This window comes from Hippocampus bargibanti, linkage group LG06, assembly GCF_051943395.1.
Source record: "Hippocampus bargibanti isolate YZ-2025 linkage group LG06, ASM5194339v1, whole genome shotgun sequence".
Classification (NCBI taxonomy): Eukaryota; Metazoa; Chordata; class Actinopteri; order Syngnathiformes; family Syngnathidae; genus Hippocampus; species Hippocampus bargibanti.
The window spans coordinates 677349-740000 of NC_142739.1; the positions used below are offsets into that span (position 1 = coordinate 677349).

General features: G+C 42.1%; 1 protein-coding gene across 1 annotated transcript; it reads left to right on the forward strand.

Moving 5' to 3' along the window:
* The first annotated feature begins 55212 nt into the window (after positions 1-55212).
* Positions 55213-58609, forward strand: id4 (inhibitor of DNA binding 4). Its single transcript, XM_088999557.1, has 3 exons — positions 55213-55826; positions 56336-56396; positions 57386-58609. Exons 1-2 carry the CDS (start codon positions 55419-55421, stop codon positions 56381-56383), a joined length of 456 nt encoding a protein of 151 aa, XP_088855683.1. The 5' UTR covers positions 55213-55418; the 3' UTR covers positions 56384-56396; positions 57386-58609.
* Positions 58610-62652: the final 4043 nt, after the last annotated feature.

Sequence of the window (62652 nt, forward strand, 5' to 3'; positions counted from 1 at the left end):
TTGTGTGTGCCTTGGAAGATAACAGTCTTCTCCGTGGGGACACTGGAAGTGAGGGACTCTAATATCGAATCAAGATCATCTGTCGAACTGTTGGGAGGGTCATGAACTTCATCCGCATCATACTCCCTTGGATGCGGAGACATTAGTTTCCCGACAGTAGTGATCTTGTGGGCTGCACTTGTGTGGGGCAGTTGCGTCTGGAGTGATCAGGTGAAAAGCACAGAAAACAAAGTCTTTTTTCGCGGCAGTGAATAAGCGCAGAATGGTCAGCGCTAGCACAGACAGCACATGGTAGCTTATTCAAACCGTCCACCATTGGAAGCCTTGACTTGCGTCTACCAGAGGCAGAGGGATTGTTAGCTCCTTGCAGCAAAACTCTTTCCAGCATGGAAATGACACGCTCAAGATTTGCGGAGTCGGGTGGCCTGGCTGAGTGGGATATTTTATCGTTGTCCTGACATGCTGTATTCTGAAGCATTTCACTTTTATTTACATGAATGGGTTGACTGTTCGCCGCAGCTGGAGTGGCAGTCCTGGGACTCATTTCTGTCTGGTACTCATCCAGGATGGCTTGGACCTCAACTGCCGACCATTTATCCACTGTTTTTGACCTAAATGTCATGGAAAGATCTTTGGATGGACAATTTTTAATAAACATCCGTGTTACGTCGAGGGAAGAACAGTCGAAATCTCTGCCCTGTTCTTTGAGACGATTGGTGGCAACTTCAGCTGCGTTGTTAAGCCTCAACCAGTAGTCATATGGGGCCTCCTTATCCCTGGGCAGCGTGGTGTAAAAGTCTGCTAGAGGGAGAGGTGAACAAGGGGCAGTAGAAAAATGCTTGCGAAGAAGGCTATAGATGGCATTTGGGTTCTGGGTTACATCAACTCCACTGTTTCTTGTGCTAACCTTGACAACATCTTTAGCTCTACCGCTGATGTTCATGAGGATTTCCTCTGCCTGATGCTCAGGAGCTACTTTTGCTCTCCTTATGTAGTTCCTCATTAGGTCTTCCCACTCATCTACATTCATTTGATCAGTGTGGTCACCCTTGAAAGTCGGGGGTTCGCGAACTTTCCTGTGCGGTAGTATCAGAACTTGTGATGAGTCAAGACTTTGTGTTGTTGTGTCAATGGGCGTGTCATGTGGGAATGAGGTGTTATGCATGGGGACGTTATGTGTTGGGCTGAGATGTGCAACAATGCTGTCTGCCAGCTGCTGGCCAATGTGTCTAATTATGTCACTCATCTGACCAACTACGTCAGGTGACTGGGGTAAGGGATCTGTCACTGGTGTGTCAGGAGTCTGTGCGCTCGTCTGAGATGTACTACACTGGGTCTGGGAAGGAACTCTGTCCCCACTAACATAAGTGGCCTCAGCTAGAACCTGCCCATTCCCCTCTACTACATCACTCTGGATGGGACTCCACACCTGTAACATGGTCGGGATGCCTCTACCTCTACCAATACACTTATTAAAAGGTGTGCTAAATGTCCCTTGGAAGGAGCTCATTCTCAAACTTCACAAAAAAAACTTACAGGAAAAAAAAAAAAAACACAACAATTGCAAAACAGCAGCTCAGACAATCAACAAACAATTTAAAGAACGGGGTCGACACACCGTCCACCGAGTGATGGGATGAAGACACTGTGCAGCATCGCGGTCCCGGTCCGAAGTGGAGAGTCACTTGTGATCGACGGGTCACGGCACCAATGTGACGGGTGTCACAACAGTGACTGTCTTCATCCCCACGATGCTGCCGTATTAATGAAGACGAGACGCGTGGATGTGTCTTTTTATTTCTTTTATTTCTGCAACACAGTATGGCAGAAGGGATGGGTGAAGTCGCATGGGTTTCGTCTTGTGATTAACCTGAATCTCCTCGAGATTGTTCTCAAATGCAAAACATTGTAGATAACAAAACAGAATTAACAACGTGTGATCGTATAGTGGTTATTTACAGAAAAAGAGAATACAACACAAGTTCACTGTTATTTACAAGATGTCCCTGAACGCATCATGGGCGGAGACTCGGCGGAACACGCGGTGCGCTTGTAATGGCTAGCGCACAGTTCAACCAGCCACGGACACTCACGGGCAAATGAGACACGACACAAGAAACTAAATATTGTTCAATAAAAACGAAATGAAACAATTATTACCTGCAACACAGTATGGCAGAAGGGATGGGTGAAGTCGCATGGGTTTCGTCTTGTGATTAACTGCGATAGAAAAGCGCATATTCCTAAATTCCACTCGACAAAACGTGAAGTAAATAATGACACAAAAAGTAATCTGGACTCGAAATGAATAAGGGAACTAATTAGATAACACTAGACAGTACAAAAGGGGAAACAAAATAAGATATTGTCATGAAAATGCGCGTTAATCAAGACCAACAGAAAATTGCGACTCACCCTGAATCTCCTCGAGATTGTTCTGGAAACTATGGGCGGGACATAGTGCCACACTGTGCGCCGTTGCGTCACTTCCTTCATAATTTAATAATCTAAGTGCACAACTCCGTTACAAATAAATGGAGAGATTTTCGTACTCGCAACTCTGCGGTGCGTGTAAAAATAATGTGAGCATTACAAAAGTGTAACTTAGAAGTAAATAACAAACAATCCTGTTTCGGTGTTTATTGACGCATTCAATTAGTATAAACATGTATTGAGATGAGATTTTGCTCTCTAATCGTGAGGTGTGAGTATTGTGGTCAAAATGGGGAGTCTCCTGACCAAATGGTGAGACTTAACTTGGATGCGAGGAAACCACAACCGCCGGAATGTGTTTTTATGCGGAAACACTCTGGAAAATGGACACTTGAAAATGATCATTGACTCTCTATGAGGCATCCCCTCCACCATGTCATAAATGATCTTCGTTGTCCTTGGTGTCCGTGTGTCTTCATTTGCTCTCCTCCCAGAGTCACTCACTCAGCCCTCCATTTGATGACCATCCAGGAGCGCTCGCTCCCAGCCACTATGAGCTGCGTCGACGCACCTCATCTGCCCATGCACCTTGTCTCCTTCCCGTTAACTTTGGAGCAGATGGCAGAGCCTCGCTCTCTCTCTGTGTGAGCTTGAATGACAGGGGTTGGTCATTCACCTCCATCGATGCTCCGTCATTTGATGCTTCACCCTATGGTATCTCCTTTCTCTCATCCTGTCCTTTAACTATGCTCTTTGCTGGTCTCCTCCAAACCTCCTCTGCTCTCCCTTGATTTATCTGGGCCTTATTCCACTTCATTCTTTGCCCAGATTTTTCCCTTTGTTGTGTTGTCGATGAGAAGGTTTCTTCAGCCGTCATCTGTACTTTGGTGTGTTGTGTGATGTTACTTAAAGGACAGCCGACGTCTCCGGGCAAGTTGTGTCCATAATTTGTAAAATGACTTCTACTGGGCGTATTTTAATAAGATTCCACCGCATATAACTATATTTTACCTTTTAAGACTCGCGCTGAATATTCAGGAAGTCTTGTTTTTGAGTTGGTGACGAGTCCATACGTGACTTCAGAAAAGGACCGTCTCCTGACGTAAAAACGACGCATTGTAGCGTCTTTCCATCACGTCAATGTATTTTGCTGTACTGTTTTTTTTTGTTTTGAAAAACCGTGTGTTACATCCAAAAGCTGCCAGCAGAGGGAGTCCAAGCTCCATGGAAATCATTTATCAGCCTGTGGAAACGGGCTGATTCATTCCTCACAGCTCGGTGGCCATTTTGTTGCCTCTTTTTGGGTGAGACGTTCCCCCCCCCCGCCCGTTTGCCTCAAAATGACACAGAATAAATTCTTTAATAGATTGCAAACATGTATGCTTTGCTTTTCAGAACGATTTGAATGATATTTATAACTGGATGTGGAACAAGAAAGCATATTATCCGAATTGGAAGCCATTGTTTTTATTCTCCAGCAATGCAATACGTCTTGGCGTGACGTCACGAACTGGGTGCGGGACTTTCTGAAAATGCCCAATTCGCAGCTCAATTTTTTGCAGATTTTGGACACTTTAAGTCAATTTTATTGGTGTTTTGCATTTGAATAAAAATATCATACTGCGTGTTTTGGCTACTTTAGATGCTATAAAACTTTTTTCTGATGTCAGTTAAAGGACAACCGACGGCTCCGGACAAGTTGTGTCCATAATTTGTAAAATCGCTTTAAATGACTTCTACTGAGCGTATTTTACAAAGATTCCAACACATATAGCTATATTTTACGTGTTAATACTCGCGCTGAATATTCAGGAAGTCTTGTTTTTGAGTTGGTGATGATTCCTGGCATTACGTCACGGAAGTAATGCCCCTTACCGAGAAAAGGACACACAATGCACTTTGTGGTACTTTGTTTGGTCTGAAAACTTCGTGTTGATGGCGAAATTAGAAGGAAAACACATAAATAACGCGATGGTGAATTGTTGCGTGTTGCACCGAGCGAGACAACTATTTGATGTTCGCTGACAAAAATTCCCAGGAGACAAATCAGCCCATTTCCACTGAGCTTTGTCGCCATCTTCTGCATTTTTTGGGTACTACATTTCTGTCCAGGTGCCATGTATGCTTTCCTCTTCAAAACTATTTGAATCATATTCATAACTGGATCAGTAACAAGAAAGCATCTTCTCCGAATCTGAAGCCTTGTTTTGATTCTCAAGCAAGGCAAGTCGTCTTAGCGTGACACCACGAACAAGGGGGCGGGACCTTTTGTAACTGGCCACTTCCGGGATCAATTTGAAGGAGTTTTTAGACACTTGAAGTCATTTTTCTTGCAATTTTGCATTTGACTAAAAATATCATCCTGCGTATTTTGTGTATTTTTAAAACTGCCTTCTCGATCCAATTCCAACACCATTCTTAAAAACAATGTTGTGGCTTCTTGAGGAACAAATTTTAATTTTGTGATTTACTCTCATCAGGTGGATGTCTTCCTTACTGCTTGCAAACAGGCCGTGGTGAAGCTTCTTTTGAAGCAATTCCAACCCCGGCCGGCATTGGATTAGTGTCCTCCACACTTATTTGTCAAGTCTTTTTTTAGGATGATACAGTGTTCTACCGGAGACAAATTCCTTGTGTGTTCTACATACTTACTGTCCTGTATCGAACCTATGGTTTTGAAGTACAAATTTAGAAAATTAAACCCAAAAATAGAATTTTAAATAGGAACCGCATTTTAGAGAAATCTGAAATTGAGTGTCTCAAGCATCATCAGTAGGCATGACACCGGCTTCCACAGTTTGGCAAATGACATGCAGCAGAACATCGCTGTGTCTCTTGCAAAGAGAACCAATTAGCTCTATTTTCAATATCAAATCAGGGATGGGCGTGAATTTCCTGCATGTCAAACAGGACAAAACCGAGCTTTTAGTCAGTGGTCGTAAAGGCAGAAGGAAAACATTTGCCAACACTACAAGACTTTCAACATTCACGATGTTACAAGAATTTTTTGACCCTGTGTCATTTTATTCCACAGATCAGGAATGTGACCGAAAGAGGTTTTTTACCATCTTAAGAATGTAGGATGAATCCACCCATTTCTCTCTCAATCAAACACACAAGCGCAGATGCTCATTTCTTAGAAAGATCATTTTAAACCTACAACTACTCCTGTACTCAGCACCGTGTGTTCACAAAGAGGGCATGAGTACCTGCCAGTGGGCATGAGGACCACCGCAGCCTGTTGGAATTATCAAAAAAGTGATATATTGATCTGTTTCATATAATATCTGGGCAGACGAGTAGTTTTCTGGTAGGTACGCTAGCCTCAGATTGACGAGGTACAGTCTTGAATTCTGGCTTCTTGCCTTACTGTGTGGAGTGTGCATGTTTTCCCCTGGCCTGCGTGTTTTTTATCTGGGTCCTCTGATTTCCTCCCGCATTCCAAAAACATGCATATCAGGCTGATTGAACACTCTAAATTGGCCCTCGGTGTGAGTGGGAGCACAAATGGTTGTTGTTTGTTTTTATTTGTCGGTCTGTGTGCCCTGCGATTGGCTGGTAACCAGGTTTTGGTGACGCCCGCCTACTGCCCGAAGACGGCTGGGATGGGCTCCAGCATACCTTGTGAGACCCCTATGGATAAGCAGATCAGGTTACGAATGAATGGATTTATTTTTGGGTTGTATTACATCATAATTTGCATGTATTTAAAACGTATTGTTTTCTATTGATGTTTTGGAGAGTAACATTGATGTTAAGCCAGTTGCCAGGCAACCGTTTAAAATTACTCTGTTCTATGAAACATATCCAAACATCTATTACAGTGTAATTGATTTACTTCTCTGAACATCAGAAGCAGAGTAATGGCCCCGTTTTTAATGCACTGCAAAGAAAAATCATCATTTGAGGTCAAATCTGGAAATGATGCTCCTCATTTTGCTATTTTCCCTTTCTTTTTTGTGTCTCTCACACAAATTTAATATTCAAGCATATTGTCGCTAATCAGTCTTTTCCTCATTTTGGTCCCTCTGGGTCCCGATCCCTCTGGTCTGTGTCACAAATAATGGAAAAGTGCTCATTGTGCTCATCCATTCGTAACCTTCACAGTCCCACGACACTGTTTGAGCACAGCACAGATGTTCAATGTTGATGACTCTGCTTAAAACGTGAAGCGATAAACATCTGTACATGGTAGCAAGCTAGTTGATGTGAATGCCCCTTTCACAAATGCAGAGGGTGGCAATTATCAGAAAAACATAAGAAGCAGACTACGACTCTCCTGGACTGGTTTTGACTGTACAAATGATGCTGGTTTACTTTATTTGTCTTAAAGTTACTTACAAGGAAACCACAGAATTACCATTTGAGAGAGAATTTTGTTGTATAATTGCTTTTGTTTGTTTGCACTTTCCTGGTCAACAAAAGCAGCATACTTTGTTGCCAGATGTTGTATGCAACCGTTCTCAGCAAAAACAAAAACAAAAGAGAGGCCTAATAAACCTTTCACTGATGTAATTCTGTTTTTGCTGACTGTGTTCTTGGGCAGCCTTTGCTAACATATTTAATAAGAGCGTTACGAGGAAGCCATATATCAGTGTTGCACTTCTCAGTTTCCACAGACATAAAACTAATGGTCACATCTTGCAACCAGTCAGACAGTTCTAAGTAGTGTTTAGTCCCTAAGCTAGTGAAACTCTGGTATTACTAGTCGTAAGGATGCACAAGGAGAACATCAAACAACTCCACAAAGGAAGGCCACTGCTGCGATTCTTACCAACAATCACATACCGTCAATCTCAACGTTCGCTCAATGAGGTTATTGTCTTGGGAGAAAAATGTTCTCCAATCTAAACCCTTTGGTACTTTTTTAGAACCCAACCTAAATTGTAATGTTCACACACTGTTCACAAAAGTCAAATCTACAGCCGGTAAGAAATAATATGGCCACACACACACATATATATATATATATATATATATATATATATATATATATATATATATATATATATATATATATATATATATATATATATATATATATATATATATATATATATGTGGTTAGCACACCGGCTTCACAGTGCAGAGGTCCGGCCTCCCTGTGTGGAGCTTGCATGTTCTCCCCGTACCCGCGTGGGTTTTCTCCGGGTCCTCCGGTTTCCTCCCTCAACCAAAAACATGCATGGCAGGCAGATTGACCACTCCAAATTGTCCCTAGGTGTGAGTGTGAGAGTGACTGTTGTATGTCTTTGTTTGCCCTGCGATTGGCTGGCAACCAATTCAGGGTGTCCCCCGCCTCGTGCCCGAAGACAGCTGAGATAGGCTCCAGCAACAAGCCTTAAAACTACACAACCTACACACAACATACCTTATTGTATGTATAATAAATGTGCTATTGTATTGTAATGAAAGAAATACACTGCACTGTATAATAAAGTCACTTTATTTACATTTGTGATGGTCATTGATGGCTTGATGGAATGGCGTTGGAGGTCGAAGGTCAAAGGGAATTGCTGTTTGGAAAGAGACTCACATTCCATAAGGACTGTAATTAAAGAAATAAACTGTGCTGTAAAATAAAGTTTTATTTACCTTTTTGATGGTCGTTGATGGCTTATGGAAGGAGAGTCACCTTCCATAAGGACTGTTGGTAAATTAACCTCTGGTGTGGCTTCTCTTCTTCGCTTCTTTGGAGACTCCTCATCATTTTTGCTGATTAAAAACCTCTTAATTGACACCTCTTTCTTTCTGACTTGTAAGGTCTCACGAAGCTGAGGCATCACATTATTATTCATCATGTTGATGATTGTCATAGCCACAGTCTTTTCTGAATGGAACTGTTCGATAAAAGCCTGCACACCATTCCACTTTGCCAACATTGCCTTGATGCGCTCACTTGATGCTGCAGCATCTCCTCCTCCTCAGATGTTCTCGAACCAACATCCGTTGCTGGCTTTAAAACCCTCAATAAGCGCCGAACTTCCAGGTTGGCGCATGGCGATATCGGCGTGAATTAGCCGTGCTTTATCGCATAAAATAGCTTTCCTCACGCTGTCGCCGGATAGCTGTTTTTGGTTAATCCAAATCAAGAGAAGTTTTTCAACCTCTTCGATTGCCCGAGACCGTCGCATGGAAACACCTTTTGCAACAGACGCACCTTTGATGGCTTCTCTGTTCCGGAAAATGGTAGCAGGCTTTAATACCCGCGGGTCGGGTCGGGCTGGATTTTTGGGGCCCGATCTCACCTCTACTGTGAGAATCATAACAACATAACAACATCATCAATATACACACTCAACACGTGTAGGTGATCAATGTGTTTGATCCTGTTGCCTCCTGTATAAGATCATATGTCTCAAGTGCCCTTTTTTGCAAACCAATATTCAATCACTGACTCATTGGATCTTGTCTGTCACGATTGATCAGTTTGGGACCAACAGGTGACTCTGTAGGTGTCCTTGTACAGCAGCGCACCTGTTGGTTTGTGGTCTTGTCTCTGTGTTAGCCATGGGTTTTTGTTTGTACTTTGGATTCTTGTTTTCAGGACTTTGTTCATTATCGATTTTGTTTGTCAGAATTTTCTGCTCCTACCTCCCGCCTGCTTTTTGAGGTCATCTTCCACCATACTCGTGACAGTTGGCAATATTGGAAGTAGTGACCAACACTTTGTGCATCTGTCGGTATGTTTGCATGCAAAATGCATAGACCCCCATACAGCTTATTCACGACAGTAGTAAGTAACATTATTATCTGGGCCAGCTTCGTAGACTGTATTGGTGGCCTAATCACTCCAAGACATCTGATTTGAAGAACAAAGACAAAGTATACAAGCGTCGGTGGTCAGGATTAAAGTCACTCCCTGTATTTTTGTTCAAAATGGTGTGGGCGAAAAAAGTGGATCACCAGACATGATTGTTTCAGGGTCCTGTGCACCGTGTGCAATGATCTAGAGAAGTGCCATCCTCGAAAATGATTTTAGTCTTATGTGGAGTCCAAAAAATGTTTAGTAAAGTGAGATAATATTTGCTCAATATGACATAATCTCTACCTGCATTCTTTATTTGTATTTATATTCAGATTGTGTATGCATGAGGTCAATGTGACTCAAAGACATTTTTGTCTGACTCAATGTCTCTTTTGCTCAGTATCCCTGGGGGACTGTAGTGTACAAAAAAACTACAAATCTGAATCCACTACTCAATCTGTCGGGACACCGTGCGTGTGGCGGGAGCGCACACACACATACACACACACACACACACACACACACACACACACACACACACGCATACGCACACGCACGCGCGCACACACACACACACACGCATACGCACACGCACGCACACACACACACACACACACACACACACACACACACACACGCATACGCACACGCACGCACCCACACACACACACACACACACACACACGCACACATACGCACACGCACATCCACACTCAAACATTCATTTATTTGTTCCCCCTCTCTCTCACTGCAGGTTTCCTCTCGATCTCGACAGATGAATAACAGCAGGGGTCAGAGAAGTGTACACTCCAAAATAAGAGAAGCGTAATAAAGAGAATGCCTTCTTTCAAATTATATGCAGCAGTTGCACATTTACACACCTACCCACACAGCGCGGCCGGCACATGCGGGCTCACGTGGGACAGGCACACAAAGGAATCCAATCAATCAGCAAAGTTGCCTTATCTCTTGCATATGAAAATGGAACTTCAGAAATTAGCTAATTTATTTTGCACAATTAGGGTTATTGAAGTGTGACAGTGAAAATTTAATGTTCGCTGAGGCATGCGCTTGGCAACAATAGCAAGGAGCCAATTGAGCGCAAAGAGCATTTCAAGCTGTAGTGTATTTACTTATCAATATAGCCACCGCGCTGTGGTGATCTCATTAAAAGCTCTTCCACTGTTTTTCCTTTTCAGATGGGGGAGGGCGAGATGAGTCCATAGCAGCCATCCGTATTGCATATGATATTAGAACTAGTAGGAAAACTGACAAGCGGAAGATATATTGGAGCTGGGGGATGGCGTTTTGAGCCCTGCTGTGGACAAAATGTAAAAATGGCAACTCGTGCCCTTGAGCACAGCAAACAATCTCTCCTTGCATGTGTGCCTTGATGATAGTATATCATGTGCAACACAAAATATCCATCAGAAAGTAATTTGACTTTTCACATGAAGGATTATAAAAGAAGTCATCAAATTAAAGTTGACCAAGAAGTCAAAAGAACTTCTTCACAAAACATTCATCCTCAATAGACACCACCTCTACGGTAGCTGACAGGTTGCCACGTCCGGTGCGGAGGTCCAGGGTTCCAGTAAAAAAAGTTCTTTGAAAACTCCTTACCTGTAAAGTCAACGTGTCCCAGGACACAACTTCATCAATATGATGTCGTTTACCAAAAAGCTACATTATTTTGAAATAAACTCTCTCTTCCACCCTTCACACAAGTATGCATAATTCATCACAATCTACATCGCCTTTGATTTGAATCAGGCCTTTTTGGAGGAAAAGGGGGCCGGTCGATGGATTCTATTCATTCTCAAGCCCGATAGCCACAGAGCTTAAGGAGATAAATAACGAGCCGTGACAGAGACCATCTAAGAAGGGATAAATATTTAAGACGCTATTTTAATAAGTTATACTCAACATAAAAGCAGGGTTTGTTGTGGCCTCCCAGTCGTCATTACGTATTCAGGTACTGCCGTGTTTTGTTTTTTTGTCTGTGCCATCAGCCGGCAATTTAATATTAACATATCTGCGGATGGAGATTTCATTGCATGGCTAAGTATGCGAATCCCCTGCCACTAAGTTATTGTCACTTCTAAGATGATTGATGACTTTTGCCTTCCTTATATTAAAAACATGAGATGACAACAGCATCTTCCTTTTGCTGCTTTTTCATTTAGTCCCTTGTTTGGGCGATGTCTCAGGATGCAGTCTTGGCTGTAGCTGTAAGAAAAAGTGTGCCACAAAATTAACCTTTCAGCAATATTTACATAGTCGTTCGAGATAGTCGAGAGTCGTTCTGGAGCACAAGTACATACGATTGTCAGCAATTGTGTTTTTTTGTGAAACATGTTCTATTATTGTACATCGTCTATGGTAAAGAGATCGGCCTAAATTATTCAAACTCTGGCCCCTTTTCACTTTATTACATTTTAAAACGTGGTAATTTCCTTTTATTGAAAATGCATGTGTGTGTGTGTGTGTGTGTGTGTGTGTGTGTGTGTGTGTGTGTGTGTGTGTGTGTGTGTGTGTGTGTGTGTGTGTGTGTGTGTGTGTGTGTGTGTGTGTGTGTGTGTGTGTGTGTGTGTGTGTTTGTGTGTGTACCGCGCTGGCATTGCTGAGATAGGGTGCATATATACATACCGCATACACATATTCGATTTGTCACCAGAGCGTACTGCTGGAAGTACAGTAAACGTTGAGTAAGTTCTTGACTGGAGAAACTTATACAGTACAACATGTCTTCATTTGGTGTGTCATTTTAAGCGTGTTGAGTGGGCAGGTTCTCCTGAGCAGTTAAAAAGTAATTTTCCCATAATAGGTCCCATGTAATATAGCACTGTTTTGCAAAGCACTGGTCCAAAAGGATCCTGTTGCACACAGATCAGCAGCATTACACCACTCTCACACAATTTGAACAAGGAGTCCCTTGTGACACTGCTGTTCCAGTGAAATACACACACCCGTAAACACGTACACTTGTGCGTGCACTGAGGCTAGCAGCCAAACCAGGCTTGGCACGGGGCCTAATGATGCTCAGGCATGCGTCTGCTCTCAACAACAGCAGGCTAACACCTGCCAAATTTTACTAAGGTGTAAATGTCTCTATTAGCAAGCGGCTGGTCCCCCATGTAAGTCTCATAGATCATTGGAAGCACTTTGATTGCTGTTTGGAACTTGGTAATCTTTGGGTCCAATGGGCATGTTGACCATTGGACCCAGGCAGGCAGGCAGGCAGGCAGGCAGGCAGGCAGATAGATAGATAGATAGATAGATAGATAGATAGATAGATAGATAGATAGATAGATAGATAGATAGATAGATAGATAGCACTGTCACCGATTGCAGAGTCAAACTAAGTGGGAGCTGGATGGAATTTGACAGGTGCGTTATGAGGTGGTTATTTATGGAGACTTTTTTATTAAAAGAAAATCTGCTTGTTAGAAACCTTCAGGTCCTTCATTAATAGCTTTCGTTTGAAGAGTCAGTGATTTGTTGAAGGTTAGTAGGGAGCACTAATGAGATCTGCTGTGTGTTAGAGTAAATGTCATCAATTCCATCCAGATACGTCTATATGAGTTCTAAGAGCTTTAGTCATACTGCATTTTTAACCAAACAGTGGTGTAAATAAATACAGTATTGTAAATTGCATGACGTCCTTAATACTTTATGTTGACAATAAAAACACTAATAATTTGGCTGCTATTTTTTACAACAGATTATTCTTTCTATGCACCTGTAGTAGTCAAACCAATTTTGATTTAATTCCATTGTACATAAAGGGTCATATTATCATGCTCAGTGCACGTCTAGCACAAAGAACAGCCGAACTGCACATATAGCTTTAGTCCTCTTGATGTTTTCATAGCATTGTGGCATTCTGAGGATGATCACAACTATGTAGCCTTCCTGCCCATTGGAAGCGGCTGCTTTAAATTTATCACAGGAGAGGGGCACAGTCTGCACAGCTGGAGTATATGCAGGAAATTAATGCACGCAAAGTACACGGGGGACTGCAGAATCTCTTCTTGTAGAAATGTAAAATTGTCCAGGGCGATCACAGATCGCGTACTTGAAGTCAGCAGTTGGAGACTGCTTTCCGACCTGATTATTTGTGTCATTGTGCGCCAGCCCACAACTACCTCCACATAGTTGTACCACAGACCGAGGGGGTTTTTAAAAACCCAACAAAGATCCTCCCATCCATTTTCCAAACCACCTTATCCTCACAACTGTATTCGGGCAAGAGGCGGGGGACACCATGAACCGGCCATCCAATTGCAGAGCACACTGAGACGAACAACATTTTGCACTCACACTCACACCTAGCAACAATTTTAGTATGAAGTCTGCCCTGCATGTTTTGGGAATGCAAGAGGGAAGCGGAGTATCCAGACAAAATCCACGGATTTTGTCTAAACTATTTGATGCAAGCCCTTCTGTAAAACAGTGTAGAGAGAAGGTTAGGTTTTTTTCTTATGTTACATTTGGTTTTGCTCCCTCATGAACCCTTATTTAACCAATCAGCTTGCTCAACACCATTGTCTTGTCACTTTGCTTGTATTTACTTTTAGGATTCTATGTTAGGTCGTTTGTATGTGTCTGTGCGCTCTTGTCATGGTTTGTTTCGGTCATAGCTTTTTACTTTGGTTCCTTGTGGGCTTAAAGACATTGTTTGATTATTGCAACAAATTTTTGCCGGTATCCTCCCGTTATGTATAGTAAGTATATGTAAAGAGACATGCCCCACACTTTTGATGAAGTAAATGTAACGAAACAATATATTGATTTTGAACATTCATTAACAAATCCATTTGCAGCATTAGTGATTTGAAAGGGATATTCTGTGCAAACTGAAGTGCTCTCAAAAACAAGGGAAAGCTCCAACATCACCATCATCATCAGCGCTATTGTGAAGACAGACAATGGGTGTGAATCGCAATATATCTGTTGTTACACAAAATGACAAACCAATCAAGTATGAAATCATGCATTTCTTTTTCACAAACTCCACACTGTGTACACCCACTTTGTGTGTGAATCAGTACGATCATGAATTAACCAATAAGTGCCTTGTGAAAGTCAAGGGTAATAATGCAATTACAGTAAAGTCTCGTTATATCGATATTCAAGGGAGTCTGAAAAAATATCGATATAACCGGGACTATCGATATATCCGATATCGATATAACGAGACTTTACTGTATATGGGAATCCAGAAATTTTTTGTGTGGTGTTTCGACAATATCTAGAAATCAAGTATAAAAATGCACATCCACACACACACACACACACACACACACACACACACACACACACACACACACACTCGTGTCAAGCTTCTGGAATTCTCATATTGTCTCAGTCCAACAATGCAGCAGCTGGCACAAACACAGAGCTATTTAACAGCCACCAATTGAGGCTATCCCACCAGGTGCTTCTGTGTGCCTTTCCCATCAAAATTTCATGCATCAGCAGAATTCCGTTTGCTTTATTTTCATAGCTCAAAACCAGTGGGGTGGGATCAAGCAGTTGGTAGCGTAAATGCTGATATTTATGAATTGCTCCTGAAATGAGCCATTGAAAAATGGGTGACATTAGTGTGATGGTTACGTCTTATATCTCATACCTGTATGGCACATTCAACGTTGTGTTTATTTACACATGACGCTTATATGTATGGCTTTTGCAAACACACCCGCAGACCAGGATACAAATGAGCGTAAAACATACATCTGCCCAAGTGCGTACTTCCCAGAATGTTTCTGTGTCTGTGTGGGTTGTAAACACCAGAAATAACACACTTCCATGGGACCTTTTAAATTGACACCATCTGTCATTAATATCAGGGAAGGCTTTTGAAAAAGGAATGCTTTTCCCAATGCAACACACATAGTGCCAGCATCATTACATTAGAAGTAGACATAAGAAACACAGCAAAACAAATTTCGGGGAGGTACACCAGTGATTTGAGACTATTTTGAAAGCAGTTACGTTTCCCCATAAGCAGCGAGTGATATGGTTCGTTTTGTCTCAAGTGGCCATCAAGTATAAAATAAAGACGGTGCTGACATTGTAAGTCGAAGAATACATTCCAACCACCAACAACCAAAGCATGTTTCGTCCTGGATGGACACTGTCTGTAAGATCTGGACCTCCCAAACACACTCCCAAGCACAATAGTTGATGTGTGTTTCACATCTTTATCATCTTAACATAGAACACAATATGAAAGCAGATTACTTCTTTGTCAAATATGAGTCAATTTTTTATTGTTTTGTTGCTTGGGTTTTTTTCTTGATCACAATATTTTCTTGGTTGTCGTAAAGGTTTGTTGCGAGTTCTGAGCAACTGTTCCGCTGATAAATAACATCGGGTGACTCTTGCATACAGGCGTAGTTTCGAAACCATCGCTATAGCTTCTTTGCTGGACGGTGGCTTAATGTCAGCAGGAGGGTCGTCATCTCCATCATCATGATCTCAACCACGTCCGTATGTTTTGTCTTTTGAGGCATTAGTAACTTACATGTCGCAATCAACTCACCCGCGTTGTAATGTTGTCTTCTTTGTTTTTAATTGTGCCGTTCACTTGAGTTTTGCCTACTCCGAGTATTTCTTGAATTCGTATCACTGTGTATCCTTCTTTGCTCAGTTTAATACACTTCACTCTTTCTTCTACACTCAGAATGACTCTGTTCAGTTTGGATGCCATGATTACAGAACCTGCTCCTGACTAGAACTACCTAATACAACTGCTACACTACACGAAACAAAGCTTGATTTCAAAAGCAAGGTAATGTGGATAACCTGGGAATTTTCCATCATACTCTGCACAGGTAGACTCATCTTCATCACCGGCAAAGAAAAATGACAGAACGGACAACATTTTTTTCCCATATATCGAGCATAAAATTACACAATTTTGCATGGACTGTATTGTAATTCCGTGTTCCAGATATTGGAATTTCCGTTGTAGTGAATCGATCTTTGCTATCATTTAGTGGTTAAAAAAACAACAACCTTTTTTTCCAGATTAAGGAATTTCCGTTTGTGTGTTCACTACTTTGCAATGTTAATGTGTGGAGGCAGCTGATCATTATCCAGTATGTGTCAGGTACATGCCGGAGTCTAAATTTGTTTGCCCTGTCCATTGTCGTGTCTGTCATTTTACTCTTCAAATCTGACAGCTGTCAGATAGACTCTTGCTCTGTGTTTGAAACCTCTTTGCCTTCCCTGTCAGGCACATTGAGGCAGACGAAGACGAGATGTGATGGCGGCACTGTCCATTAGCCCCCAGGTTGTTCATGCTTTAACTGATCTTGACTGTGGATGAGCCTCTAAACTGCCTGCTACAATAAGGGCCACGTCCGAGAGAATGGGTTTGACCCTCTGGGTCATCTCACAGATTAATGGCTTCCGAGGTGGCGTTTAGCAGACACCAAGGCCCGTTGACACCTCAAAACCGACGGCTGCACACACATAAACATATGTGTTCTGAGGATTCAATGACAGCAACATATATGGGTGCAAGTGTATATACATGGGCTCAGGTCTGTACACCAGTGTAATGATTCGCTTAAAACTAACTCGGCATATGTGTGTTTGAAGCGTGCATATCGGTGTGTGTGCCATCTCGAGAGTAAACGCACTTCATACACAGACTTCGAGAAAACACCCTCGGGGTTTCCCCAAACTTTAAACCTATGTAATCCCGGAAAAAGATTTGCAACAGTTTGCCATGATCCTTTCACAATTCTGCTTTCCCATCCCAAATGGTTGGGGCTTTGCAACAATTCGCATCTGATGTTTGGATCTAATGAGGGATCTTCACGAACAATAACATGTTTCTTTTAACAAAGACTCCATCAAACAGATTTGTGAATAGTGTGCTGATAAAAACGTTTAGTGCACATATTGCACAGTACCAAAGAATCAAAGTCTGGGAAACATCAGTTGTTATTTATTACCTTCTCAACAATTCAAAATGTGCAAGCAATGATGGAGAGATCAGTAGCAATATGGCAAGCCGGGTGCTACATCACTCCATGCTGATTTAAATACCTGCAGTTGTTTTTGAATATTTAACATGAATCATCTACCCTTTCAACAATCATTTTTTTAACAATCAACAATATGACTTTTCTTTCGTTGTATTAAGTTCATCCTGTCTACTTGATATCTAATTGAAAACAGATTCTTTACTTACAGACAGTGTATTGTAGGTGCCTGACATGTTTCGGCGTATACTTCCGCCTTCGTCAGAGTGTCACGGATGTTGTTGTGATGCACCATTTTCAGCTGGTGTTGCTATGAGGGCGTGACCTACCTGTCAGATCTGACAGGCAAACCCGCCCCCCGCTGTCCGCTCGTCCCTCCAGGATACTGCTCCAGGTAGTAGAGAGCATGTAAGCTCCTTCATCCCTGTTGATGGTCCTTGGTTCTCGCTTCTCGGGAGAAGGCCAGAGTCATCCGCACCGAAGAAAACAAACATCAGCGCTGGATCAGGGAGGCCATTGAAATCCGGAATGCTCTCTACTACCTAGAGCAGTATCCTGGAGGGACCAGCGGACAGCGGGGGCGTGACTTGCCTGTCAGATCTGACAGATAGGTCACGCCCCCATAGCAACACCAGCTGAAAATGGTGCGTCACAACAACATCCGTGACACTCTGACGAAGGCGGAAGTATACGCCGAAATGTGTCAGGTATTTGAACACCTACAATATACTGTCTGTAAGTAAAGAATCTGTTTTAAATTAAAAAAATATGACTTTTCTTTATTATTAAAAAAATCTGCTGATATATTTGGAGATGCCACTTGATTAGGTAGAACAAGAGTGTTTCTGTTTTCAACACAAATGTTGAATTCCCATGTTTGAAAAGACATGACAATTTCATCCAGGTTTATGACCATTTTACATAACATGGCAATCAAAACATCGCACCGGACGCCCAGAAAAGTGCCCTGGTGAGTACAACATCATTTGTAACAGTGCTTTGGGATGACCCAGACACTGTAATGATATGAGCAAATCGTATTTACATGTTCAACTAGTGATGCCTGGCTATAGACCAAAGGAGCATGCGCGCTGCTGCAAGTCAGTCTGATGAGAGCCTACGAGAGCCACACATGTCAAATGCCTTCTCAACTCCAAACAACACAGCCGCCCTAATAAAGAATCTGAACTCTATCCAGAAGTTGTATCATTTACCGAACCCGCCTACACAAAGCAACACATGGTGTCAGAATTGGTCTGGAAGACAAGAGGACGATAAAAGGACTTGGAACGGAAGATTCCACAGAGGAAAGACATTGAGCACAACCCCCAGCAGAAAACGACAAAAATGGAAGCTTTGCGTCCTCTCACAGCTGTGCAGCTAACAGGTAACGTGGCTGAAAACTGGAAGAGATTTAAGCAACATTTTGAACTGTATTTGTCTGCAATACGTCTGTGTAAGCTCTCAGTCGTACAGGAGTGGTCCATCTATGAGAAGGTTTCTTCAGCCGTCATCTGTACTTTTTGAAGGTGTCGGACGTTTCGCCTCCTATCCAAGAGGCTTCGTCAGCGACGTCGTTCGCTGACGAAGCCTCTTGGATAGGTACAGATTGTACAATTTGCCTCAAATATCGAGCAAATCAACCGGCAGAACCACTACCCCCACACCAAGCACCAGAAAAGCCACACCAGAAGGTGGGTGCTGACCTGTTTTCGTGTCAAGGTAAAGATTATCTTTTGGTCACAGACTACTACGTCCTGTATCCAGAAGTTTGCAGACTGCAAGCTACAACAGCAGATGCAGTGATAACATGCATGAAGGCCATATTTGCTCGAAACGGGATTGCAAACCAAGTGTTTTCTGATAACGGTCCACAATTTGCCAATGAGAAGTTCTGAAAATTTGCAAAGGAGTGGGACTCTAAACACATAACCTCAAGTCCACATTATCCACAATCCAATGGCTTGGTGGAAAGTTCTGTCAAGACTGTGAAACGGCAGATGTCCAAGGCAACAGACAGTGGAACGGATTTCTACCACAGCTTGCTGCTGTATCGCACAACGCCGCTCGAGTGTGGTATGTCCCCGGCCCAGCTACTCATGGGACGCGTGCTGAGATCCAACTTACCCATCCAAGAAAACCTGCTAAAGACAAAGGAAGGGGGGAAAGTGAGGAAGATCAAAGAACAACAGAAACAAAAACAGAAGTTCTACCATGACAGAGGAACACGGAACCTACTTGAACTACACACCGGTGACCTAGTACGGTACAAAGACAAAACAGACATATGGTCACAGAAAGGGACTGTTCTGCGTCAGGTCCAACCAAGGTCATGCAACACTCAGATGAAGGTTCTTTTAAGAAGAAACCGCCGAGATCTTCTCAAAGAACCAACCGTAGCAAGTCAATGAACAGAGACTGTAACAGAGACTGTTGTAACACCTCTAAATCCAGGACATGATATCCGAAAATCCTCAAGGAAAGTGAAACCACCTGAGAGACTGATTGAAACCATTTAACATGTTTTCTAAGTGATCATGTGGTGAAGAAGTGATGTGAATGTTTCATGTGAATGTTTCACTTATTGTTGCAAAATTTGTAGAGACTTTATTCAAGTTTAAATTGGCTAATTACTGACATAATAAAATTCATTACATTTGTTAAAAGTAAAGAATTCAATGAAGAAAGGGAGATGTAATAATATGAGCAAATCGTATTTGCATGTTCAACTAGTGATGCCTGGCTATAGACCAAAGGAGCATGCGCGCTGCTGCAAGTCAGTCGGATGAGAGCCTACGAGAGCCACACATGTCAATTGCCTTCTCCCTCCAACCAACACAGCCGTCCTAATAAAGAACCTCAACTCTATCCCGAAGTTGTATCATTTACCGAACCCGCCTACACAAAGCAACACAGACGCATCCGCCGAAATGCAGAAATGAAGGGATTGTTGTCAGAGTCGACAGGCTTGTGACGAATCATTCATAACCTCCCAAACTGTGTTCCAGAGTAGACATCACTGGAATGTTTGTTGGCATTTTAAAAATGTTAAGTTTTCCTCTGCCACCTCTTATTTTGCCAGTGTAACGCTGTCACTGCTTTGAGCGCTGGTTTGTACCTGCCCTTCAGATGTGCTATTTAAATTTGCAAAATTAGCCACCTCAAATGTTCATGGTTTGATAAATCACAATGTATGCGTGAAATTAATCCAAACATCCTCCACAAAATGAACTATGCAGCTCTTTAAGACCCTTGGTCGATGCAATCCCGATTTTGTTGACTAATGAGTTTCCATATCTATCATATCGTTGTTCCGGCAATCGTGTGTCTGGTATGAAAAAAACCTCTGAGCAATCCCATTTCTGTGCTGATGCTCCAATAATTGTCTCACACCTTCCTTGAGAGAATACACTTCCTGGCACCCTTGTCACCATCTGTTACAGGATTGTGTCAAATCTGTTGTTACATCAAGTTGTTGCAGAGACGTCACTGTTGGATTGGAAGTTACATTATAGATTAACATGCAGAATACTGTGAGAATGTGCAACTGAAGAATGTAAGAATGTTTTATACAGTATCTTGAGCTTGCGTGAGAACATGGCGCACCTCCTCATCGGGCAATGGAGGTGACATCTGATCTCACAGTTCCAGAATGTGTGTTATTTACACTTCCTGTCTTTCAACAACACTTTCCATCACGGGACTGTCACAGCCCATAACATGTCATCTTCACAGATTATTGCTTTTATTTCATACCACCTCTAAAAAAAGAGTGTTTTGACAACTTTGCTGTTTGTCTGCAGTCTGTATTTTTTTTTAATCTGTGTTGCTTTTAGCCACACAAGTGGAGTAGTTGAACGAGAACCCTTGCTTGGACATTCTCAGTATTCACACCTTACACTTTTGTCTGAGACAGACTTTCAAACACAAAATGATTGATTGTAATTATTTCGCCGCACTTTGGGATAACAAACCGTAGACAAAAACCATGGTAAATCATCTATCCGTCCATTTGCAACACTGCTGATCCTGTAGATGTCAAACTCATTTTTGTCCTCGGCCATATTTTAGTTGTCCTTTCCCTTGAAGGGTTGAAAGAAGTCAAGAATAACAGTTGACTCCACTTTTGTTGAAATTACTGTCATGGTGGAGTTGGTTTCAAGAAAATACTTACAATATCCTTCTTATTTATGACCCCCAAATGCAGAGGGTTATGGGCAGTTGCTGGAACAGCTCTCCCAGCTGACTTTGGGCAAGAAAGCGAGCCACAGCCAGAAGTGGTTGCCGAGCACATATCGAGATAGATTAGCATTCACACACACCCCAGGTAAACCTCAAGGTTAAAGTGGCTCATTGCAGAACTGATGGATCCGAGTCACACTTACAGACTTGCTCTGGGTGCTGACAACACCTAATTAACGGAAAGGAGGGAAGAAAGCATCCTTAATTTATTCTTCCGACTAGGAGAGGAATTTAGCACGCATGAGACAAAGCCTTCTTTTCTCCAATGACATTGGAAGCCAGTCTGCGAATTTATCAGATGAGATGGTCCAAGATTGCCGATTTCACCGCCACCTAAATTGTCAATTTTACTTGTTTGATGTTCCGTCTTTGAAACAAATGAAAAAGAAGAGGCAGGGACATATTTTTAATAAACAACCCATATGCGTGACCTACGAGAAGAGGTTGAACAGTGTTTTACTGCGCCGTAGATTGACCTCTACGGTCGTTGGACTCAACAGGTTAGCTTTGTTGATTCGACGCGATAAATTTAAACTCCCTTGATAGAACTGACAACTTCTGCTCAGTGAAAACCGAGGCAGCCGAGTATGGCTGGTACTATTTGGATATGTGCTTATTATGACCCATGTAAATGAGTTTTGCTTCAAAAAAAACTGGGATTGGATTTATTGTACCACTTGTAGAAAAGAAGCCCATATTAATCACAATAAAACTGCGGCTCTTCTCTTGAAGTTATTAACGTAGCCGAGTATGGCCTTGTGTAATGATGTCTGCTGTTTTATGGAAACCACAGCATCCTCATCTGTCTGTCTCCATGTATGGCCCATGCATCCTTGTTAATGATCTATTTCATGGCACATTAATTGAAATTATTTTAGGGAATGCAACATTAGCACACTGAGCAACGCATACGTCTTTCTCAGACTATTTTATTTGGACATTTTATTTTTTTTATTCCCTTCATCTTCGTTCTATGTTCAGGACTCGCAACATTGAGATTGTAGAAATTTGTTTCACATATTTTATTGTGACTTTGTGGACTGCATGGTACGTTTGTGTTATAACCCAAAGGGTGTGTAACTTGTGTTTAAACTAACTGTGCAATGGAGAAATGGAAATACTTTGCCGTTGACATGCTTTTTTTTTTGTTTGGGGTCGTGATTAATTATGATTTCAAATATCATTTGTAATGTTAATGTTAATTTTACGTCCTGTTTAGCATTAGTAACACATTGCATCATTGTTTCTGACAAATGTAACTGTAATTTTAATAGTCCTTGTCTCCAAACCCCGATTTTCACTCGTGCTGTATTATAATAACATAGCATCGAATACTTGGGATGGTGGAGTTTGTGGGAGGGGTCAATTAGAAACCAATAACCTATCTTTAAAATATAGTACAATATTTTGAGCATTTCAAGTGATTCTTAGTATTTTACATTGGGGTACAATTGTATCACCGTATATTCCAAATAAAACAACAAAGGCTGACCAGAGAAAATTAGTGAGGAGCCTATTCAGAAACCAAGATGGGGCTTCATAACCACATCCACGAGGATCATCGGGATTATAGGATGGAAGTAAAAAGGTTATTCAAGGTTTGCTGTCATTTGTGTAAGACCGTTCCTAATAAAAAAAAAAAAGTGTGATGATCCTGGTTGAGGCACTTCAAGCGCATGCAAATGATTATGCGTAATTAAAGCAAGGATATGCTCAAGCAGTGGTACTTAATTTCAGCGTCACATCAACACGATCTTAATCAAGTCATTTGGAAACAGGACAGCCTAGTCCTGCTCACCAATGCAATATAAAAAGCTTAATGGATCTTAAGTAGATCTTTAGTGAACAATAATAATGAGGTTTATAACATTCTGTATGAAAAAAAGCTTCAATAAGAAGGTGTTGTTTTCATTGAGAGTCCCGTCTGTCTGTCTGTCTGTCTGTCTGTCTGTCTGTCTGTCTGTCTGTCTGTCTGTCTGTCTGTCTGTCCGCCCCTCCGTCCGTCCGCCCGCCCGCCCAATCAATTTATCATGCGATTCTTTTGACTTTCCACTTCAAGGAAATGTTACCCAAAATATCAAGCAAAAGCATTTCCTTTCGGCGATGTTTTACTGTGTTACTAAAATGCATGATGTTATTTCCAGAACCACTTCTTGCATTGCTGTCATGGAGCACAAAGAAATTCCTCCAGTGGCAGAGACATAATCCTGATCAGATGGTGTCTGGAATGGATACAAGCAGAGAGTGGATTGGAATTACCGAATCATTGAGGAATACGATTTGGCAGCAGTTCACACACTGAGCATGGATGAGACTAATTTACTAAACATACCCTCCAGTCTCATAATTACATGTAATTTCACTGGCATAATTAACTAATTTAATTACTACTCCTCAAGAGCATCAATTATTGATATTACAGAGCATTCAGATGGCAGGCATTTCTCTCCACGTGGCTCTCATTTGGAGGGTGGTACACACATGCTGACTCTCCAAGAGTCTTGGCCCCATTCCTGCATGCGCATTCAGCCAGAGCGTGAGAGAGTTGCGGGGAGACAGACGGAGAGTACAAAGTGTTTGTGTGTGTCTGTGTCTGTGTGTGCGTGTGTGTGTGTTTGTGTGTGTGTGTGCATGTGTGTGTGCGTGTGTGAGGGAGAGCATTCAAAAGACAGCATGCCTATCATGAGGTGATGAACACTGAATCTTGGACATAAAATCAGATAACAAAAATGTGACTGGATTAACAGAGTTTATTTAATTTCAGAAGTGTGTGAGAATCGCGCCCAGCAATTGAGAAATAATCGGGTGTCTTCCTTATGCTTCTGCGAGGCCTAAAACCCCATCTGATTGTCACTGTCGGCGTGTGTGGTGCAGCAGACCCAACCCACCAGTGCTCACCGAGGAGTTGAGGGAGGTAAATTAATACAATATAAAGCGTATGCACAGATACAGGTACATAATAATGGCATCACAGTAAGCAGCATTCTTAGGTATGGTGTAATTAAGAGTTTTTCACAGGCCCGCGGACATGGAAGGAATGATTCCTTTTTGCACTCAGGTAATCAATGGTTGATCATTAGGACTTCTGTATGTGCATAATTCAACATTCTTTTCTTTATTAAATGTTACATACCCATTTGAAATGTGTTGACCTGTATTATCTCCCTACCTGTAAAGGAATATTCTTCTCGGTGAATTTTGATGTTCCCAGTTAAAAATTGAAGTTGTAGTGCATTCAAAGTCAACATAAATAACCGTGTACAGTATTTGACATCCAGATTGGCATGCATGTGTGTCTGTGTGTGCCTGCGTGTGCTTGTGTGTGTGTATTTTGCTTTTGGCATCAAGTGCGACACTGTTTGGGGTTGGTGTGTAAATAAGACATGAACCTTTAAGTGCCATTTGGTCAGGATAATGTGTTCCTCATGTGATTGTGAGTTATCATATTTTGTATGCATGGTAATATGCTTCAAAGACAGGTGTGTTTGTTTTGACGTGTGTTTGTGAACTCTCACACGACGGGAAAGTATGTGTGTGTGCCCTGGACATCTCCTCTGTGCTCCTATCTAATTATATTCATAACAGCAATCTGAATGTGCAGGGCCCATGATGAATGTCCCACCCAAGTGTGACTTGCTCCTAATAGGATTCTAGGATACACAGGTAATTGACAAGAGAGGCCCCGTGTGGTTCACGGCACCCCACGTCTTGATGTCTCACACACACACACACACACACACAAACACACACGCACACACACACACACACACACACACACGCACACACACACACACACACACGCACACACACACACGCACACACACGCACACACACACACACACACACACACACACACACACACACACACTCTCAAATATACCACGGTGTACACTAGTGAAATGCTATAACTCCTGCATTCTACTGAAAGTTTGTGTAATTAAGTTAGTTATTTGTATCTTCCTCCATTCTACTACTACTACTACTACTGTTTTTCTCCGTCACTTTGACTTACCTAGCAATTTGTACTCAGTCTCAGTTTCAACAAAAGCTTTTCTCCTCAAATGCACAAATACTGTATTGTATGTTTGTGAAATGGTGAAAGGTAAGTTGGATTTCTTTCTTTATTTTTACATTTAAAGATGATAATTCTCAATGCAAATGTTTGAAATCATATGATAGTTAAGTCAAAATGATCTACCCATTATATTTATTGAGAAATACTGTATATTGAGGATTTCTGCAACTTATGTTGATGTATAACCCCATATGTTGCACGACATAATACAATTATGTACATTATTTGCCATTACATGAGGTCACTCTGATTACCGGTACACAAGACAAACACACTTTGGATTGGATTGGATTGGATATGCCTTTATTAGTCATATCCAATCCAATCATCACTTTGTGATGTCATTGTGAAAAAAAGTCCTACTCCCATTCCGTATGAAAGTGATACTTTTTTTCTTCTTACTTGGTCCATGTGCCCCACTCATTTTTCTACCCGAACTAACGACCAGCTTTTTAAGCAACACTTGGGGGCGTTGTTTGAGCACGCGCAGTGATTACATGTCATATGATTGGTTGTCCGGTGTATCAATCAAGTGAAGGAATGAATGATGAGCTGGCATCTATTTTTTTTTCAAAACAACTCAACTTTATTTGTATGGCTTCAGTTCACAACAATTCACATTACCTTGTCATGTTAATTGTACCTTGGAAATTGACATAGTGAGCACCCCTGATGTAGTGTATTATGTGTGTGAATGTACTGTATATGTGTTACTGTATATGGTTGAGGATCAGAGGGCAGTGGAAAGAACAAAATCAAAAACAACTGACAGAACATGACTTGTGCCAGATTAGTTGCATTATAAGTACAAAGGAGCCATCAATGTTGTGCTTCTTCTGTATAGTTCAAATTCATGTTTGTGGTAGGTTGATGGACACTAGCGGTGGGTGCCAAGTCATACAATACAATATTATTCATGACTTCCACATATAGTACTTAATTAATCAAATTAAAATACTAAATAAAATACTAATAATCGAACTTAATTTGACAATAAAGCTGACTTTGACTTTAACAATGGAAGTGCTTTTGTACAGCAATCCTCGGTGAATACCGAGTGTTACTCAGCCTTGGTACATTGTTGATTGTCCCCCTAACTGCTTGTTGCCATTGTTATCGAGTTATTGTCTTGGCCAAGTATTGTTCACATTCAGGCAAACAGTTATTTGAATGGCCAAAAGAAAAGAAGAGGACACATAACGGACCAGAAAATTGTAACGGTACAAATTTGTACTCACGAGGGGGGTGAATTTCACGGCCATGTCAACTATCATTCTTGTTACAAGCATGTCTCAGACCTATGTTTCCTCAAGCGTATTAGTAAAACTAAAATAAAACAAAATATAATATTGAATAAATAAATAAATGCTAGGTATGATCATTCATTGGTAATTGTGCCTGTTTCTGAAAACCTTTGATTGATGTAATTAGGTATTATACATGTTCCTGAATGCAAGCCTGTGCAAAATATTTCAAAGTATCAGTGAATTGATGGAATAATCTTTATTTTTTTGCAAAATTGAAACAACAAAAAAGTCCAAATCTAAAACAAGCAAGACTTGTCATGTTGTTCAGTCTAATAAACGACATGTCAGCCAAGTCACATCCTTACATATCTCTTAGCTGCAAGCAAGTGCCATGTGTCAAAATATGGGACTTAAGTCTGACTTGAGTACCCCACCTCTCGCAAATACTATTGATCCCACATGAATTTCGGTTGGTTAAACAATTAAAAATGAGGGCACTGACATTAGACATTTACGACCAGTCAAAGGTGGTGTTATTTTAGGAGAGGTACAGTATTGTCATCCGTTCCCATTTACTCTAGTTAATGTGCCCAATATGTTTAGTGTATTTGTTCTGCGCGTTAGCAATTGCATGTTAGAAGGACAACAAATCAACCAGTATGTTGATACCACCAAGCTCGCTGCCCACTCGTCCAGAATTCCCGGCTATTCTCAATTGCTATTCTCATTTCTGTCTTAGTTTTACTTCATGATAATTTTTGCTGTGCAAATCAAACAACGTCTAATGACATGCAATTGAGAACGGCACAGGTTTACTGAAAATTATTTGCATGTCGATTACCATATTCAACAGCATTAAATTGTCTCTTTGTATAGCTTGAATTCTATATGTATAAATATGACATCTGCCCAATATGAGGTATACTCTCTGCTCACCACGTGATTCTCATAAGAAAGAGCAATGTGTTTTTGACTTTAAACATCGGTTAGTGAGCTTTTTAGATACAGAGGGATGAGATCTGAGGGAGGAAGTGGATGTATGGGAGAAGACGTAGAAAGACCTGTCCTGAGGGATCCCATATCCATGCTGAGATGGCACAGAAGGCCCGTCCTCACTGCCATACCATTCTACATCCATCCATCAAAGTGTCACTCTAGTTTCTGCTCCCCCTCTCCTTGAAGAAATCTATTGTGTTGAGTCCCAAAGCACAGACTTGTCATTCCTTGTAGCTTGTGGATCCTTCACATATCACAGAATGTTGCACATCCTCCAGCGGATATCTAGGCTACAACTATGTAATGTGTCAGGCCTCTTTCTTGCAAGTGAGGGTACATACTCACTTATCTTACTTAAGGTTTGAAGCACAGATTGACACATGACTCACAACTGATGAGACATTTCCGATGACACGCTGGTCGCTCCATTCAGGAAGTCCAACCATAGCCATAGTTCACGAGCCACTTACATTTAATGTATTTATGTGGTCGGGTGATCACATTTTTTGTATGTTTTCCATTTTTTTATGGGTGGACAAAGTGTAACCTTATGTGTTCCATATTTATGTAAATTGTGCTAATTGCACCGGTCTGCGTTTATGTTGTTTCTCATCTTGGACCGAGGATTGTGATCCAAGGTTCAGGGAGTTTGTATAAGGCGCAGGCCAGTGGTTCTTAACCTGGCTTCAATCGAACCCGGGGGGTTCGATGAATCATTGTCAGGAGTTGGACAAGTTGGAGTTTCTGCCACGGAGGTTAAGACACACACGACTCAACATGTCAATGATGATATATCTTCTTCTTTTCCTTTTGGCTTTTCCCTTCAGGGGTCGCGACAGCGAATCAGTGTCCTCCATATAACCCGGTTTTGTGCATCCTCTTCTCTCACACCAGCTACCTTCATGTCCTCTTTGAAAACATCCATAAACATCCTCTTCGGTCTTCCTCTCGGTCTCCTGCCTGGCAGTTCAAGACTCAGCATCCTTCTCTCAATATAGTCACTCTCTCTCCTCTGGACATGTCCAAACCATCTCAGTCTGGCCTCTCTGACTTTCTCTCCAAAGCCTCTAATATGAGTTGTCCCTCTAATGGACTCATTCCCGATCCTATCCAACCTGGTCACTCCCAAAGAAAACCTCAACATCTTCAGCTCTGCTACCTCCAGCTCTGCTTCCTGTCTTTTCTTCAGTGGCACCGTCTCCAGTCCAAACATCATGGCTGGTCTCACCACCGTTTTATACACTTTTCCTTTCATGCTAGCTGAACCACTTTTATCACACATCACACCTGACATTTTTCTCCAGCCGCTCCAGCCTGCCTGGACACGCTTCTTCACCTCTTTTCCACACTCTCCATTGCCCTGGACAGTTGATCCCAAGTGCTTAAAATCTTCCAACTTCTTTATCTCTTCTCCTTGTAGCCGCTCTTCATTCCTCTTCTTTCCAGGGCATACCTCCACATCTCTAGTTTCTCTGCCACCTGTTCGCCGTTCTCGCTACAGATCACAATGTCATCTGCAAACGTCATGGTCCAAGGAAATTCTTGTCTCACATCGTCTGTCAGCCTGTCCATCACCATCGCAAATCAGGCTCAGATAAGGGCTCCGAGCTGACTCCTGGTGGAGTCCCACCTCCACCTTGGATTCCTCCGTCACACTGACAGCACACCTCACAACTGCCTTACAGTCATGATACATGTCTTGCACCGCTCTGACATATTTTTTTTGTCACTCCAGACTTCCTCATGCAATGCCACAGCTCTTCTCTGGGCACCCTGTCGTACGCTTTCTCCAGATCTACAAAGACACAATGCAATTCCTTCTGACCTTCTCTGTACTTCTCTATCAGCATTCTTCAAGCAAACACTGCATCTGCCGTACTCTTTTTTTTGGCATTAAGCCATACTGTGCTCACAAATGTATGTCACGTATATGACATATAAGTCCTGAAATACTGTGATGTCATTTTCAGAGAGGAGAAAACAACAAAATGGCCATCCTCTGAAATAGATAAACCATGCATTTTGCATCTTAATTTGCATTCCACAAATGCAATGTTGTGTTTAGATGAGTGAGGGTGTAGAATGCATGGTTACATGGTATAGTAAAGACACATTTTGACTTGACTTCTCCTTTAGGAAAGGATGCAGGCAAGCTTCTGGACAGGTCCCCACAGACCCCCATTGGCCTACTCACGGGGCCGTTGATGGGCTGTGGCATTGATAGACCATCTGTAACTGTGTCACGTTGGATTACAGTGAGCGGGAGAGAAATACAAAAGCGAGAAGGAGACGAGAGAAAGGGTGAAAATAAGAATAGGTAGTGAGGACCAAGGATCAAGTCCTTCTCCAAAGGAGCCTCTGTCTCTGTAAAAGACAGGTTCTTATCCTGGGAGAAAAGACTTAATCCATTCCCCCGCACACAAACTTCCCCACATTTCTTCCCCACTCTCACTGTCCTTTTTTCTCTGAGGCAGGCGGGCGCTGGGAGAGACAGCAGTATGTCAGCTGGAAGCCTTTGTGTTTCTATTGGGAGCCTGCCCGGGAGATTGATCTGCACAACATGAGGAGCACAAAGACGTCAGGTTTTATGCACCACAGAGCCACAGCCATGTAGCAAGTATGTATCTCGCGTGGGCGTAGCCCCACCTGTTTTATCATATCACAGCTAAACGAGCAGATGATAGATGGCTACTAGGAATGCGCTACTTCATGCATGTAGTTAGTTATGTTATAGTTTTTAAGGTGTTTTTACTCAAATTTGATTTGCACGGGAGCACAAGACGTCGACTTTTATTTTACCGGCATGTGTGCTGCAGTTTAATAAGCACCCTGTGGCTCTGTAGGGGTCTATCTATCTTTCTGATAGATGGCATTCCTTTTTCTTTATTTTTGGCACGTCCACTATCTCGCTGCACATACGTGCGTGTTCATACTGAGGCGCATACACATAATCTCATGGAACGACCCCTTAGGTGTTGAATTTGTTGCATCTGTGAGATCCAGTCTCCAGATTCCTTGTGTGCTGATGTATCTAAGAATCCTATTTTGCCATGCTATTGTGTGAATGGAGCTAGAGGTTTGAAAGCACAAGGTCACTGAACACATCAGCACAAAGAGCCCTATCTCCTACACTGGGTGCATAAAAGTCTCCTTTTTATTTGAGCACACGCACGAACACACACGCACATTTCTCTTGCGGTTTTTTTCTTATTCACTCTCCAAAAGCCAAGCGGCAAACAGATCATGTACTTAAATATGTTGTCCTCAGTGGGCTCACAAACTGCAAAATATCAGGCCGAGCTTGAGATATCAAGATGTGAAGAGTGAAGAGGACTAATTGCAGCTTCAAATAATAGGCGAAGGAAAGAGAGCATGAGCATATGTTACAGAACATTTGTGGACAATGGTTTACAAACTGCACGATTGTTATCATATGCAACATTCAGTTAAAGGAAACATTGGAGGGAGGTGTCAACTGTTAAAAAAACCTGTTTTTAAATTGTTTTGGCCTAAAAACGCATGCCACCGCCTAAATGAATGTGTGCAAATCAACAAATAAATAGAAACATAAATAACCGTTGTCGCTGATAGTGTACATACTGGTACAGTCGCCTGATTTGTGGGATTGGTTCCCACTCAGTGAGGTGTTTGTTTCTATATGTGGCCTGCAACTCACCGTTGACGGCTCCCATGTGTAATCTGCCTTCTGCTTTAAATTAAACTGGATAGCTTTCAGCAAACCCCATAATCCTGTTCAGGATTAGGGGTGTTGAAAATGGATCAATGCATAAAATACGTCCCGAAAGAGTGATAATGGCCTGCAGCTAGTCACTTTCATGAGACGCAAGCTAAGTGAGCTTCCGGTTTTCACCTCTGCTATATGAGTGGATGCCATGTAGAAGGGCTGGATAACAAAGCAACAATATTCTTGTACCAAAATCAGTACAGTTTAGCATGCGTTTAGCATGAGAAAATGTACATCCACAAGTGAACAATTGATATGAAAAGGTAGATATGACATACTTTTTTTGAGCCGACGTTAATTCTGCACTAATGGCTTTGCTTTCTGTTACCTTTAATGGTAACAGGGTGGTAAGAAAAATGTGTAAGTATACCGTCACCATACAATCTCTTTCAGTTTACTCTTATTACAGGTTGGAAAGCTGCTTACATGTTGAAGGAGCTTCTTTGCGCACACATGAAGCAACTCATATTGATTGGATTTAGACCATCTTGAATTTATCACCTCAAACCTCTGTCAGTGCCATCGACCCACACATTTTACTGGGTCAGTGATCTGCTGCAGTCTTCAAGAAAGGTCTTTGTGGAATCCCTTCCACTGCACTATTAGTCTCCCAGAATTATAGTATATTTTTAATTGTGTTTCTTTTGGAAAGAGACAAAGCCTTTTGAAAACTAATTTCAAAACCTGCACAAATGTCTTTCTCGGGAATGAAGTTGCGGCTCTCCATAAATACAAACGGAATTAATTGCTGAAAGAAACCGCTCTGTATCTCATCAATGGAGTATACGTTCATTCATTTTCCCATCAGCGTGATCCTCACTAGGGTAGTGAGGAGTCCTGGAGTCTACCCTAGGTGTCTTCGGGAACCCCAAATTGGTTGCCAGCCAATCGCAGTACACACATAGACAAACAACCATGCACACTTACACTCACACCTAGGGCCAATTTAGAGTATTCAATCAGCCTGCCATTAATGATTTTAGAACATTTGAGGAAACCAGAGTACCGGAATAATACCCAGGCAGGTCCGGAGAGGACATTCAAACTCTACACAGGGAGGGAAGAACGAGAAATGAACCTACAACCTCTGTCTGCACTGTGATGTCGATGTGCTAACCTATAGACCACCGGGCTGCCCTGTAGATTGTTAATAATGCTCTGTGTACCAATGTAGTGCCTATTTTTGAACATCCATAGACCCATTCATCATCTAAAGTGCTTCACCACAATTGGTAAGCACCTTGTACGTGCGGATTACCCAACTTCAACTGTTTTCTTAAAAAAAAAAAACAAGTGTAAATATAATCCATATAATGGACCGTATACATCCTCCCATCCATTATCTGAATCTCTTGTCCTCATGAGGGTCGCAGGCATGCTGGAGCCTATCCCAACTGTCTTCGGGCACCTTGAACTGGTTGCCAACCAATCGCGGCGCACACATAAACATACAACCCTTGACGCTCACATTCACACGGAGGGACAATTAAAAGTTTTTCATTATCCTAAAGTGTACATTTGTGGTATGTAGGATGAAACCGAACTACCCTCAGAAAAGCCACACAGGCACGGGAAGAACATGGAAACTTCACACACGAAACCTGGAGCCTAAATGGAACCCTTCACCTCTGCACTGTGAGGTGTATCTGCTAACCCTTAGCTGACCAAGACAGGAAATACAGTGAGACCTCAAATTACGAACACCTTATCTTACGAACTTTTCATCTTACGAACTTTTCGTCTTACGAACGTCAAATTCATGAAAATTAAACCTTATAATACGCACTATTGTCATAATACACACCCACGACTTTCGGATCTGGCGGGGTGATCTGCGGCGGAAGCACACGACCGAACAGCGCTCCAGCCGGCGCTACTTTCCACACCCCCTCTCATTGAATGCACACGTCGTTCGCCTACTTGGAGCTTTTTGCTGATAATTTTACTATGAGGGGACCGAAAAAAAACCACCACAGGCTCGTGTCCAGCCCAAGAAGACACAAAATCAAATTACCGTCGCTGAGAAGAAGGAGATAATTGAAAAACACGAACGAGGTGTGCGTGATTTAGTGGCCGAGCACGGCTATGCTGAGTCAACCATTGCGACCATTCTCCGGAACAGAGAAGCCATCAAAGGTGCGTCTGTTGCAAAAGGAGTTTCCGTGCTCTCAAAGCGACGGTCTCGAGCAATCGAAGAAGTTGAAAAACTTCTGTTAATTTGGATTAACAAAAAGCAGCTATTTGGCGACAGCGTGAGTAAAGCTATTTTATGCGCGAAAGCACGGCTAATTCTCGCCGATATCGCCATGCGCCAACCTGGAAGTTCGGCGCTTATTGATGATTTTAAAGCCAGCAACGGATGGTTTGAGAACATCTGAGGGCGAGGAGGAGATTGGATTGGATTGGATTGGATATGCCTTTATTAGTCTCACAGTGGAGAAATTTACATTTCACAGCAGCAAAGTGATGGCTTTGCAGATGGCTGCAGCATCAAGTGAGCTCATAAAGGCAATGTTGGCAAAGTGGAATGATGTGCAGGCTTTTACTGAACAGTTCCATCCAGAAAAGACTGTGGTGGCTATGACAATCATCAACATGATGAACAATAATGTGATGCCTCTGTCACGGTTTGCAAGATGGTGATGGCAGTTGCAGATCCCCAAAAAGCAGGCAGGAAGGAGCAGGAGGTTGTGTTTGACAAATTGTATTACAATAAAGTCAACAGAAACAAAATCTAAAGCGTTAAAATCATTTGAACAGAAAAATACAAAGTATCAAAAGAAAACCAAGTGTAAAAGTCCGCCAAGGTTAAACAAACGCATGCACAGCATACAATGCATACAATGCATACAATTTCATACAAAGCATACAACAATGACCCGACCCCGGATGGTCGCGATGGGAGTCCTTTTAAGTGTCACTGATTGTAACGACCAGCACCTGCGAGGCAGCAGGCAGGGCTGACAGCGCTACCCAGTGGTCGCCAATCCGAACGTGGCAGTCCGCCAAGGCTCGGGACGACCAGCACCTGTGCAGGCGGGGCCGACAGCGCCACCCGTTGGTCGCCAACCAGATCATGACAGTACCCCCTCTTCAAGGGACTGCTTCCAGAAGTCCCAACAGTCTCCTAAAAGGTCCACTCGCCAGGAAACAATGTTGGAGACGGCCATCGCTGTCTCTCCAGCATACGATGGGCAGTGGCCCGATGGGAACGGGACTCGACCTGACGTGGACGTGGGCGCGGCACGGATCGTCGTGGGCGCGAGTGCGATCCCTCCCGCACGTTCACGCGACGACGCATGGCTAAACGCTGACGTCGAACTGCCAGGGGCAGAGTGGCACCCCGGACGGCCGTATGGGAACAGGTCTCGGCCGGACGCCGACGTGGGCATGAACTGCCCGGCACGGGGGAAACGAGACCCGTCCTGAGCCGCTCCGGGATCCAGCGATGAGTGGGGTCTCGGACTGACGTTGACGCGGACATTGCACGGCTCGTCGTGGATGCGACTCAATTCATCATGCACGACGACAGCGTGGCTGGATGTGGGCGTGCACTGCCAGACACCCAGTGTCACTCTGGACGGCCACCTGGAAGGAGGTCTCGGCCGGATATTGACGTTACGGCTCGTCGAGTGACGCAATTCAAACTCGACGAGTCGTGGGCTAACGTGGACGTTTCACTGCCAGGCATTGGGTGGAAATGAGACCGGTCCGTTGTACCTGCGGGATCCGATGGTGGGTCGGGTCTGTCACGGTTTGCAAAGTGGTGATGGCAGTTGCGGATCCTTTTGGTCGCCAACCAGATCATGACAGCCTCAGCTTCGTAAGACATTACAAGTCAGAAAGAAACAGGTGTCAATTAAGAGGTTTTTAATCAGCAAAAATGATGAGGCGTCTCCAAAGAAAAAAGAAGAGAAGCCACACCAGAGGTTATGTTACGTTACCAACAGTCCTTATGGAAGGTGACTCTCCATCCATAAATCATCAACGACCATCAAAAAGGTAAATAAAACTTTATTTTACACCACAGTTTAATTCTTTAATTACAGTCCTCATGTAATGTGCTTCTCTTTCCAAACAGCAATTCCCTTTGACCTTCGACCTCCAACGCCATTCCATCAAGCCATCAATGACCATCACAAAGGTAAATAAATTGACTTTATGATACAATGCAGTATATTTCTTTTATTACAATACAATATACATTAAGAAATTGCAATTAGAAAATATGCATGATGAAATTATACTCAATCGTGCATGATGAATTGAGTCGCATCCACGACGAGCCGTGCAATTACAATAAGAAAGTATTACACTAGATGCCCATTACAATTACATCCCATAGCTGGGAAACGGGGGATGCTATTTCAGCTTTCACTCTATTGGGATGTTTTTTTTTTTAATAAGGTTAGGTTAGGATGCATCTGTGGGTGTTGTTGTCCTCTCATCCAGGAAAACATTGTGATGTCATTGATGGCCTGGGTCACAATGACCTATTTCGCTACATTTTTTTTTGTGCAGTGTTATCCAGTGAAGATTTTCCAGATTTAAGACAATGAATATACATTTCAGGAGGGTGGTTTGGAGACGAACAGGCTGAAAATGTATTCATATAACTGGCCCTTTGGAACCTAGTCTGACATTGAAAGAAATGAACCTCATGTGTTCCCAAAGACATTTTGTCATATAATGTTCACCAACATTTGTACTTGTCAAGGTCCCTTTGACCCAAGAAGGTTTTGCCATGAGTTAGGAGAGGAATTCTCTGCGTCTGTGTTAGTGGCAGCAATGCAGCACACTAGCGCAAATAAATATTGTAGTAACATCCCTTGGAGTCTGCTCTTGGCAACTGGAAGTGAATAATGCATTAGGAAGATGCTGGGAAGATACTGCTTTATTACAGTGTATTATGAGTTGTTTGCCCGTGAAACTGTTCAGCAGGGGATTATTTTAGACTTTTTATGAGCAACTTTACATTTTTCATTTCCTTTGATTTATAATTAATAATTGATGCTATTGCCTTTCTACAAAAAAACAAGCTACACAAAGGAGATTGTTTTGTTGGTGTTTTCTTTTGTTTTTTTCAGCCAAGACGTGTGAGTTTGATCCAAGTAAGCTTCTATTCTTTTAAGGTTTGGTTCAGTGTTGTTTTTGTGGTTCCTTTACCTGTTTCCATGTTGATATCAGAAATAATTACTACATGTACCTTTTTAAGGTATAAGGGCCAGGAAATGGGACTTTTGTTCTGGACCTGGAGTTGTTTATTCCCAAATGGAAGATCTACCTTTTTTCATCTTGAATGGCTCTGTGGCACACGCCTCTCTTTAAAAAGATAATAATTAGCACTTTTGATTGACACTTGAAGTGTGATTAGTTTAAGAACACCATAATAATAGCTGTGTCATATATTTTGTTACTCTCATGTAGCTAAATAATAGCTTCTAGCCCAAGTCCAGACATGAAATGGTATATGCCCAATGCACATTACTTGCTGGATTGAGAATGGAGCATCCATCAACATGTGTGAAATTTTAATTTGGGTCCCAAAAAATAGAAGACCACACCACTCTTTTCTTGCTTTCGGAAATAAAATTACTGGTGAAACTCGGAGTAGCAGACAAGAACTGTAATGAGGACCATAGAATGGATACATACAATTGCAAAAAAAGACACACACACACACACACACACACACACACACACACACACACACACACACACACACACACACACACACACACACACACAGGAGCTTTTGTGTCCTCGCTATTCACGACTGTGTGACTAAAGTGACACCAGGCCAACATCAAAGTGAATTAGAAAACACAAAGTTTATGCACACAGCAAAATAAGATGTACTGTATTTGTGTCACGTTTTGCGAGGTGGTGATGGCGGGTGCGGATCCCAAAAAGCAGGCAGGAGGGAGCAGGAGGTTGTTTGACAAATTGTATTAAAATAAAGTCATCAGGAACAAAATGTAAAACATCAAAATCATCTGAATGGAAAAAATACAAAGTAGCAAAAGAAAACCAAGTGTAAAAGTCCACCAAGGTTAAACAAACACATACACAATGCATGCAGCAAACAATGAACCGACAACGGATGATCGTGCCGGGTGTCCTTTTAAGTGTCAGTGATTATAACGACCAGCACCTGCGAGGATGTCGGCAGGGCTGACGTCGCTGCCCGCTGGTCGCCAATCTGATCGGGACGACCAGCACCTGTGCAGGTGCAGGCGGGGCCGACAGCGCCCCCCGTTGGTCGCCAACCAGATCATGACAATTTGGTCTGAATGTGAAGATTCATATCATAGACACAAAGGAACAATCCCCCACCACCATCCACCATGAGCTACTCTCACATATGAATTTTGATTAATTAAGATTGAGTAACTGTCTGTGTCTTTTGTGTTTGGTCATATTATTTATTTTGACTTCAAGATGGCGCCACGAAAGTGGCTGCCTTCACGGAGCTCCAATATTTTGTTCTTCTGCTTCTTTTTCCTTTTCCTCTTCCTTTCATAACTTTGCTGCTTTGAATTGTGAATTTGCCCATTGTGAGACTAATAAAGGTCATTCTAATCAAATCTTATTACCCAGTGTATCGTAGTGTAAGGACACCACAATCACCTGAGATCTCCTGAGCTTCTCCACATTTCTAAAGCAGATACGAGTCAAATGGGATAGACTCAAGGTCGGTGCTGCTGAAAAGAGAACAAATGGCATCAAAATCAGATGTAAAGTATATTTTATGATTTTGATTAAATGTCACAAATGTTAGAAAATGTCAGAATACTAAAAGTCACCAAAGGTAAAAGAAATGCTCTAAAATAAAATAAAATAATAATAATAATATTCAAATGGTTTGCAGTGGGACCGTTTTCAAGTATGATCAATATGTGTACAATATACCGCTTTCACTGACAGCATCAATCAAAATGATGCATTCCTATTTTATGTCAAGGCATGTTGATAGAGCTCAAGTAAAGGTTAAAAATGGATTATCTATGCGCTCCATGTCTCAATTTGCATTTCCCATATTTCCTAGACATCCCTCTTTCCATACCTATGTGAATATCTACCCTTTTAATTTGAGATAAAATTGAACAGTGGTGTAAATTAAGTCTTTGAAAACAGTACGAAACAACAGCACATGAAATTGGCTGAGCTCAAAGATAGACCAGTTGAGGCCTCGCTCACCCTTTCTGTTTGCAGCCGCTTTCATGTGGTAAACAATAGCCTGAGATCTAAAAGCTTCCGCATCGCTGTTGTGCTAACCTTGGGGTGCGAAGCCACGGCATTAGCATTTGAAGGAGCTAAATATTAGCTAAGAAAGATAGTTCCCGTCTAAAGGCATGAGAAAAACTCTGCTGCCTTTGGTACTCAAACCATCTGTGCTGGCGTGCCGGCTTCCCTTCTTGCATTGCAAACACTACCTTGGTAGCCGCCTGGAGCTCAGGGAACAAACGGCAAATACTTTGAGCCCTGCCTCTGAAAATAAGCCTTTCTTGCAAAATGTCTATTAATTCCAAATTCAGGCTCCAGTGCTTCTTTCCATCCAAATAAATCTGTTTGGACTCTAAACTAAGAAGAACTAACTAAGAATTTTCGTGAAAACTTCCATTTGAAAATCTCTCCGTTCCGTTGTGGATTTGGGGTTAGAAATCACAGGACTGCAGTAGAAATTTTGTCCAACTCAAAGCACATGAAACGTTGGACAGATAACAGTATTAGGATCACCTCAAACACTTCTATCCTTCAGCCTGCATTCAATTGTGGACAGTTATCGTCACTAGTCGGAAGGCATGAATGAATGAGAATGTTTGTCTGTCTCAATTTTTGAGTCCCCTGATGGATTGGTCATGGCTGCTGCCTTTCACACTCAGTGTACTCTGTGTGACAACCACCTTAGTTTTATGTCAAAATGAAACAGTGAGAATTTCATGTCACCATTATAGTGATCAAAAATCATCCATGTCAATTCAATGGGTAGTATCATATGAAGAAAAAAATAACTCCATGGACCACTGGTTTGTAGGTGAACCAGAAGCATAACAACACGTCCATGCCACAGTTCAACTACTTGACTGGGCACAAATATAGAGACCTAAGAGTTTATGAACAAACCCAAACGCTGATGGGTATGCTTGTTTGCATCACTTATTTGCCGGTAGCATACCTGTCAACCTGTACGTTTTTGCCTTACAAAGTACGTTTATCATGCATTTTAAGACGACGCACGACGACGTACAAGAAAATCTGTACGCAAAAACGCAAATTTGGCAATTACGGGTACCATCCGGTATACACCGACTATCACGAAACGGCAAATCAATCAAGTCAGGATCATTCATCAGGTAATTTCAGCATTAATTAAGAATATGTACAGAATGATATAACGAAACACATTTACAATATAACACGTTAAACTCCATAAATACGTTTGAAAAAAAATATGGTGTACGATTATACGGGAAAATACGACGGTTTGTAAGGGCATGGAGCCGTGAAGGTTGACAGGTATGTGGTAGCAAACTTGACATTTTAGCCCATGAAAACAAGGTGAGCTATTTGCTTTGACAGAATATGATTATTAATGAGTGATGTTCCTATTTGAGCTTCTGTTTTGGTCAGCATGATGGTGGGTGGTGGATGGTGATGAGCAGTTTCACTGACAGGATACATGCCGAGCCAGTGGGAGGCCGCAGCAGCCGTCTCTCTGCAGCCCCTCGGTCCTGCTATCGCTGCACTCGAAGGCACACCTGTTACACTTTCCCAGAGGTGCAGAGGTGGAGAGCCGCAGCCACCCGGAAGCACAAAGAACACATGCCACTTCACACGTAGGAGGGGCTAGCGAATGCATTCACCCCACACTGCCCAGACTTTGTCCCGCAAACTTGATTCAACGTCAACCTTTTGTGTCACACATTCCAATGTGACAAGAGGAGGGGGCTCCAACAATGCGACTTGTTCTTTCCTTAAAAATGTGTCGAGTCATGAAAGGATGAAATTATTGCTCTAGATTAGGGATGGGCTACAGTCATTTAGTTTGACAAGACAAAGAAGTTCAGTTAAATCAAATGGCTACAATAATTGACAACATATGAAATGAGCATAGCAAATCTGACCAATTTTGATTATGGCAATTTGTGTAGTTAATTACTTGCGCACACAGACTCCTCAAGGGTTTTTGAAATGGCCTATTTCCTCAATTCAACTCTGACTGGCACACCTGAAGAGAAAACGGTAAAGCACATTGACATTGTTTAAATTATTCAAAAACAAAGCTAAACTGAACGAAACTAAAAAACAAAATCTTCACAGCCACACCAATCGTTTTGACTGAAGGACGAATGGCCAATTTTGAGTGAACCACTCTCTTCATTTGGTGATTTGAATGACTTAGCAAAACATATGGTTGTCTAATTTTAACATACATGACTATTTGACGAATTGAGCTTTTGTATTTAATGTTTGATTTAGGTCACCTTTCAATTGGAACTTTTATGCAAAAGACAGCTTTTTGGCAGAATTGTGGAATCTGGTGAAATTATACATTTTGTGTGTATTTGCCCATTTGGTCTTTTCAGTGGGGAGTTGAAAATTAAAGTACACGACGATACTGTTGTGTACACCGGCATCCTAGACAACCACGTATTTTGTCCTGAGTAAAAATGGCATTTTTGTCATGCATCTGGTGAAGGATTCATGATGCAGTCCTGCGTCCCCCCGAACGCACCCACTTGTACTCCAACAAAATTGTGGCCTTCCGCCTTCTGATCTAGTTGCATAGAGATGAGGTCATGTAAATAATACTAGTTGTCTTGGGAAAAAACATGAAACAGAATGTCAACAAATAAACATAGTTGTGCATTCAAACCAGATTATTCAAGGCCAGGTTAATCACGCACGTTAAAAAGAAATGACAACAACAAGGCTGATAACACCAACCGTGCCAATTTCTTGTTAAGAGCTCAGGTTTAGTGTCTTGTCAGTGTAAAAACATACTGCGTGGTTTCGAAGAAGTGCTTTCTTCATTTTCATTGACAGACATGATTTAACAGCAGCCCCAAATGCCAGTTGCCATTGGCAACTGAAGAGTACTTGTGATCAATCGCATGCAATGACTTTCAACCTGAGTCGCTTGTTATTGTTGGATTTCACAATCCAACATACAGTGATTTATTGTTGCCTTTCTTTGTACAAACAAATAAGTTAAGGTCCATCGATTCAATCCTGATGATTATGTGAAGGCTGCTAATGGCGAACAAAAGCCGCAGTGGCTTTTGCACAGCGCAACGGCAGATTTTCTCTTTGTCCTTTTTGACTAACTCCGTTTTACTTCCTCTGAATAACATTCCAGCCACTGGTCTGCAGTTGGATCATAGAGATGCAGGTTCTCCGTTGGTGTTTGAGGTCTCTAATAAGAAAGACAAGGAGCAGATGGTGGTCGTTTCTCCCTCCTTGCCTCTTTCTTTTCAGCTTCCCGGCTAGCTTTGGCCACCTCTCTATATCTCTCTCTCTACTTCTCTTCACCAGAGCAGAATAGAGCCCGGCCTCAGCAATACAACCTTCTGCCGATGCGGGGACCTCTGTAACCATCTGGTGAGATTATTTGAGGCAATTAATTCTTTGAGAGCGTCAATGGGAACATGTTTGCAGCGGAGATTTGAGGACACACACTGAATGTGTTGAATGGCATTCCTCACGAAAGTCCCTCCAAAAAAATTCTAAGGAGGTGGGTGTTTCCCTGAGGGAAAGAGGAGAAAAGAAAGGAGGCGTTTTTTTCAAGGAAAGAAAAGCGCGCGAAAACTGGAATGCTTTTATGGGAATGTTCTAAATGACAAGAGGCCGGCTTTTCACTTTGGTATCTCTACATTCTGAATGACTTTTTGAACTCTAATTTCTGTTGCACGCAAGAAAAACCAAATGCGATCATCACTGATGCATTTCAAATGTGTTCACCGATAATTATACTGGACCATACATGAACCATGTAAACCAATAAACCTTCCTGAGAGATCAATCCGCCACTATGTCCACCATCAGCAGCCTTTTTGTGTTCATGGCAGCCCCGCTGGAACACGAGGGCCATAATCCGTCACCACTATCCTTATAGACCTACTAACGACCCTGCGGGTCACAGGGATGTGTCCCCCATTATCACCGTCACTGGTGTTGTCGTGCATACTTTGAGAACTGTAAGAGAGCAGCTATACAGTGTGTCATCCGTCTATCCATTTTCAACACTGCTCATCCTGAACAGGTTCACAGGGAGTTGACAGAACGTTTCTTGGCTTATCCCAGGCAGTCGCACGGCACGTGTAGAAACAAACGGCCATTCACACTGTCACTGCGTGGAAACCAATATTCATTCTGCTTGGACATAAGGCCAGCATGTTTACGACTACACCATCATTGACATGCATGTTGGTGGTAAAGTTTACTAAATGCGTACGCTCTACATATACATCTGAGGAAAAATTACTGCCACGTAGTTGGGCATCACACAGAAAAATAAAAATGCTCTACATTTTTACCTGGACCAGACAATGACATGTAGCCAGCTGCGATCCCTTTTTTTGTGTGTGGTAATTGACAAATAGGCAATATTTTTTTGGCCAAAGCACTATAAGAAAGGCCACACACTTACCCATTCGCAAAATAATATAAGAAAAGAAAAGTACAAGGGTGACCCCCCCAAAAAAACAGGCCCAGGGTACACTTTATGTAATACAGTAAAGTCTCGTTATATCGATATTCAAGGGAGTCCGAAAAAATATCGATATAACCGGGACTATCGATATATCCGACCCTGTTTGCATGTAATTTTCTCCGTGCGTGCATAGAAATAGTATCGATATAACCGGGACTATCGATATATCCGATATCGATATAACGAGACTTTACTGTATCTCCTTTATTGTATTGTAATTAAAGAAATAAACTGGACTGTATAATAAATACTTTTTATTTACCTTTGTGATGGTTGTTGATAGCTTGATGGAATGGAGTGGCCGATTTCATCAGCATAAAACACTTGATGAGGAATGTAGCCTAATTCTTCCACCATCTTGCGGAATGATTCCTTGTAAGCTTCGGCAGCTTTATGGTTAGAACTGGCTGCCTCACCATGACAAATGACACTATGAATCCCTGTATGACGGTTAAAGTTCTTGAACCATCCGTGGCTAGCCTTGAAATCATCAATTGATGATGAACGTCCAGGTTGCCTCTTGACGCTATCTGAGTGAAGTGGCCGTGATTTCTCTGCGATAATAATTGTACCTAGTTCCTCATCAATTGTGTTCTGTTTAGCTGGGTTGATGTCTCAAGGAGCTCTGGGTTGTACATTTTGGAAGTTGTGATATTGCAACAGCAACAGATGCAGGCAGACACACTCGAAACTTCATTAATAGCTGCTTCCCTTGCTTGTCTTTTATCTCCAATTTGTACAGATTTCTTGTGTGGGTTATTTGTGGAGCCTGATTGATGGGATATTTTAACCTTGCAGTCTACACTCTGCCTGTCAATAAAGTTGAAACTTTGTTTTCTATCCATTTTCTCATCTTTTTTGATTTTTCTTTGTTAATGAGCTCACTCCCCTAATCCTCACTCCTCCTCATCACTGCTGCATGTGTCCCCTCCCTCCACTACCACGGATCTCCACCAATCACGTGCGGCTTTAGTAGAAGACTGGAGGCGGAGAATAGAGGACAAAAAAAAGTTGGCTGCCATTTCCAGCTCCTCGTTCACTTCAATGATCCAGCTCCAAGAACCGGCTCGTTCACGAATGAAACATCTCTCATTGTGGCGCTCCGTGTGTTTCCCGAAAACTAGTTTGTATGCCAATATTATATTCTCGCGAATTTAACGTTCGTAAGGCAAAAAGTTCTTTAGCTAAAGCGTCCGTAAGCCAAGGTATTACTACAAGACAGGCTCATTTAAGAAAACCCAGGACAGTTTTATGGGTCAGTTCGAATGTGAAAAGGCTCCATCCAAAAGCAGAATTCAGAACTGGGTGGACCACTTCGAGAAATATGGGACCTCAATGCTGCCAGTGAGAACTGTCCAAGCCACTCGGGACATCCCATGAAGCGAACAGCCGAGCTGGTTGAAATCGTTAGTCTCTCCAGCAGAGTCCGAAATGCTTTGTGTGTAAACAAAGTCAGTCCCTCGGTATGTCCAGTGAGACTTGCAGGAGACTGCTGGTGAACAATTACTGTGCCCATTACCCATTCAGAATGCAGACGCTGCAGACCCTTCCAGTGTCAGACAAGAAGCAGAGGGGATCAAGATGCTTGAGAAGATCGAGGAGACCCCAAGTTTCCTGAACCTCCTTTGGACCTCAGATGAAGCCCACTTCCATCTTGATAGAAAGGCGAACTCCAAGACAAATGTGTTGAGGGGTCCTCCAGACCCAATGAAGTAGCCACCAAGCCCCTGCGTTCTCTTAAGTGCACGGTGTGGGCTGCAATCTCGGCCAGAGGCATCATTGGACCAATCTTCATTGAAGAATCTGGCACAGCAGTGACAGTCACCAAGGAGCGGTATGTGGAGGTCCTCAAAACCTTCAAGAATGAGCTCCAGGACATCTACCCATCGCGCATGAGTTAGTTCAGGTTCCAGCAAGACGGAGCAGGTTCTCACACAACAAATCTGTCCCGAGATTGGCTGAAAGAGAACTTCGGAGGCACAGTGATCTGTCTCAAGACTGATTTTGAGTGGGCACCCCATAGCCTAGACCTAAACCACCCATAATTTTTTTTTCTTTGGGGCGATCTGAAGGACCCAGAACCATTACAGAACTCAAGAAAGCCATCAGGGAGGAGATGAGAGCCATTACCAATTCCGTCTGTAAGAACGTCATGGACAACTTTGTGCTGCGCCTCAAGAAATGCACGAAGCTAAATGGAGACCATCTAGAAAATATGCTGTAGAACAGAGAAAAAAAAGTCCTAGTGTTTTTATGTGACATTTTGAACGTGATAAACTAGTTATGAGCAAAGTTTCATTTCATTCAGACAAAACACAAAGAAATGGGGCCCAAAAGAGTTGGGGCCCGTTTTTTGGGGGTCGGCCTTGTATTAGTCGCAAAATGGCAACTATCAGGATTTGGAATGTAGCTCAAGAATATTTGGGGGCATCACAGCAGCAATCAACCACCATTTGAAAGACTGCCGCACTTTCACAGGAGCTCAGAACCCCAGAGGCATTCATCTGGTTATTATGTACGCTCTATCTGTGGCAATTTGGACAATCAGCCTCAACAACAACGATGACAACAACAAAAACAAATGACATTTCTGATGATTACTTTTCCTTCTGTGTTATTTGTATTTTACACCATTTTAGATCAAAGAGAGTATTCCTCGTTAATTCCTATTGTACTGTATATTTTTCAAATTTAAATATTTACCAGCTATTTTGGTGATGAATTATAATATATTTTAAGCTTTTGTGAAAAATCCTTTTAATTTTTTCGGTTTAGAAAACGTGATATGAATTTGAATATGTGGTGATGTCGTTCTGCTAATATTTAATTGTTCTATTTCACAAGTCCACACTGCAGTGATCATCATTTGCAATTAACTTGAAAGATAAACGTAGTTCTTTTGCAGATAATGTTTCAGATCTACACATAATATTTGGTTATAGACATTTTTTATATGAGCATCAGATTTATGATCAGTAATGTGAGCACCTTGACAAGATGTGTATGTGTCCATGCTTGTCCTCAGTGCTGAGCTTGACCTAAACCTAACTGACTTTGGTCAATAGAATCAGAATCAGAATCAGAATCAGAATACCTTTATTCGTCCCGCAATGGGGAAATTTGCAGTCCACAGCAGCAATTGAAGAGGGATGGGGTTGGGGTGGGAGTGAAAGGATAGAAAACAAGATATTCTAAGCATAACAAAATAAAAATGTCAACTGTATACTGTGCAAATGTAGATGTGCAAAAACCGTTCTATAAACAAGACTGTACATAGTGCAGAATCAAGAAATGCATTTAGATATATTGCAACAACCCATATTTACAAGTGTCCAGTTTTTTTTTGTTTTTTTTTCACATGTGATCATTGGGAATTGTGAAGCCTGACAGCAGTCGGTAGGAACGAGCGGCGGTACCTCTCCTTCTTGCAGCGCGGGTGTAATAGTCTCTGGCTAAAGGAGCTACCCAGAGCTGTCAGGATGGGCAGGAGGGTGTGGGAGGGGCTGTCCGTCATAGCTTTTAGTTTAGCTAGCGTCCGTCTGTTGCCCACCTCCTCTAGAGAGTCCAGCGAGCAGCCCACGACAGAACTGGCCCGCTTGACAAAGCGCTCCAGTCTTTTTCTGTCCCGGGTGGTGATGCTGCCTGACCAGCAGACAATGCCATAGTGGATGGCTGATGCCAGACAATAGGTGGGCTCCAACCAACAGTGATGTCAGTCAAAGGCCACAAGTACAAAATCAACCATTACTAGACCTACATTTATACCTATAGTGGCAACATCGAGTCTTCACTTCAAGAAACATGCATGTTTTGGTGATATAGGAGAATTCCAGAGTACCTGGAGAAAACCTCTACAGGCGGCTGGCGTGTATGGCTGCCGCTGCTCACCCACAAAAAACCTTATCCTGTGACTGTAAAGTGACCTTGAGAGTTTTGAAAGGTGCTTATAAATGAAATGAATTATTATTATGATTATTAACTCCACATGAGAAGGCCCTCATTAACATTCAAACTCCAAATCTCTTAGCTGTGAGGCAAACATGCTATCCACTAGATACTGTGCTCCTGATAACAAAATAAAAGTGTCTCCAAAAATTCATCCAAGTTACATGAAATTAGCGGAGTTTCATTTAATAATGTAGATGAAAATCAATTTCGAGGCATTGTCGGTTAAGTCATGTTTTGACATCTTTGCAGATGAACCTGAAAACCGGCATGTCAGATGATGTCCAAAAACAAACCTTACTTGAGTGTTGTGTTACTAAAATCATTGAACTCTTAATTATTGCATAGATTATTATTCTATTAATCTTTTATCTTGACCTGTACACCAAGCAAACAGAAAGACCAGGAGCACAATGTCATGATATCCAGCGTTCTGAATTTTTCTGCCATCAAAGCTCGTGCTCAGTTTTGGTGTGTTCGACAAGTGGCCTCATATTTCTTTACTGCCGTTATAATGAAGCGACCGTCTGATTAATAATGTCTGATTAATCACATCTGATTTAAGCAGAACATAACCACGCCATTAAAGTTAGAAAAAGCAGCCGAAAATACATAAACAAAATATACTTACATTGGACCAGAACCATATCAGTAAACTATGAAACCAAATCAAATGTATTCAAAACAAAAACAGAATCATGACAGTTTCTCCTTACGAGGGTCGTGAGTGTGACGTTGCCCATTCCAGCTGGGGAGTCGCCAGGATACACCCTGAACTGGTTGCCAGCCAATTGCAGTCTGTTGTAAACACTGCAGCACAAGTGACAAACTGTGCCATCCCTCATGGGCCAGAGCGAAAGTCACAACAACAAAATCGACACACAACTTTCCTTATGAGGCCACAAAGTGAAACCGCACTAGAAGACACTACTACAAAAATGAATACCGTCCTCATTGACAGTGTTAATGACAATGCTGTTATTTTTTTGAAGCGACATATTTTATATATGCTTCCATCGTATCTCATCATACTGTGCAACTAGTCAATGTTGTGGCTGCTTGGTCAATAAGGTTAAGGTCGCACGTGACATTATACAGTATGTACTGTACAACAGGATACCACACACATACAGACGCACATACGCACGCACACACACACACACACACACACACACACACACACACACACACACACACATGATGAAACATAACATAAGGGAATTGAAGTGTGGTGCCTCACTTCAATTCGATATCGGCCTGTTATTGGTTCTCTAAGGTTTGCACTAGAAACATCCTCCAGCTGCACAGAGTGAACATCTTAAACGCCAGGTAAAGGCGTGTTTGATGTGTACACAAGTGGGACTGAGCAACTGAAAATACCACTTGTAAGAATTAAGGGGGGAAAAATCTGAATTGCTTTCATGCTTTACTGACCTACTTACGCCCCAAAGATTAAAACAAACACTGATTATGATTAAGATTGTGAGGAATTGCAATTTTTTTGAAAAGCTGTTCAATTTCAGGGTCGTGGTAAATATGATTTGGAACACTCGGAAATTATTACGTGTCATGCATGCATGCATTTGTGTTTGTTGGGAAATAGGTGTGCATACATGCATGCATGCGTGTAGACAGTTATTCAGGTTGCACAAAGTAAACAGGGAATGCACCTGTGTAAATGACACACAGCAAAGTTGTGTGTTGAGCTGGGAGGCCATCGGGGACTTGGGCATGTTGTGCAAACTGCGTCATAGACAAAAAACTGAGGCATCACAGCAGAGGCAGCTGACACACCACTGAGAGATGAGGGCTCAGCCTTGTGTTTGCACCCGATAGTCAACTGCAAATGCTACAAATGTTTCAAGAGAGAAGTTGTGTGTCACCTCTTAATGCTAGATGACCAGCTATGGACTGCAGAGTACTGTTAACTGCACAAAACCTATTTAATATAAAATGTTCAGGGCCTTTAGATCATGGAACAGTTTTCGGAATGACAACGCACAAGCAATCCCAAACTTTGGAACAGAAAAAGCCAAAGTGGACCAAGATTGAATGAATTCATATTTTTTTATTTTAATCAATAAAATGCGCTGTGTGTCAGATGAGGTAGTAGAACACTCGCCTGTCTTTTGTGCAGACAGCATGACACCAGTTCCCAATCAGCGACGGTGCGGATGTTGCTGTGAATGTTTCTTTATCCCAACTTGTGCCCTGCGACTGACTGCATGGTGAACCTCTTCACGGTGTGGCCCAACTTCCACGGCAAAATCAGTTGCGATAGACTCCAGGTCAATCAGAGAGACTTGTTTTCCTGATGTCACTTTCCTTTAAGGCAAACAGAGGTTGAAGACTGAATTTAAAAATATTTTAGGGTGACGTGTTTACGTTGGTACTCGTCTTGTATACTTAGTGCTGTGACCCCCATGTATGCCAAAAATTGCACATTGCTAATGCAGAGGAATCTTAGATGAAATACAATGAATTTCTAAAATTCATCTCTGACCTACTTGCAAGCATGCAGTAGCTAATACACGAATAGAGCAAACTAAAATTGATAGATTTGAAATCTGCCTCCACATCTCAGCCGCAACACACCTATCTGATAATGAGTCTCTTGTCACCAAGCACCAGTCAGTCCCCTGTGAGCGCTATAATAAACCTTCAGCCAGAAGGGCCACAATTAAAGAAGCAGCAGTAAGCAAAGTAAAGGAAACCATATGAAACCTATACAGTGAGCTAGGTCTACTAAGGTGGTGCGCAACTAAGGCAAATATAGACTTTAGCACTTGGACCAAAGCATGTACGTACATGTTTTTTTTGCTTCTGCTTTCCCATTCTTAGTCACCTGCACGCCGACGTTCCTTTATCAAAGTTGTTGAAATTTACCGAAATCAACGACTGATAATAGTTGTTCTAAGTTCATCCTGTCTACTTGATATTTAATTAAAACCAGATCCTTTTCTTACAGACAGTGAATTGTAGGTGTTCAAATACCTGACGAAGGCGGAAGTATACGCCGAAACATGTCAGGTATTTGAACACCTACAATACACTGTAAGAAAAGAACCTGGTTTTAATTAAACGACTGATAATGTTCCAAATAAACCAGTTAAAAGAATAAAAGATCAACTAATCCTGAGATGCTAATCTTAAAATGAATTGATGAATAGATATCTACAAAAGGGCAATTTGTAGCACACTAACTGGCAAACCTGCAGTGAGTAACAGCTGCTTTTAGAGATTGTTAAGGTTCATCGTGTTGACTTACTGATGATCACCAATCATTTTTTTAAAATTAAAACCTCACATTTGCTCCTTTTCATCCTTTTTCTTTTCTGGTGATAGGGCACAAATACATTTTTGTAAACATTAATCCATAAATTGCCTATTCTGCGTATCCCCAATTTGATTCACGTTTCCTGTTGAAATACTTATAATCTTGCAATCTGTTCACTTTCAAAGTACAGGGCTTCAGAGTCAAAGTGGACTTTGAAACTGGTCAACCGAAAAATGTAGGTTTCAGGCAGCGTTTGATCGTATTGTAACTTTTTTGACGGTCAATAAGTTACCGTAGTAATCGGAATGGGCAAAACTCATTACAATTTTTTTTAATGCTTCAATGGTCATGAGGATACATGTCATAAATGTTGTGCTTCTCATGTTTAACAATGACTGGTTCACGAGTCTATGAAGAAGTTAACCAGTATTTTGACAGCGACACTCAACCACCTTTAACTTAAATTCACTCTGCTTGTCATGAATGTGTACCTATCGAATGTGTGGCAAATGTGAAGATTTTAATGATTTGATAGTCTGAAGTGGTCCTTCAATCAAATATATGCTCAAATAGTTGAGCTCAACCGTCATATCCCATAGCAACAGAAAACAAAGAAAATGAGACAAAACAGAAAACAATCATCAGAAACAAAAGCCATTTCAGCCTTTCATTATTCATTGCAGGGGAGAGTGTGGTGGTTCCCATAACGTTTGGGACATTAATCCCAATCCCCCCCAAAAAGTCACTGAGATGGGTGTCATCCATGCTTGACTCAAACCTTGGGGCCCCTCCACATGCAGTTTGATTGGGAAACATTTGAGATTGAGACTGAGATGCAGCTGAGCATCCATGGCAACTTGCGTAACAAGATCGAACAAAGAAAGCAAAGGAGAGGCGTTACGTAGGTGTGAATGGATAAGGTCCCAATATGGCGCCAAGAAGTCTGCGGGACTCAGCTAGTCAATGAACATGGTAAGGGGAGGGAGAGACGTTGCAGCACGGATCCCAGAGTGGAGGAATTTCAGAGGCACAATAAGACACAGCTGGGTCAAAGAGAGTGAAGGGGGTGCATCTATCTATCTATCTATCTATCTATCTATCTATCTATCTATCTATCTATCTATCTATCTATCTATCTATATATATATCTATATATATATATATATATATATATATATATATATATATATATATATATATATATATATATATATATATATATATATATATATATATATACGTATATAAAAATCCTTGTCTGTCTGTCTTGTCTGGTGTGGTATATCCCTGCCTCTATGGCTCTGGTGTTCAGGGCCTGCTCTTGGGCCAGCCAGGATGAGTGCCTCTGTGCTGTCCTTTAGGCCAACCCTCTCTAGCCACTGATAGGACTTCTTGAGATCAGCCACTTCTGCTATGGTTCGGTGGTACATCCCGTGTAGGGGCTTTTCCTCCCATGATTGTCCGTCTTCCAGCACCTCATCCTCTGCTCCCCATTGTCTGAGACATTCTCTGAGTACATCATCCGTTGGAGCCTTCTCTTTGATGTATTCATGGAGCTTGGATGTTTCATCCTGGACAGTGGCTCTCACACTCACTAGTCCCCGGCCTCCTTCCTTACGGCTTGTGTACAGTCTCAGGGTGCTGGACTTGGGATGGAACCCTGCGTGCATGGTGAGGAGTTTTCGGGTCTTAACATCCGTGGTCTGAATCTCTTCCTTTGGCCACCTTATTATTCCTGCAGGGTATCTGATCACTGGCAGGGCATAGCTGTTTATTGCCCGGGTCTTGTTCTTGCCATTGAGCTGGCTTCTGAGGACTTCTCTCACCCGCTGGAGGTATTTGGTCGCAGCCTCTTTCCTTGTTGCTAGTTCGAGGTTGCCATTGGCCTGTGGTATACCAAGGTACTTGTAGCTGTTTTCAATGTCTGCTGTTGTTCCTTCAGGGAGTGAGACCCCTTCAGTGTGGACTACCTTGCCCCTCTTAGTCACCATCTGACTACATTTCTCCAGCCCGAATGACATTCTGATATCACTGCTGTAGATCCTGGTTGTGTGGATCAGGGAGTCTATGTCCCTTTCACTCTTAGCATACAGCTTTATGTCATCCATGTAGAGGAGGTGACTGATTGTAGCTCCATTTCTGAGGTGGTATCCATAGCCTGTCTTGGCGATTATCTGGCTGAGGGGGTTCAGTCCAATGCAGAACAGCAGTAAATGTAAAACATCAAAATCATCAGAACAGAAAAAATACAAAGTATCAAAAGAACACCAAAAGTAAAAGTCCGCCATGGTTAAACAAACACATGCACAGCATACACAATGCATGCAACAAACAATGAACCGACACCGGATGGTCGTGCCGTGAGTCCTTTTAAGTGTCACAGATTAAAACGACCAGCACCAGCGAGGCTGCAGGCAGGGCTGACGTCGCTACCCGATGGTCGCCAATCCGAACGTGGCAGTCCGCCACTGATCGGGATGACCAGCACCTGTGCAGGTGCAGGTGCAAGCGGGGCTGACAGCGCCACCCGTTGGTCGCCAACCAGATCATGACAGTCTCATCACCTCCCGTATCGATTATTGTAATTCACTTCTTTTCGGGGTCAATCAAAAATGTCTCCATAAACTCACACTAGTCTAAAATTCCTCAGCCCGGATCATCACAAAAAAAACCTCCTTTCATCACATCACTCCTGTCCTCCAACAGCTCCACTGGCTCCCTGTTAAACTCCGTATTGAATTCAAGATACTTCTGTTTACATTTAAAGCCATCCATAAACTTGCCCCCCCCCCCCCCCCGATATCTGTCTGACCTAATTCAAATCTCCATTCCTTCTCGGGCCCTCAGATCCTCTTCCTCCCTCCACCTCTACATGCCCTCTGCCCGTCTCACAACGATGGGGTGCAGAGCCTTCAGCCGCTCCGCTCCTAAACTCTGGAACTCACTTCCACCCAACATCCGCAACATTGACTCCCTTCCTACTTTCAAATCTCACCTGAAAACCCACCTGTTTAAACTTGCTTTCATGGTCTAATTTATTATGCTGTTTTATTATTTATTGTTTTATGCATGATTTTACTATTTTGTGTATTGTCTTTGTTGTAAAGTATCCTTGGGTGTTCAGAAAGGCGCTTGTAAATTAAATGTATTATTATTATTATTATTATTATTATTATTATTATTATTATTATTATTATTATTATATAACCGATATCGATATAATGAGACTTTACTGTATATATATATATATATATATATATATATATATATATATATATATATATATATATATATATAGTATATGTATATGTATATGTATATGTATATGTATATGTATATGTATATGTATATGTATATGTATATGTGTGACGGGCGTCACAACAGTGACTGTCTTCATCTCCACGATGCTGCCGTATTAATGAAGACGAGACGCGTGGATGTGTCTTTTTATTTCTTTTATTTCTGCAACACAGTATGGCAGAAGGGATGGGTGAAGTCGCATGGGTTTCGTCTTGTGATTAACTGCGCAATAGAAAAGCACATGTGCTCCAAAGTTCCACTCGACAAAACGTGAAGTAAATAATGACACAAAAAGTAATCTGGACTCGAAATGAATAAGGGAACTAATTAGATAACACTAGACAGTACAAAAGGGGAAACAAAATAAGATATTGTCATGAAAATGCACGTTAATCAAGACCAACAGAAAATTGCGACTCACCCTGAATCTCCTCGAGATTGTTCTGGAAACTATGGGCGGGGCATAGTGCCACACTGTGCGCCGGTGCGTCACTTCCTTCATAATTTAATAATCTAAGCGCACAACTCCGTTACATATGTATATGATTTATTGCTCTTTGCGGGTAAGCCTATCCCAGCTAATAAGTGAAAAGCAGGACACGCCCTGGAGTGGCTGTCATCCATTCACATGGCACATACAAACAATCAACAATTTACATTTAACACTCGAGGACAGATTTGCATACATGCATGTTTTTGGAATGCAGGGGTAGCCGGAGAAACTGACAGAAACGCCACACAAGAAGGCTGGAGAAGAGATTTGACACTTGGGTAAACTGAGTTATGCGCATTGTCATCTGTTATTATTATCCATCCATCCATTTTCCATACCGCTTATTCCTCATTAGGGTCGCGGGGGGTGCTGTAGCTTATCCCAGCCGTCTTCGGGCACCCGGCGGGGGACACCCGGCGGGCCACCATTATTGTTATTCTTATTATTATTATTACATATGCGCCTTTCAAAACTCTCAAGGACACTTTACAGTCACAGGGTAGGAAGATATTATTATTATTATTATTATTATTATTATTATTATTATTATTATTATTATAAGTAGTAGTAGTAGTAGTAGTATAGTATTGTTGTTGTTGTTGTTGTTGTTCTAAAAGTGAGTGAGATGATTAACGTTTTATGTAAAGGCGAGATGGTAAGCTTCATTTTTGTACTGACTGGACTGCTGTGTGAAATAAATTGCGCAAGCCGGAAGAGGAAACAATTACCAAACCCAAATTTCAAATTTCATGTCCAGTTAGGTGCAAGTAAGCCTTTATGGGTTTTATTTTGAGAAAGGTGCGTCAAAGATTTCTCGCGTCAAATCCATCGAATGACCAAGGTTCAAGGTACCCGGAGAAATGTCAGCAGTAAAGAGCAGACACGCCCCCTGCCACCCCTCTCTTCACCCCAGTTGCGGTTGATTCGGTGAGCAGCGGGCCGCCTCACTGCCACCGACTGACCAGCTTCTCCCCCTCGTGTGTCAGTCTGGTGGCTTGGCGCCTCCCCTCTTTTCTCCTCGACTCTATAAACAATCTCCTCCTTGCTTGCACTCTCAGTCAGATCGATTTAGCGCGACTGCGGCCTCGCGGGATATTAAGCAGGAGCGCACCTGAGGGGGGAAAAAAACCACAAAAATATTCCATTTTGAAGCAGTTTAATTAGTGCCGTTTACTCGTTGATTTTCTCGTCGTCTGCGATGAAGGCTGTTCCTCCTGCGCACCCCCAGGACTCTTCGTCTTCCTCCTCCTCCTCCTCCAGCAGCAGCAGCAGCGGCAGGCAACCCTCCTTCCACTCCCTGACCTACCAGAGTCTCTCCGCCGCCCGGTCCAGGATGGAAGAGGAGGACCGGCACTGTCTGCGGTACGACATGAACGACTGCTACAGCCGACTGAAGCGCCTGGTGCCCACCATTCCGCAGGATAAGAAAGTCAGCAAAGTGGAGATCCTCCAGCACGTCATTGACTACATTCTGGACCTGCAATCGGCCCTGGAGACGCACCCTTCTCTCCACAAACAAGCGCCTCAGCGGACTGCGACGTGCGTTTCTCTGGCGCCCAACCCCAGCCGAACGCCGCTGGCGGTGCTCAACGTTGACCGCCACCAGGTACCGCTTGTTGAATACAGTAGTGCCGGGAAATATTGAACCCGGCCGCGGAAGACTATATATAAAAGCGACAACGCGGACAAAGCCCGTCATCCCCGCTACATGTCGTTGTCCCGTCAACGGAAGAGAAATTGTTTCTGAAATTCAATAACCGACGCGTGTGTCTGCCGAACGACGTGGGGTACAAATTGCGCATTTAGCGTTTCTTAGATTGCGCACTTGATCCCAGGCTTTATGATTTGCATGATAATGACGAGTGGGTGTCAGAGGCCCGCCTCAACCCACGGCCGCTCAAGTATCTCAGCCGGTAGTCCTCTCCGCCGCGCACAAAAAAAGCAATTTGTTATTCAATAGACCATAAAATAATTGAATGTGGCTGCAATGTTTCCCTGCAAAGTATTATTTCAGGAAACTTGGCATGGGTTTTAAAAGGTAAACTATTAAATATGATTTTGCCCTATCATTTTACATTTGTTTTCTTGTTGTTTTTTGTTTGTTTTTGTTTTTAGACGACGTCAATTGTCAAAAAGCCAGAGGACTCCATTTTATGCCGCTGAATCCAAAACTTTGGTAAGTGTGAATATTTTTATACTGTTGTAGTTACTGTATGTTTTATCATGAAATATATTATTTTCTGCACATATGTATATATCGTTACATCTCTCTCTCTCTGAGTCTATCTATCTATCTATCTATCTATCTATCTATCTATCTATCTATCTATCTATCTATCTATCTATCTATCTATCTATCTATCTATCTATCTATCTATCTATCTATCTATCTATCTATCTATCTATCTATCTATCTATCTATCTATCTATCTATCTATCTATCTATCTGTCTCTCTCTTCTCTCTCTCTGTCTCTCTCTCTCTCTCTCTCTCTCTCTCTCTCTCTCTCTCTCTCTCTCTCTCTCTCTCTCTCTCTCTCTCTCTCTCTCGTCTCTCTCTCTCTCTCTCTCTCCATCTATACAGTATATATCTATCTATATATCTGTACATCTCTATCTATGAATATCTATATTTGTTTATCTATCTATACGTTATATATCTATGCGTATATCTATATTATTGCTATACATATCAAGAGTCGTGTAAACACGACATCGGTTTGGTCAGTGAAATGCATCGCCATTGAAACAAACAGACATTCTTGTAGCGTATCGTTGTAAATGCGGGAGATAGACAAGACAAGGAAAAGAATAATTGAGCAACATGAACAGAGGCAGCTGCGCTTTGGTGCAATAACGGTCACCGGTGAAGCAATCAGCGAAGCAGCCGATGTTCAAACATTACGTTGAGTCTTTGACAGCGACTCTGTCCCTCTGTAAAATCGACGTCGACGCCACTGATTTGGTGCGGCGGTCGGTCGACTGAAAGTGGACCAGACTCTCAGCTGGTCGGCCGGCCAGTAGCCTGAGAAGCCACGTCCGTGTTGTTTGACCTGCTTTGTTTTGGGTTGTTGATCGAGCATGGCCTGTGTTTTGTCGGTGGCGCCAGTCAGTCTGGAGAGCTGTAGCTGACCCCCCGTCCCCACTTCTATTCATGCCCTCCACAGGTGTGCAGGCTGAACAGAATCGCTCCAAAAGCCAGCAAAGCTTCACCAGGGACTCACAGCCAACTGGATGCACAATCCCAAAGGGATTTGGAAACTATCGGAAGGAACAAATCTGAAATGTGACTTTTAGTTCCATTGAGCGTGCATTAAAAAGCCGTTTGTCTCAAAGCAACCCCATCCACTTTATTTCTCGCCACATGAAATTCCTTTATCTTTGAACCCCAGCCACGAACAAGCATTACACGAAAGCCCTTTGTGCTTCAAGAACATGTGAGTTTAAAGCTTTACTGAACTGCAAAATTGCTGTACATATTTTGGACATCTATTGTTTCAAATAGATGATTTGTGCGGAGCAGGGATGCTATCCCCGCCACCGCATCTTATTTGATATTGTAAAGACAAACAATTCAAATTGAAAACAATTAAAATTGTACATGAAAAGAAACAAATGATCTAATGACAAATATTTGAAAAGAAGACATATACTGGATGCTTCAAATAGACTATTGTAATTATGAGATATTTTTATGAAGAATGATGTTGGTTGTTTTGTAACTACACTCTGAAGTCTTTTGTGAATGAATGCGGTTTTGTCCTCACACGATGATATCAGTTCACTTTGCAATGTTTTGGAAATGGATTCCGATGTAGCATGTCGGGCTCATTGCAGAGATGTCAAATGTGCACTGAAGCAGGCCTCCCTGTGTAGAGAATGTCTTTTGTTTGCTCTGCTTTCCCTTGTTCTTTTTATACTGTGACACTTGACCCGTTCGGTCGGGGCAATGGATCGCTCAGCTATTTTATATGTCGCTTTGTGGTTCTTGTAGTTGTTGTTGTTGTTTTGCTTTTAATGAAAAGGCCCGACTTCATGATTTTCCAATGCACACTTGTGAAAAGCAAGACACGCAGCACTTCGAACAATGTACAATGTGATCCAGAAATAGACAATTCTACTGAATCACATTCTAATTTTATTTGGACCGCGTAAACATTCATGACAGTTAATTGTGATGATCAGCATGTTTTTTCTGTGATCATGAGTTTATTTCAGCACGCCGATGGTTCAATAAAAAAATGTTTTCATGACTTTGAACGCCCAATTTACCTCACTATCCTCCTGCCAGTGTGGGAGAGCTCATGTACGTGACTGTCCGCTGCACTGTTGGAATTGACCTTCACTGGCTTGTGAGGCGTTGTCAAAACAATTAAAGTTTCCAGGAAGAATTGCGTCGTCTCATTATTTGTCTCCAGAGGTTTAATGTTTGCGGTGCCGGTGCAAGCAAGTGAAATAATGAGCCGCAGAAGGACGTGTGGTGTAACGGGGAAAAGCATTCGGATCCAATTTGTAGTTTGATTCCAAATGGTCAAGTCGAACCTTATCTCACAAATACAGAAGTGTGGAAAAAATATTACGGTTGACAACATTTAACACCATTGTTATTTCCCTGATATTTCTACAAAAAGAAACATCTCATGTCGCACAATGCGAAATGCTACTTCATGGGTGGCATTCTTAGAAAAGATTTTGTTGCATGAATTACAGCCTACCTTCTTTAGGGTATTCACTACATAACAAGTAACATACATGTTGTTTTCCCCATATTTATGGAAACTTGAAAAGTGTCACTTAAAATAACGATGCTGCTCTGTGGGGGGCTTCAAATTGGTTTTTGTGTCATTGATACTTTGGAAGGGACAAAACCGAGGTTCAAATCACGAACCCGTTGCTCGAAATCTCCAGTGATATGACGCACTGCATCAAAACAAGTTGAAACTATGCTGTAAAATGTTATGGCATCAAAGAAACTGGATTAAAATGAAATAGGAATACAGATAAATGAGATTGGACGATGGATTGATGCATCACACTAGACACGCTGCTTGAGTGGCTCCATTATTTGTCATGGCCAACAAAAGTTAGTTGAAGCTCCAACTCACCGAAATGAGGACATTCGGGATATGAAGATGGTTGCGGTGTATTTCGCAGAGCTTCAGGTTTGTCTTCAACCAACTGACACTTGTGTACGCGTCTACAAAATCCTGCTCAGGTATCGATTTGTCATTGACATGTGCCTCATGTCAGATGTGGCTCACAATGCCCACAGTGTGTGAGTGAGTGTGTGTGTGTGTGTGTGTGTGTGTGTGTGTGTGTGTGTGTGTGTGTGTGTGTGTGTGTGTAGAGCCTGACTTCAGTTTTTCGTTATGACATTCAGCTGCCGTGACTGCGATCATCTTTTTTTTTAAGGAGAGGATCAATGAAAGAACGATAAACCCGCACAACGCATTGTAATGAATCAAATTGAAAAGCGTCTGTTTCACGCTATTTTACACCTACGCCGGTGTTGATTAATGATATGCACAATCATCCGATACATTCTCTGCATTAAACTGATTTTAAATGATAGCATCTGTTACTATGAAATGAATACACTGCAGCAGTGTTTTGAATATTGCTGAGGAGATTCACAACACTAACAGGTTTGTGATCTTCTGATTTTAGACGCATCTGAAAACACATTTTAGGTATGTATGTCTGGAAAATCTCTCTCTCTCTCTCTCTGTGTATTGTTATACATATATTTCAAGACTTTCCTCACCATGTCTCCTCCAACCAAAGTTTGAACAAAAAAAACATCTTAAATCGGGGAATTTCAATGTAAATTACTGAAATATTGCATTGGTTGCGTGCAAAATTAATCCACATTCATGTGCAATGGGAGGCAGCAGCGGACGTGTACTCACATTAACCCCAAATAAAAATCCCCTGGTGTGCCTGCCACGTCCTGATCGTTGACTTGCTATCAGAAGTCTGATGCTTTGAGTGTTATTTTCGACTTGTCGTTTGACCTTATTAAGGCCCCTGTTGCAACTGATGAGAACCAGCCCCAAAGCATGAAATTGCGTTTGACTGTCTGTGTTGTCTTCTTTTACAGAAAGCGGTTGGGTTTGCTTAATACCCTCTTTTGAAACGATGATCAAATAGGTTAGCCTTGATTTTATTGGACCACACCAAAAATACAACCGAGATTTTGATTGGTTAATCATAAAATAAACATTCAAACAACCAACGACTAAACGTCGTACACACTTGCGCACCCACATTTTTTCAGCGTCTTGTTTTTCTTGCCCTCCTTGAAAAGATTAGAAAGGAATTGAACCGAGTTTCGCGGCAAAATGATAAATGGTGTTAGTCTATTAAAAATCACAAAATATCTGTGTAAGCCCTCGGTCGTGCAGGAGTGAGTGGTCCATCGATGAAAAGGTTTCTTTAGCTGTCATTTGTACTTCTTTGAAGGTGTTGGACGTTTCGCTTCTTATCCAAGAGGCTTGGTCAGCGAACTAAAATTTTGCTGGTCGCTCAGACCCTCTATATATATTCTTGCTGTGCAGAGGTGGTGGTGCCAGACTTCTGCTATGATAGGTCCACACTGTAAGGTTGGAGGAAGCAGAGGACCAATTCCTGAGGCTCCACTGATTACTTCTATTATCCTGACTGATTATGATCTACCAATCAGGCCAGTCGTAGAAAATGTGGTCATTTTATTCAATGTTTAGGCTTGCTCTATTTCCACCCAGTCACACCAATCCGTGTGATCACACATTAATTCTCATTAGTGCCAGGAACAGCCTGCAGTAACGAACGTAGGCCTTTTCTGTGTGTGTGCATGTCACTCCGCGGAAGGGTAAACCCTAAAATGCAATCTGAAAAGTGTTTTCTGGAATTCGTCTCGCCTTCTTCTTCGGTGTGTTTGCGCGTCAGAGCGTCTTAATTACTCGAGTCTGCCCAACATACAGCGACACAAACCCATAAAACGAGAATGGTTGCGATTGTTGCTGCTTTGAATTAACCTTCGGCATATGTTAAACAGCAATAACGGGTTTAGCTGTGCTGTCTCGCCTCCTTCTCTCGCTGATTTAACTCCACATTATGGCGTTCCACGGGGGCCTATATGCCTGCGTGTTAATCACCGCTCTTCGCGGCGTTCGCTGAAATATATGGCGAGCACTTGCTGCTGAACGGTCTAGGACAAAACGTGCTCACTCTTGGACACTACTTCATTACATTCTAATTGGTATGGAGTGATTAAATATCTCATGCTTCCCACTAATTGCAGCTATTTAAAGCAGCTATTAGCTTAAATGCTTGCCACAAACAGCCGTCTACTCATAAAGTGTGAGTTTCAGTAATTTGCTTGCAATGCTCAAACTGAAGAAAAGTCTTTACATCTGCCTGTCCTTATGGCACGTTCCAAATGTTATCACCTTTTTTTGTTTTTACTCAAAACAAATCATGACTTGATCCACTGAAACATTTTGATTGAATTTGCCACCATGTAACAGGTCTTAGTCAAGCTTTATTCATTCCAATTCTATTTTTCAATGCACTTTTAATGGATGAGAAGGTTTCTTCAGCCGTCATCTGTACTTTTTCAAGGTGTCGGACGTTTCGCCTCCTATCCAAGAGGCTTCGTCAGCGAACGTCCGACACCTTCAAAAAGTACCGATGACGGCTGAAGAAACCTTTTCATCGATGGACCATTCCTGTACGACTGAGAGCTTACACAGACGTATACTTTTAATGGTAATTGATGCACAGCTATGCGTTGACATCACATTCACGTTCACATTTTCATCGATCAAAGTTAAATAAGAAGAAAGAACCAATCATGGATTGTTCTGTTTCATTTCACAAAACTCAGTGAATGACAGAAAGACTGAGAAATGCATTGTGAGAGCCTGTAGGAAAAGGGAAAGACATGCAAGAAGGAGAGACAATTTGGCATCGCCACTGCCAACCGTGGTTCCCAGGAGATGGGCGATGAATTACAGAAAGGAGGCAAATGCCAAGCTTCTCTAAATAGCAGAGAATGGCTGCAGGCCCCTGGAGAACTCAGAGATTAGAGAAGGGAAACCAGAAGTCTGCCAAGGTCCTGAAAGATTGGAGGGTATGGATATGCACGTGTGTGTGTGTGTGTGTGTTGGTGTGTGTTGGAGGAGGTGGCCAAAAGCCATGTCACAGAACATGACCCTGAGGTGCAACCATCAGACAGCCAATATGGCATGCTAAATACCGCTGTTCCATCAGGGCGGAAGAGCTCCAACTGCCTCCATTCCGACAGGTTTTTGTTAACCTAATGAGCCTAATTAATGAGGCTTCAGTGACAACGTTTTGCTCCCAAAGAGGTTGACAGTTTTGTCTGCAAAATTAAAGGACTGAAAACTCTCAATCCAAAGCAGCAAGGAGTGCCTCCCGGTTTTTCTTTTAA

Excerpts from the sequence above, each read along its gene's own strand:
- id4 (XM_088999557.1), top strand. The coding sequence starts at position 55,419 with ATGAAGGCTGTTCCTCCTGCGCACCCCCAGGACTCTTCGTCTTCCTCC. Across the intron at positions 55,827-56,335 it reads TCAACGTTGACCGCCACCAG|ACGACGTCAATTGTCAAAAA; the intron begins GTACCGCTTGTT and ends TTTTGTTTTTAG.